General features: G+C 38.3%; 2 protein-coding genes and 1 long non-coding RNA gene across 4 annotated transcripts in view; 1 reads left to right on the top strand and 2 right to left on the bottom strand.

The window, feature by feature from the left end:
• Positions 1 to 825: 825 nt before the first annotated feature.
• rnd2 (Rho family GTPase 2) lies at positions 826 to 25,632 on the top strand. 2 transcript variants are annotated; one of them, XM_026916053.3, is made up of 5 exons: positions 833 to 1,272; positions 3,947 to 4,034; positions 17,676 to 17,785; positions 20,230 to 20,364; positions 25,133 to 25,632. In XM_026916053.3, the coding sequence occupies exons 1-5, from the start codon at positions 1,141 to 1,143 to the stop codon at positions 25,397 to 25,399; spliced, it is 732 nt and encodes a 243-aa protein (XP_026771854.1). In that variant the 5' UTR covers positions 833 to 1,140; the 3' UTR covers positions 25,400 to 25,632. The 2 variants fall into 2 exon arrangements, with proteins under 2 accessions (XP_053095389.1, XP_026771854.1); XM_053239414.1 differs by lacking the exon at positions 20,230 to 20,364 and having other exon boundaries at positions 826 to 1,272.
• Positions 12,983 to 35,709, bottom strand: LOC117599010 (uncharacterized). Its single transcript, XR_004579452.2, has 3 exons — positions 35,548 to 35,709; positions 14,144 to 14,330; positions 12,983 to 13,537 (listed from the first exon to the last, which is right to left on the bottom strand). It is a non-coding gene; the product is annotated as an uncharacterized LOC117599010 (long non-coding RNA).
• A 5,717-nt stretch (positions 35,710 to 41,426) lies between these two features.
• mrc2 (mannose receptor, C type 2) overlaps positions 41,427 to 61,367 on the bottom strand; it is a 44,044-nt gene continuing 24,103 nt past the window's right edge. Inside the window, exons 9-29 of the mRNA XM_034309970.2 lie at positions 58,575 to 58,679; positions 57,072 to 57,187; positions 56,148 to 56,296; positions 54,767 to 54,981; positions 54,459 to 54,601; positions 54,235 to 54,322; positions 53,912 to 54,041; positions 53,792 to 53,824; positions 52,870 to 53,033; positions 52,521 to 52,689; positions 52,211 to 52,353; positions 51,534 to 51,648; positions 50,863 to 51,023; positions 50,197 to 50,305; positions 49,787 to 50,025; positions 49,501 to 49,666; positions 48,830 to 48,979; positions 47,454 to 47,573; positions 47,062 to 47,241; positions 45,499 to 45,522; positions 41,427 to 45,347 (exon numbers count right to left, since the gene is read on the bottom strand). Coding sequence (XP_034165861.2) covers positions 45,127 to 45,347; positions 45,499 to 45,522; positions 47,062 to 47,241; positions 47,454 to 47,573; positions 48,830 to 48,979; positions 49,501 to 49,666; positions 49,787 to 50,025; positions 50,197 to 50,305; positions 50,863 to 51,023; positions 51,534 to 51,648; positions 52,211 to 52,353; positions 52,521 to 52,689; positions 52,870 to 53,033; positions 53,792 to 53,824; positions 53,912 to 54,041; positions 54,235 to 54,322; positions 54,459 to 54,601; positions 54,767 to 54,981; positions 56,148 to 56,296; positions 57,072 to 57,187; positions 58,575 to 58,679 — 2,940 coding nt within the window. The 3' untranslated portion in view covers positions 41,427 to 45,126. The remainder of the gene's footprint in view (positions 45,348 to 45,498; positions 45,523 to 47,061; positions 47,242 to 47,453; positions 47,574 to 48,829; positions 48,980 to 49,500; positions 49,667 to 49,786; positions 50,026 to 50,196; positions 50,306 to 50,862; positions 51,024 to 51,533; positions 51,649 to 52,210; positions 52,354 to 52,520; positions 52,690 to 52,869; positions 53,034 to 53,791; positions 53,825 to 53,911; positions 54,042 to 54,234; positions 54,323 to 54,458; positions 54,602 to 54,766; positions 54,982 to 56,147; positions 56,297 to 57,071; positions 57,188 to 58,574; positions 58,680 to 61,367) is intronic.

The raw sequence follows: 61,367 nt of genomic DNA, 5'->3' as shown, positions 1-61,367 counted from the left end.
TTCAGTCTCTTCAGTTTTCAGTCAGATAAGTCAGTAAGTGAGGAATTGTATTCCACCATGTGTCACCAATGAGCTTGCGTTCTTTGTATTGTCTGCTTGGTTTTCTTTTGTCACATATGAACAACCACTGTTATTGTCCTTCTGAAGAGTGTTGTAGTGGACGAACCCTGAGGAACCAGAGGATCCTTGTCTAAGCTGGACATGAGAAAGGCCTGAAAATCTTGACAATCAGGGTGGAAGGGATGGTCATAGATACTTCTAGAAACTTGTTCAGGGAAAAACTAGAACAATCTCTTGCATTGATTCACACGCCAGGAAGTCTGTCCCATACTCTGTCCAACTTAATTTGGTTCAGTATCTGGGCTGGGCTGATAAGGGTGAGGCCTCCGTGTTTAAAGCCACTCCTAAATAGCTTTTTCTTTTGAATCACCCATTGTTTGCTTACAATAACAAACCACTGCTTTTGTATGAATTAGATCGAGTGGTATCAAATCAAAGGAATTTGCATCATAATAATATGCTGTTCCTGCAAGGTTATTTAACCATGTCTGATTGTAGGGTTGAGAACGGCCATACTACTATAACATGACTACACAATTTAGGCAATTTATATAGGCCTACAGATCCACATAACCTCTTATGTCTGTTAAAAAAAAAAAAAAAAAAAAAAAAAAAAAAAAAAAAGGCATTTAATGTATAACAACCTGTATAAACTGCACCCTTTAGGACACGCCCACCCCGAAATCGCGCAAATGTTATGAATGAGAACAAAGCGAGGCACGCCCTGGAATCTGATTGGATGCCGGAGATTCGGAAGGCGTGGTTATGCAGAGCAGGTGACAGGCGTGAGCCACGCGCTCGGCTGAATGCTGAAGAGGTTACAGGGAGCGTGGCGTCACTGTGGGAACCGAGAGGCTACTGATCTACTGTCAGAGGAGCTTTAAGGAGCCGTAGTTCTGTCTCTCTCCGTCTCTCAGAAGGCACGGATCTCTTCCGAGCTCTCCAAGCGGACCCTGTGTACTTTTTTTTGCCCTGGATTTGCTCGCACCGCCGCGCAGTCTGGCCGTCAGCAGCGCATGGTGTTCGGTACTGCGGCTGTGCGCGCGCGGCTCTGACGGGGACGCTCTCACCGGTGCGCTGATGGAGGGACAGGGTCAGGGACAGGGACAGGGACAGGGACAGATCAGTCGCTGTAAGATCGTGGTGGTCGGGGACACTCAGTGCGGCAAAACGGCACTGCTGCACGTGTTCGCCAAAGACAGCTATCCTGAGGTAAGGAACCAGGGTCCTCTTTAAGATCAAACTGACCAGAGCAGATCAAGTTCTATTAGCCAAACACACACTGACACATCCACACACACACACACACACACACACACACACACACAAGGATGAGGCTTGTGGTTAAGGTGTTAAATGGCTCCCAGCCTATTGGGGTAACCAAAGTTTCTCAGGTTAGTCATGTCATGTCAAGTGCACGTCATTATGGGTCACCAGGTTCAAGATTTCTAGGTAGAGATTAATTATATTTGACTAAAATGATTTTTTTGTTGATATTTGCAGTGTTGTGTAGTTTCACTACTGGTATAATCTGGCCATTAAAACTGGTCCTGGTCATTTTGTTTTAATAATAATATGCACTAATTAGACCTACTGTATTGTATATATTTAATTATTATTGTATAAGTTTAGTAAATCTGCTTTTTGTTTAAAAAAAAAAAATTCAAATGGACTGATGGGAGACTTATCAACTGTCCCCCATCTCATCTTTTTAAATACAGAGTCTTTTGTAATTCAGAAGTATCACAATGTCAAATTAAGACAAAGTATCTGACTACAATAAGACAATAAAAGTGACATATATACAAATTAATAAACCAAAATTGATTAAAAAGCATTATAAATCTGATTTTTTAAAAATCAAGGAAGGATTGAAATATAATTCTGTGCGTTCACATGGTTAATCCTGTGACTAATAAATGAAGCACATTATGGAATGTCACTAAACCACATATTGCTGTCTCTGTTACATAAATACATAAGCTCAAAGTTATTTGAAAATTCATGTGTGTGATACTCATACAGTGAGTCAAGGGTTTGGATTGTAAAATGGCTCCCAGGGCTTAAGGTAACCAATGTATCTCAGCTAATTAACACTGTGTCAAGTGCACATCATTATGGGTTATCAGAGTCAAGATTTTTAAGAGAATAAATATCTCCGACTAAAATTACTTAGTAAACGTTAGTAGTGTCATTTTCGGTGGTGTTGTAATGTCTGTTGAAACTGGCCGCTTTTACTGCAGTCCTGTGTAACGATAGCACACTGTACTTAGAGAAATTACAAACAGATAAATTGTATTGTAGGCCTATAATTTTCATCCAAACTGCATTCTTCTCCTGTCTCAGTTTATTTACCTGTATAATGTCTTTTGTTTTAATGTATCACAAGGCAGCTTTACATAATAAAAAACAAATCATAATAAAGTTATAATAAAAACAGTATATCATTACACAAGAGAATATGAGCACAATAAAAGGGAGTATAAAATATTTAAAAATGAATAAAAATGTTATAAAACAGATACAGTAAATGAAATAAATGAGGAATAAAACACAGTGGGGTGGTGTGATAACAGCCTGAAGTATTTTATTCCTCTAATACCACAACAGTTTTCCGATGCTTACCATTTTTAATTTATTAATGAAAGGCACATTGCACTTTTAACAGTTTATAGTTACATTTAGTGTTGTGGAATATCTGTGAGACAAGTTAGTTCCAGTTATCCCTTATGTTATAACAGCTATAAGTAGTTGCTCCCTCACTAGCCTCTCTATTTTCCCCCTCTTTTAAAGTTAATAAGACAAAACAACAACAATAAAACAAGCTTGCTATGTTACCAGGAAACTGAAACTCCTCTGTCTTGTCTCTTCATTGGCAGAAAACTTACTGACTGCTACAACCCACTGACACTGGAGACTCCTTCTTTAAACGTTAAATAAATGTCTCCTTACAGAATCCTTAACCATGTCAACAATGTTGTCAAATAAAAATGTTATTTATTAGCCTTCGATTATGTTGAGTTGTTTGGGTTGATCAACTGGACAAAAAATATATACCTAGATTTGAAAATCAACATTTTAATTTCAAGTTTAAAGTGTAGATTTCTAGCCAGTGTTGTTCCTGCTGTAGATTTTTTTTTACTCTTGGTATCACTAACAGTCCTGCATCCTGTGACCTTAATAAACAGGAAGAATTTTGCAAGGTCACTTGTTCACTTAAACAGTAGGGTGCTAAACCACATGTTGCTGTCTGTTATGTAATGAATACATAACCACAAAGATATTACTGAAGTGTGTAAAATGTTTAAGAATATCTGTTGTTACTCAAGTGAAGTACATGTCATTTTTGGTTAGACAGATTTTCTGGAACAGAAATAAAAACCCATCTTTGTAATAACATTTCAGTTCATTTTGGCCAATAGTTTAATTTAGCTTCAGGCCTACTATTAGTATAAGCTGTGTTCATTAAACTAGCCAGAAAGTAATATTTTAATGACAAAAAACTGATTTAAAATTGTCCGAAACCCAAAATGTTCTGCTTTTTATCATCTGCCAAGGGCCTGGAGAGGGCATTTAATTACGGGACAGTTGCTGTCTGTTCACTGTCCCTGCCAAGTAAACAAAATAAATAAATAAATAAAATAATTTGAACATTTGCTTCAGGGTTTGTGGGTCAGTTTGAAGTTATGATGATTCTTCATCCTTCCAGGGTTACACGGCCACACACACACACACACACACACGCACACACGCACACACTATTCACTTTATTATGGATGAACGATTTTTCATAACAATGATTACACAAAACCTGTGAATAGAAAGTACTTTGGTTTGAGTAAGAAAGTACTCTGGCTGAGATTGTGCTGCTCATTTGTCTTTGCAGAGCTATGTACCCACAGTGTTTGAAAACTACACAGCGAGCTTTGAGATCGACAAACACCGGATTGAGCTGAACATGTGGGACACGTCAGGTGAGTGCAGTCTCTCTGACAGTTGATGAGCTCTAAAGCAAAGCTCCAAGCCATCAAAAAAGAGCAGTTTGAGCAGGTTTGAAGCTGTAAAGTCCAAAATCTGTCTGTGTGTGAGTGTGTTCTGGCTCTGTGGATGGATGGATGGATGGATGGATTAATGACATGCTAGAGATGACATGCTAGCGACGACAGGTTCTTGGTTGAGATAAAAAGCTTGTAAGAGAACAGTTTGTGTAATTAGTGTAATAAATCTACACCCATAGCCTGTGATACTCCATCAGTGTGTGAGTGTGTATATGTGTGTGTGACTAAACTGGCACTGGCAGTGAGCACAGGTTCAGTGACCTTTAACCATACACTAGTGATGACTGGGTCAAAAGTATATGAGCAAAATGAAACACTTGGTCCAAACTACTAAGAAATTGGAATCCAAGAAAAAAAAGTATGACAGCTTGGTTAACAGTGGAATGATTTACATTTGACTTTTGATTATTACATACATTTTCTGACCATAGGTTAGATGTGTATTGATTTATAATGGTGTAAAAAATACTTAATTATTATTAAGCCTCGCATCTTTGCTTCATCCTAAAACAAACTGACACCTCAGGAATCATGATATAATGATTGTACTCTACTCATTAAGACTATTTTTTTTACTAAAAGATTTCAGATTTAAAAGAATTTACTAGAAACTGAATCCAACCCTAGGGAAAACATGCAGAGAATGCACGCCTTGAATGTTTCAAGACCTCTGCTTTGAATACAAGGATTCAAATAGAGTTAAAACATTCAAGACCATCTTTTTTTCTACTAACAACTTCTGCTGTTAATGCAGAAAGTATGAATTGGTGAGGCACTGATAAACAAAGCTCTCATGTCCACTCTTAAAGCAGACCTGCCACGTAGACAGATTGGCTTGTGAGCAGTTGTGCGGTCCATTAATCGCATGCTCCGCTTCTAACATTTATATTGTTTAATAATTACTTGAACATGTTTCCTCTTCCACCTCTAACAGTGTGGAAAATGTGGACATGTTGTTGGACTCAAGCATTTATAGTGTGCTCCCAAGATATCTGGCTAGTTTTGTAACACATTTCTGTTTCCTGCAAGTTAAAAGGGCGTTGGCTAGTTAATAGACCATGTATTGTCATGCCACCTGTTGATTCCTTGACTTAGTAACTCAGATGGATTCAGTCAGAATGATTCATTGTCATTGGTCGAGTTTTTCCTGTTTTTTTAATACTTCAAAATGGTATTGACAGTAAAAAAAAAAAAAAAACATTTATTTTTCAAGATTCTGGCATGACAGAGCACTGAAAAAAAAAGATGTGACTTTTGTATTTTTGTGTATACATGAACCGATTGCGAATTCCACCCACCAACCAGTTTTCCCCATCATACGACAGCTACCAACCGGGGAGGCTAAAGGCTAACACATGCTTCCTGAGCCACAGGCCAGCATAACACACATGGAGGAAAGCGCTATCTACCCTCTTCCACATACATGAGCTCACAGATGCCCATGATTGGCTAGTGTCACTGTGATTGACAGGGGAGAGAGAGTATGTCATCCCTCCCACCCAGATAACGTGGCCAATTTTGCCAACTTCAGCGATCTATCACTGAAAGGACAAAGGCTTTTCTGTTGTGCCACTCCGAAGTTGTTTACCCACTTTCTAATAATGAATAGTTAACTTCTCAGTGGAAAGAAACCTTTCATCTAAATGTGAGAGTGTGAGAACCTGAGACTGAACACTAGGTAGAGTATATGAGCTGAACAGGTTAAGCGTGATCTTCCATACAGCACCTGTCTGGTTCTGAGACTTAAATGTTAATTAAATGTTAATTAAATGTTTCTTCCTGCAGTTGAGTCTAATTAATTGCAGAGAGCTTTTTGAACATATTTTTTGAAAAGAAGTGTCGTGGAAGCAGTTTTTCATCCCTTTATGCTTGGAAAGTGGTTAACTCTACCAAGAGCAGTAAACAGCTATAATGAGCTGGGTTGTCTTTTATTATTGCTCTTAAATAGACTTTTTCATTATGAAATGTGGCTTTATGAATTCATTCAGGTCCCCAAAACCTGTAATTGCCAACATGGTGGTGTGTTAACGAGAACCACAGGAGAGTCTGTAAGGTGCACACTGTGAACACTTTACAATAGCTCTCTATGTGGAGTGTGTGTGTTTGTGTGGGTGTGTGTGGATGGGTTTGTCAGAAGCGATCTTGGCACGCAGGTTGTTAAATTGGAAGGCTGCTCACACACTTGTCCTGACATTTAGAAGTTTCTCAGTGACTGTGACATATAAAACTCTCATTTAAGGCCAGTGGGGTATTTCCTCACCCTGTAATAATGTTGTTCTGATTTTTCCCCCTTATGTTCTCTTTTTTTTTGCCATGGGAAAACTGGGCTGTGGTTGTCTCCAGGGAGCAGTCTGTTAGAGGATAAATCTTTCTGCTTTAGGCCTTGGGAACGAGCTTGGTAGTTTTCAAAACAAGTAGGTAGGCTTGGGTAGTGCCCAAGTTTTGCTTAGTCTAAAACAAATAGACTGTGTGACAGTGTGAGGTAACTGGCTCTGAATTCTGTGCTCACCATGTGAGTCCTCCTCAACACTGTCAGATTAAAGGTGGGGTCCCATAAGCCAGTGTTAGTAGCTGTAGAAATATAAAATACTAAAAAAAAGCTTAAAAGAGCTGTGATATTAGTAAAGACCTACTGAAATATTTGGGCCAAATTAGTTTGCCAAATATACTACAAACAGCCACGGCACAGTATAAATTCACATTCTGACAAACAGAAGGTTAAGAGTAAATTTGTGTGTTAATAAGAATTAGAAAACCCAAATTATCTGATTTGGATGATTATAGTATATTTGAGTCACATACAAGGACAAGTACACAAAGGTGAAGTTAAAGGGCTTTTGTTTGTGCTTACCATATATGCACTATTTAGTATTTGGAGAGAGAGAGGGAGAGTGTGAGTGTGTGTGTGTGTGTGTGTGTGTGTCGGTCTGACTGTGCTGACCATCTGGAGAATCAGGCCAACAATTAACAAGCGATTATGTCGCATGCTAATGAGGTCCCCGTGTGTCAGGTTTTAAGTTGCACGTCATAACTATTTGAGAGCAAATGTTTTCCTGTTAAAGCAGCTGAGTAATAAAGCCAGTCTGTCTCACTTCCTGTCTTCCATTCTCTCTCACTGGAGTTTGTTTTTGTGTTCCAGATTACTTCTCTGCTTCATTGGGCAGAACGTCTGGTTTCCCAAGCACTATCTGACCTTTTATTTTGAGGTCCTGCTCCCTCCCCACTTCCTCATGTCCTTGCTTTTCATACTTAGATATTTATTTTTCTATGACTATCCGGCATTGTCCTAAAAGTAATACAAAAAAAGTATTTTTTTTAAAATCTCTATTTACTGTATCTGTAGTGAATGTTTGATTGCCGCAGACATTGCCATTCCCTGTGTTAGGAAAAGAATGAAATACACATTCATTTAAAATTCACTTATAATGGAGGTCTAAGGGCAGTTATTGAATTCCACTTGGTTTTATAAAATACTTTCATGGATTTGTCAGTCTGCTAAGCTCTATTTCTGTGAAATGCATCTTTTCAGAGATGGGACTACATTCTGGAGCATGGTATGCATGCTAGTTAATAACTTGTGTTGGTCTTTTGGTGCATGGATACCACAAAACCTTTGGCAAAGTGTAAGGAACTGGAATTACTTTTTACTGCATTGCACCAGTGCTGGAAAGTTGCATAAAACAGCTTTAGTAAGACTTTCTGTCAGGTCGGTCTTAAGATCTTTATTGTTGGAATACAAAGGTTGGGGTTTTGTCCTCATTATATAGTCTATCAACAAAAATCAAGTGTCAACTGCAACACAAAACTGTAGCTACTATAATAACATGATATCAGCAGACAATGCATGATAATCTACTACTCAGCTACTCTCATGCATTACTTCTATCTGATTACCATTTTATTTTCTATTTCCCTGTCAATATCAATTATTAATAATTTAAATGATCTAAGAATCCATGACATGTTCAATACAAATATGAGGTTAAATATATATATGCCCAACTAGTGGGTGTTATAAGCTGTTATACAACTAGTTACTGTTCTAGTGATATGTTTTAATTCTTTCCAACTGAAAAGTTCATCCGATCAGTTTGTTTGTGTGTGCAGTAGTTGGTTGGAGTGGCTTGAATTTCATAATCAGGCGGTTCATAATGTGGAAGTGTTTACACCTTTCCTTTTTGCCTCACTATAGCAATAGTCCTTAATGTTTAAAAGTCACAGATACTCAGAGTAAATTCTTAGAAGATGTTCTAACATCACATTTATCAGTTAATTCTCCTTTTTGATATCACATTAAAAACACGCAGTCTTAGTTCGGTGTGCCGTTCGGGCACTATCGACCTGAAATTCCCAAATGTCTAAATAGGTATAGAAACTAAAATTACTGCAGTAAAAGACACACAATGCAGCCAGCCTATTCAAATCAATCCTCTTTCTGTTATCAGGCAGCACTGTGTCCTGCTGAACAAAAGCCATGAAAAAGGTAGTCCAAACGAAAGCACTAAAATATAGTACAAATGTAGGTTCTTAGCTTTTTTAAAAGGTGGTGTCATCAGGATATATTTATAGCAAAGTCTTGAAAAATCTACCTCAGTAAAATCCAGTTAAATCTTGCACTCCACTGTCATATTTTCTGCTATCTGAAATGATGACAAGCAGCTAGTTAATATAAAAGCACACATGACTGCACCCGTGTTCTGTCCAACTATCAGAGCTTAAACCAATACACACAAGCCAAATACACTGCAAAAATGACATCATAGCAAGTGAAAATATCTTATAGTCAAATGTTTTTAGTATTTCTTATTATAAAATTACAATAAAACAAATATAAGGTTATTAAACCTATTTCTAGTTATGTTTACTAATTTCAAGATTTACATTTTCTTATTTTATTGGCAGATAATTTTGCTTCTTTTTTTTTTTTTTTTTTGGAAAAAAATGCATAAAATTATCAAAATTATCAGCCAGTAGAACAAGACTATTTCAAACTTGAAATACATAAAATGATTTTGGTTTATTGTAATCTTTATTGTTTATTGTAGATTTTGATTAATTTTCAGAAAATCTGAACGAAGGAATAAAACAATCACAACAGAAAATCTGAACAGAAAATCTCTCAGAACTAACATTATATATATATATATATATATATATATATATATATATATATATATATATATATATATATATATATATAAAATGTTAGTTCTGAGAGATTTTCTGTTCAGATTTTCTGTTGTGATTGTTTTATTTCTTCGTTCAGAGAATCTATATTGTTAATGGTAACTGCATAATTACAGATGCACTGGATGAATAGGTTGAGTAAGTTGAAAATGAAAATGAAAAAAAGAAAATGAATGGCTTAATCATTTAATATGACTGGCTGTTTAAAAACAGGATGTACCAGGAGCTTGTTCTGATTTTGTATCACGAGTGCACTCACACCTCATGTTAGACGTGCTGTATCTGTGATAATGATGAAGTGTGCATATGCGGGGTATGCGTGTGTGTGTGTGTGTGTGTGTGTGTATTTATGGTTTGGCTAACCAAACTGGCATTTTCATGCTTAAAGCTGAACCTACGACAATTAGTAATGACACCTCATAAGACTCACAAACATGTACAAATACGCGTGCGCACACACACACACACACACCACACACACTTTACCCATTTTTTGTGTGTCTATGTACTGATGAGATGTGAAGGCGTACTCATTGCAGCTAAGCTAATCAGAGTGACACATTCATGCTTATATTTGAGTCTGTAATGGCATCTTGTAGACACACATACATACACACACACACACACACGCACGCACACAGAAGAATAACAATTCATTAGCAGGACTGAAGCGTAGGCACTGAAAGTACAGTATTCACCAGAACTGATTTAAGCCAACAACACAACTTTACAGTGTACTTGCATATTACCAGAGGTGGGTAGCAACATGCTACATTTTCTCGTTGACATTTACTTAATTAACCTTTTCTTTAAATTAGTGAATTGTTCTTGGACGAGTAGGTTTCATGGGGTTACTTTACATTCTTCCTTGAGACTTTCACTTCACTACATTTAGCCGTGTTCCTCCCTCTACAGTTTCTTCTTCTATTTGCTTTGATAGATGTTTTTCCACTGAAGATCCTTTAATTATTTAGTTCTCAATTGCCTGTCATATCTTCACATCTCAGTTTATTCAGGACAAGGTCGTGTCTTAGTCTACCAGTCAAACATTGCCAATCAGTTGCATTGAGGTTGACAGCTGCTGAAATGGAGGAATTTATGGAGGAATTCAGTGACTCAATGGAGATGAACTGTCCCTGACTGTATTTTCCCCTCTAGACTGGGCAAAATAATATCTATATTATGTGCTACTTGGTTTGAGCGCTGAAAAAACATTTATTCTTTCAATAACATGTCAAACTTGAGAAAATATTTATGTGTGTGTGATAATGCTAAGCGCTAACATTAACCAGGCAAGAAACTTAACCTAAATGTAAATGTTGTCAGCTTTGGATATAGATTTAGTCTTAGTCCATATTTTAGTCATCTGATTGTTAGTTTTTGCCCAGGTTTATTATTATTTTTTTAAAATAGCTTTCAGGTGTTCTAATTCTAGCTATCTAGCATTATAGTTGTTTACACAGACGCTTCAAAATGTGTGAGGCATTTCTGGAGGGATGACACTTTTTTAAATCAGAAAAATAGCACTATATTTAAGAAAATTTGCAAATAATACCAACAATGGGCCTCATTTATCAAGCTGGATATGAATGGATTTATATGTAAATCCTTAGAAAAAGTGTTTACACAAGAAATTCATGAAAGTCCTGCAAATTCTGAAAAACGTTCGTATCCTACTCATGCTCCTGAGTGTGTGGAAAAAAAAAAAACGCATAAGGAGACTAATTAATGTAAACCTCAACTTCATCAACTATAAATCATATAATTTGCATGGATTACTGCACTTATGGAATATACTGTTGAGTTTAAATGTACTAAGTAAGGTGTGTTTACAGCATTTAGCAGACGACCATGTTCACAGTGACTTATAGAAGTGCTTTATAATCTCTATCAAAAACACATCCTCATGCTAGTTCACTAAGTCAGGGACTAAGAATATTCGAGAAATGTTTGTGAAAACCAGTCATTTTATATTATTGGCTTTAATTAAAAAAATATGTAAAATAAAGAAAGCGCTCTAACACAAACTTATAAATTAAGACAAATAAAACTAATCATTCAATTATAACAAAAGAAATGCTGCTATATAAACGGAGGACGGGTCAGTCTGTCTGCACATAGCTATAAGCCGTAAACAAATGCCTCAGCTGATAGAAGATTTAGCATGCACTTCCTATTATTATTATTATTATTATTATTATTGTTAGTAGTAGTAGTAGTATATTTTTATTGGTGTAGAAGTGAGTCAAAATAACTTCTATTTCTGCCTTTTACCCTCATTGTTCATTTTTTTGCTCTCAGATGTTTGTGACCTTGAGCGTTTATGGAGATTTGTGAGTGTCACTATTTGCAAATGAGCTGTCAGGAATGCACTTTGCACTTTATGGGTGATCAACATATGCATGCAAGTATGAAGAAAATCAGCATTTCTGAAACTTTTGTAAATCCGACAGAAAATTTTAGTTTGGTTTTGCTTTAAAAGGAAACCTAAATGTTAGCATGACTATATGGATCAGAGGGGACACGTATAAAGTCTAACTAGCAGGGTGTGCATGGCCATAACAGCAGCACGTATATTTCTATAAAATTTTTAATGTGGAAAAAATTTGTCACTTTGATCTTAGCTTTCATCAGAAAAATAAGTGTGTTTTCCTGCTGTTTTATGCTGTATGTATATTAATACATGAGTTTAAATGATAATTGTTCAGTAAAGCAAATCTGATATCTTGAGCAGATACTAGATCAGATTTACTTCTGCTTGATTTATTGGTTTATTGTCTTTTGTACAGGAGTATGCAAGTGAAATTTCTGGCCACTCTTGCATTCTATCACATTCAGGCGCTGACGCACAAGTTTGGCTGTGTGCATGACAACAAACTCCCTGGGCATTTATAAAAACAGAGATAGAGAATATGAAACAGAATGAGTCACACAAACACAAACATGTAGACTGGGAAAAGGAGCAGCTGGGGTCGTCCATGGATATCGTGTATGCACTGTGGGGGGGTGGAGGGGTTGTTGGAGTTGTCGCCGAGAGAACACAAAGATGTACAGTACATCTGTGTACCCTTTTAACACACAAGCACATAGCATGGACAGTTTTGGGTCTCACAGCTGGGTAAGTGAGCCATCAAACTGATATTAAACATACGTAAGAGGTTGTCGCTTTCCTCCCTGACTATCTTCTTCTCTTCCTCCTCTAATAATCTCATTGAGTCACTCTGCCACCCTCAAGACCTTTTCCACAGAGGCTTACTCAACGTGGACGTGCCAGTGCACTTAAGACACATATACACTCTCTCTCTCTCTCTCTCCTCACTGAAGAACAGACAGAATCCTCAAGATGTCTAGTTTTTTCACTTTATTTCTGAGCCTTCATGGTTCATGGTGATCAGCGTAAACCCTGTACCCCACCACTTCATTTCTCTAAAAAAGCACATCACATTCATAACTGAGCTGTCACAGTGTAGAGTTACAATTTTTAACCAAAACAGTGATCCCAGCGCTTTCAGCTGAATCAGTGATCTTTACCCCGACCGCAGGTGAATTGCAGTTGTAATGAAAATATTCACAATCCTTCTCATTGATTTTAAATGTTCCACAGTGCAATGATTGATTGTTTTCAACATGATTGCTTCATTATGTATAACAAATAAGAGAAATCATGTGAAACATAGTATTTTACAGATGTTAAGTTTATTATTACTTGGGTGTAATGAAGACAATTAAACGTGTTAAGAATGGCTGGTACTTGAAGATCTGAAACAAAAGGTGATTTTATTTCCTTTCACATTCCTCCATTTCTTGTTTAACTTAATACCACACCTTCACACACACCTAGACTTATTTTATTTGCATTAACTTGTATAATACTGTACTGTTGATCATGGCAAGGTTGTTGGTGCCAGACATGCTGGTTTGAGTATCTCAGAAAGTGATCTAGGATTTTCATACACAACCGTCTATAGTGCTTACACAGAGTGGTGCGAAAAACAAAACACATCCACTGAGTGGCAGTTTTGCAAGAAGAAACACCTTTTTGATGAAAGAGGTCAGAGTAGAATGACCAGAGTGGTTTGAGCTGACAGGAAGTCGACAGTAACTCGAATAACCACTCTTTACATCTGTGGTGAGTAGAAAAGTATCTCAGAAGACACAACACCTTGATGTGGATGGGCTACAACAGCAGAAGACCAAACTAGGTTCCACTCCTGTCAGCCAAGAACAGGACCCTGCACAGATTGGAAAAAGATCAATGTTTTTCCAATCTTCAATTGTCCAGCTTCAGTGAGTCTGTGACCACTATAGCCTCAGATTCTTGTTCAGTTAATGTTCTCTTGAACATTAACTGTATCTGCATGATTTTATGTATTGTGCAGATTGGTGTTCCTAATAAAGTGGCCAGTGAATGTATTTTATAAATCTGGGTCACTGGGACATTCATTGTTAAGTATGGTTCTGGAAGCAATGATGTAAAATGATATGCTCTGGGAAAAAAAGACTTCTTTAAATGCATGTAGAATCTCAAGAATTTGAGTGTCATCATAGCCGCAGGATAAATCTAATTACAGCTTGGTGTAACACCTTGGTGTAGGTGAGACAGGGGCGATAGGAGATCACGAGTCATCGATGAAGGGTTTTTGTGTGTGTGTGTGTGTGCGTGTGCTATATTGTTAATTGTGATTGATACAGATGTAAAAACAAACATGCTTAATTAAGTTAGCTGTAGTGTGTATATGCTCATACTACTACAGTTTGTGGAAAAAACTGGAAAACCACAAGTGTTTTGGAGGGAAAAAGCAAAAATTAAATCATTTCATTAAAATGCCACTTCTCACCTCTTTCTTCCCACCTCTTGTCCTGCTGCTGCAGTGCTAATCACCATTGTCACCTTCTCTCCTTTACTTTATCCCTCGCTCAATCCATCGTCATCCGTCTGTCTCGAGGTGGAATTAAAATGACCCCTCACTCAGGGCACTTACTGCAGAGCCACCATCCTGTATTTCATCCGCCTTGCTCTAATGGCTGCACCACACACACACACACACACACACGCACACACACAATGCCTTTTTACATGTGTATATCTGTGAACTGTGTATATCTGTGATACTTGTTTGCGAATCTGAACCTTGTTCTCATGTTTAGCACACAGACACGTGTTAACAGCAGGTGGTGTCTGTTTACATGCAGCGGGCACTTGTGTTGCAGCACCTGTTTCCCTCTTACTCTCCAGACTGACTTTTGATGATCTTGGTCCTGATTTGGACCTTTTTACCTTTGCACTTGGACTTTTCACAATCTTACAGTCTCGTCTTTTTCTTGCCAAAAGGAGCTGGTGCTAATTTTGACCCGGTTCTTGGACAGCAACATTAGATCAGATCTGGCATCAACATATAATTGTTGGTGTGGAATCAAGAACCAGTGACCTGCCATGACAAAAACAAACTATTCACATGACTGCCATTAAAATAAGATATGAAAATTAATATTCAAATTCATACCACGGCTCTGTTGAATTGTCAAATCTGATTGGTTAGAAGGTGCTGATTAATATTCTGTAGCGGCAGCTTCGACAATAATGTCAGGTGTAATTTAAATCGCAATTGTATATTAATTGTTGTTCTTTCGGCTGCTCCTGTTAGGGGTCGCCACAGCAGATCATTGGTCCGCATATTTGATTTGGCACAGTTTTTACGCTGGATACCCTTTCTGACGCAGCCCTCTCCAATTTTATCCAGGCTTGGGACTGGCACTGGAAGCGCACTGTCTTCCCTGGCCGTGGGAATATAAACCAGTAGGGCCCCTAGTCCTCCAGGGACCCTACTGTTTTATATTAATTAATTCATATTAATTTGCTGGGATATAAGAGGAAAAACACTTTGAGATGTGCGCTCACTCACTTTCAGTAACCACTTTATCCTGGTCAGGGTAACGGTGGATCCAGAACATATCCCAGGAACACTGGGCGTGAGGTGGGAATACACCTTAGCTGGGGCATGGAAACACATCATACCACCTCAGTGTTCCTTATTTTCCTATAACAGCACGAAGTGTTTTATTAAAAATATTGGTCCCTAAAGAAACAGTACTGTGTATTCACATTACAACAATGAATCAGTAGTCTGAACAATTGATAATTATTTTATTGGCAATTTCAACAAACTGAATGTGACCTAATTCTCACCGAGGTACACTTGAGCAACTCCACACTCAGAATGCTGCATTTGACTAAAGCTCGTAACTCGAGCAAGAAAAGAAAACACAGCCTCAACTTGGAATTCCTATTTGTAAACTTTGGTCTCCTCAACCTCAAATTCACTAAACTACATGACATCAAAAGTACATGGCCACTCACAGCAGCTACAGTAAAGAAAGTAGCATTTCTTGCCTTTAAAGGAGTTATGCGGTATATAGAGGGGCATAGTGGCTTAGTGTTAGCACTGCTGCCTCGCACTACCAGGGTTGGGGGTTAAAATCCCGCCTTGGCCTGTTCTCCCTGTGCTTCGGGGGTCTCCTTCCCCAGTCCAAAGGCACTGTAGGCTAATTGGCAATTCAAAATTGTCCGTAGTGTGTCTGCGCGATTGTGCCCTCTGATAGGTTGGCACTCCGTCCAGGGTGTCCCCCACCTTGTGCCCCAAGTCCCCTGGGATAGGCTCCAGGCTACCCCATGACCCTGTGTAGGATAGGTGGTACATAAGATGGATGCCATATATACAAGTATTAGCTTTAGATCAATCAACATATAGCCATATTAGCTTGTTAACTCTATAACACTGATTATACAGTTTGCTGTTTTGAAGAGGTAAATATACATCACTTGTAACAGTAAGCTGGCTAGCCAGTCTTACAAAAGATGGACATGGAGGCATCCTCGTTTTTTCCGACTGTGTAGTTCAGATGCACAGAGATCAAAAATGATGTAACTCAGAGGTAAGTCAAATGCAGCAATAAAACACTTATGAAGGACATATATCTCTCTTCTTGCATTTAATTGTTATTTCTAATGATATCCCTGTGACGGGGATAGGCATTAAAGGATTTGACTTTGGATGATGAAATTTGTTTTGCAAGTTTTCGTTTCAAAATAGTATCTCCCACATCTCATTGCATAATAGTTTGGCTCTCAAACTAGCGGAAACATGGGCCACTTGTTAAAATGGTCTGCTGGTTTCCTGAGCCAGCCGGTCTGGGTCACTGTCTCGTCTTGGGCTCCTCCACCCAACCTCGTTCTGTTCTCAGACTGGATTTGGACTTGACCATTTTTGGCCAGGATCCTGACCCAGACGCTAAGCCTCCAATTTGGATCAGATGCTGTAAACTACTTGTGGTTATGGATCCAGTAAAATCATAGCCACACTGTTGATAATTCCATCACACTTGTAAGGTGTTATAATCATCCTCATTCATCTCACTACTACACTTAAATCTTACTGTTCAGTTCATTCTGACATGAGGGAGCCTACACAAGGCAATTTTAAATGAAAGCACACACAGCAGGCATTTGTAGGATTATTCAAAAACTCTCAAGCCTTTACCTCAAAGGGCCCTTCTAAACTCATTTATGAAGCGAACAACTGGTGATATTCTTTATGCTGTTGTTGAAATGGCCACAGCAGCTGGCGAGTTCACCTATAAATATGGATGAAGTTCAGGTACAAAACATGCATTATATATTATACAGTACATTGCATCAACAACTTTTAGTTTTCCTTTTTATTAGTATTATTGTGCCTTATAAACCCCTGGGAGGTGTTTTGTGTTTTTATCAGTATCTTGGGTAAGATATAGCTTGTGCCCTTGTTTTTGCTTGCATGTGTAAATGAAACTAGTAATGCCATGGGGAAGAGTTTGCTGTATAATCCATCTGTTCATTGCTTAAATATTTTTTTGTTGTTGCTTTTGCCTTATGTTTTGAATTGCTTGTTGCAGGCTACATTTACATTTTATTTTTTTTATTCATTTTGCAGTTGTATTAATTATATTTTGTGGGTAAATTGTAAAACAAAAGAGCATTTCTTTTGACTTTGCTGAATGGTCCATTTGTTTACGGCTTTAAAATGAAAGATACTTTGACCCCGTACAGAAAGGAACCATTCAGCTTTTCTCCCATGTCTCTTTGTTTATTCTTATGCATAGGGAATTACAAAGGAATAAAGTGTCTGCTTCATTACTGTCAGAATGTAAGAGTTTCAGCATCTTCTACTTTACCCAAATGACCATTTCTGGCAGCGTTAAGAGAAACTTTCTCTTGTAGTAAACTGCACTTCCTCAATATTGAGATGCAGACAGAATCATAAAACCTGTATAACCTCCAGATGTTTACTTGTATTATTATTTAAGAATATTTCTGTTTGTGTGTGTCAACAGGCTCTTCATACTATGATAATGTGCGGCCGCTGGCGTACCCAGACTCAGATGCGGTGCTCATTTGTTTCGACATCAGCAGGCCTGAGACTCTGGACAGCGTTCCAAAGAAGGTCTGAAACTTCTCCAGGCCTCCTATTTTTTTCTCTCTCTCTCTCTCTCTACTGTCCTTTCCTTAAACATAATACTAATACAGGAGCATAAAGAAATCGCACATGTACACACATTAACTAACATTTCCTGCATTACTGAACATTAACAAATGTTAAACTTGGTATTTGTTAAAGTGTGAATAATTTTGCAAAGTAACAAAATTAACACGTATCAACTGACATTTGTTTAAATGTTAGTTACAGACACCAGCACTCAATCCATGACTAAAAATAAGTCCACATAAACAAGCACAAATTAAATTACAGCACATTCCTTAACTCCAGTCTTCATGCCTAAATGTTGGAATGTGTTTCAGCCTCAGTTCTGAATTTTGCCAATTAACAACCAAAAACATGTTTTTTGGCCATTGTCAGCTTATTGACTATTTGGGCTATTTGGCATATTATTTGTTTAAAAAAAAAGTACTAGTTATTTTGTTAAGGTTACTTATGGTGTAATAATGCTGCATTTTATGGCTTGTTCATGTTAATATGTAACATGTAAGTGATGTCTTTTAAGGAAGTTAATGTAAAGCGTACCATAATGTAACGCACCTTTATGTAAGGCGTACCATTATTTTAATGCTACATTCATAAACTCGATATTATCCTGCATTACTGTATCAATATTACCCTGTCAACTAAACATCTGAATAAATAGGAGTTAAAAATTATCTGGTTTCACTATGATTAAAATTTTGCTGCAAGTTCAAAAGGCTATTAAAATGAACTCGGCATGAAAAGACAAATGCTCTTCTCTCACCCTTCATGAACAATATTTCCGGATAAAATTTATTTCACACATTCCAGCACTTAATCTTCCACTGCTGAAAACCATAAAAAGTCTTTGGTTTGTGTGTGTCTCTCTATTTGTATAAAGGATTAACTGAAATTGCTATTTTCTTTTCAAAAGGTCAACAATTATGTGGTGTGCACAGGGTGTGAGAATGGCCCTGCAGGGTTTAAGATCGTGAGGAGTTTAAGCTGTGTGGTCTGCCGTATTCATGGTTTAAAAGCAGCCGTGTAAGGGACATTCCCACGCTTTGGTAGCCTAATCATTGTTTTGGCATGCCTGGCACTTAAGGCCGTTTCTATTGTGCAATCTAAGTGGAGCTTCGCCCTGTTTTGTGCCTCAGCCCACATGTGTTTACATCAGAGACGTGAGAGAGACGGAACATTCCTGTCTCTGAGCTCAGTCTCAAAGTCAGACTAGTGCGATGATCAGAAAATAGTTTAGAGCGTTTGCGATGATCCCAAACACCCATTTGGTTTTTTTGAGGTGCCAGTCCGAGAACTCCAGCCTGTCACCTCTGACCCCTCCCCATGTGGGCGGGGCTGAAAGGCGTGAAATGTGGAGCGATGCTGTATTCTGACTGCACAGTGAGTGATGGTGCCGAGGGCTAAAAGATCACTGAGATGAGTTGATGGATGGCTGAACACATTGAGCCAGAGGGGAACAGTGGCATAACTGGCATAGCTGAGCTGGCTGGCTATAGAGCCGAGGACAGCGGCGTTGTTTAGATGTCTGGAGGAAACAACAAACTGGATGAAAAGCTACTAAAATTAGCGGACAACAGGACACTGAACATAGAGTTTAGATGACTTTGTCTCTTTATAGGAGGGTAGATTTCACTGAGTCCTTGCACCTACTGAATATATAACATAATAGAACAAAATATAGAACAGCGTGCAAAAGTTTGTATACCCCTAGGCTAGAATGAATCAAAGAATGTTATCTTTAGTAACTTGACATTTTGTAGTAATAGTAGTATAGGTTTATTAATAATAGTTTTCTTTGTTTTTTGTGGTTATTTATATAATAATAATAATAATAATAATAATAATAATAATAATAATGTTTGGTTTTTTTATATCTGTATAACTTATTTATGTATTTATAAATTTATTGCATTAATTTATTCATATTTGAAGACAAAACAATTGCAGGTATATATGCAATTACCTTGAAGAATAACTTTACAAAACACATTTTCCTATACTGTTACTTAATGATCACTTATAATGGAAAGTTTCAGTGTGGTTATAAATAATAAATGTCTTAGGATGAAAGACGCATAAGAGAAAGTATCATCAAAGCTGTTATTATGGAGTTTTATCCAACTCTACAGTAAAATTATGTAATCACACATGCTACAGACAGAAATGAATTACAGATTAGACTGAAAAACACTGGAGTATTTGTTTAATATGTTGCTCCAACTTCAGTTCAGTATTTGTGTTAAACCCATCACAGTTTATATATTAATAAACTTGTATACATATTACATCACATTACGTATTAAGCATATGCAGTATATTACTTATTAATAATAAAATTCATGCATATTAATTGTATATTATTGGAATGTAGATGTGTAACTGCTCTTTTCCTCTGTGTGTCTCAGTGGCAGGCTGAGGCTCAGGAGTACTGTCCCAATGCTAAGCTAGTGCTAGTGGGCTGTAAGCTCGACATGAGGACGGACGTCAGCACCTTGCGAGAACTGTCCAAACAGCGCCTCATACCCGTCACACACGAGCAGGTGAGAAGGCACATGTACTTGAGGGAAATGAGGAGAAAGCAAAGTGGAGGCTGTGCAGTGAGAATGAAGAAGAAGAACTATCGCTTTTAATATTACTGTTTACACAGATACTGTAGTGGGTCTCACCAGAGAGATGGCTCAATCTCTCTCGCTCACTCTCACACACACACACGCACACACGACTAAATGAGACAGTCTGAGAGGAGCTGACAGACGGTAGTGTTAGATTCGATTTGGATGAGTCTATCCAGGCTGTTTAATATTCATGCCTGGGATTTAGCAAATTGAAGAAGTAAAGCTACAGCAGACTTTGATGAAAAAGTGCAGCCTGGTATCACAGGCTTTGGTCTCGTGTGTGTGTGTGTGTGTGTGTGTGTGTGTGTGTGTGTGTAGAAGTGAGAGATAGAAAGAAGGTTAAACCTGTTGGTTATTCCCTATACTTCCAGCAGCAAATCCTTGACATGTGAAGCAACTCACATTGACAGGTGTACATAACCCTTCCAAATGTTCACTATAGTTTACTGTGCTACTATTGACAGTGGTTTTGCCTCTAGAAGTAATAAGACAAAAAAAAATGCAGCTTCGTAGTGAGAAACTTAAATTTACATCTTTACCACTGACTGTTACAAAGCGCTGACACTGGAGACTCCTTCCAATGTTAAATAAACATCTTCCTACCGAAAACTTCACCATATCTACAGTTACACACTTAAAAAATATGTAGAGAGTCTGCCATACAAGTCCCTGTGTAAACTGTTACTATAGAGACAATAATACATTAAATTGAGTGCATAAATAATAAACGTGTGGTTTGCCTTGCAGCTGGAATCACTGTCAGAGCTGCTGTTATAGAATATTAATCAACACATTCTGACCAATCAGATTAGAGAATTCATCAGTAGGGAATAAAACAAATCTATGCCAGGGGAGTGTGATGTGGACCAACAGAAAGTGGATTATTTTCCTACAACAGCATGTCGAAAAGTGTTTTATTCCTCTTATACCACAGCGATTTGCCAACAGTTACAATTTTTAATTTATTAATTAATGATACATAATGCTTTTTAAATGTTTATTAACTTAATTGCATTTAACAGTATGGAAGATCCATGAGACAAGCTAGTTCTTGTTATGCTTTATGTTATAGCAGCTATAAACAGTCGCTCCCTCACCAGACTCTTTTTCCTATCTCTGTTGAAGTTAATAAGACAAAGAAATACAGCCTGTCATACCAGAAAGCACAAACTCCGAAAACTTACTGACCTTTACAAAGACCTGACACTCAAAACTTCTTCCATAAAGCAAAAATAAACATCTCCTAAAAGAAAACTTAACCATATTAACAATGATACATTTGCCTTTGTTAAATAACATGCTTTCTTAATTATCTATTATTAGGCAAAGATTACGTGGAGTATCTGCCATACAAGTCACCGTGAATGAGCTGTTGCTATAGAAACAATAATTTATTAAAATGAGCATATTAATATAAATTTATCACTTAAATTACAGCTGGAGAAAATGTCAGAGCTACCATAAAAATTAATCCACAGAATTGAGAAATCAACATTCTTGTTGTATAACTCTGATTATTAAACATTTAACCTTAACAGTCCAGTGGTTTTATACTGGCCAAAAGTATGTGGACGCCTGACCATCACATCCATATATGGCCCTTCTCCAAACTGTTGCCACAAATTTCTAGGCACACGATTGTGTAGAATGTCTTTGTATGTTGTAGCATTATGATTTCTCTTCACTGGAATTAAGGGACCCAAACTTGTTCCAGTATGACAACGCCCCTGTGCACAAAGTGAGATCCATGAAGACATGGTTTGCCAAGGTTGGAGTGGAACTCAAGTTGCCTGCAAAAAAAACCTGACCTCAGTCCCACTAAACACCTTTGGGATGAACTGGAACACTGACTGCATCAAAGGCCGCCTCGCCTGATATCAGTGCCTGACCTCACTAATGCTCTTGTGGCTGAATGACCACAAATCCCCAAGCAACATCCCAAAATCGGAAAGCCTTCCCAGAGGAGTGGAGGCTGTCATAGCAGCAAAAGGGGGAACCAGCTCCATTTAATCCCATGCATTTGGAACAGGATGTTCAACAAGCACATATGAGTGTCATGGTCAGATGTCCACATACTTTTGGCCATACTGTATACAGTTTATTGTGGTAGTATAATGTCTCATAGTAGCACTAATTCTTATACTCTTGACCATGGCATTACCATTTTTACTGTGCTACTTACTGTTAATAGTTATGTTACTCTGCCGTAGGTTTTATATGATGAAAAGACACTGGTCAGTTTTCTGTAGAGCTGTATACAATAGATCACTTGTATCACTTGTCTATTTTGACCTTTACAATACTGATATTGCAGAATATGAACAACATGCAAATGAGCGCTTTAACAAACCATAAATATTTCAATTATTTGTGTAAGTTTTGTCAGTTCCAGTAGTGTTTCTTGAGGCACAACATAGTGCGCATAGTAGTATAACTATAACGGACACATCATAGTAAATGCTGCACCAACAAAACATGGTTAAATTTTCATTAGGAAAACTGTCAACTCTGTATCTACATCAGAGATTGGAATTCGTTTTCTCATGCACCCATCCATGCATATAAGAGGTGACAGTACACGTACTTGCTCTGACAACTACATTCAGATGCATGCTCACACACTCACCCACTCTCGCACACAGTTTCAAAAAGCTATAGCAGGATTGTGTTTCAGTCATGTGTGAGCTTCCTGTAATAATAAGGCTAATAAATGTGACTGATGGGAAATATGCAGAGGGGCAAACAGAGCAAGAAAGGCTGATGGAGAAATAGACCAAATAGATTCAGTATTATCTTTAATTCCTAAATACACCCTGGTATGCAATCAGCATTTACAGTGTCTTGAAATTAATTCCATTGTGTTGGCATTAATTAAAAGTAACATGGCATAGACTGCAGAAGCATATGATTTATTAAGTCGAGTATACACTTCCTTGGCCAAACTTTCAGTTCACTGCTCCAGACTATGTAATCAGTATTATCTGTAAGCCACTCTAATTAGGTTATATCATCCGAAATTGCCCCACAGACACAGCTGATCCAGTATACTGTATATGTTCATTACTGTATGGTCCGTGCTATAGCCACACCACACAAATGACACAAAATACCAGTTATGCATTAGCTGTCATATCCAGTTTGATCTACAAAATAGAGTAATTAACCATAACATATGTTATCAATTTTCTATTTCTATGATTTTTTTGCATCCCTAAGGAATAAGAAATCAGAGAGCTAAGCTCATAATTACAGGACAGGAGCGTGATTAAGGGAGGGAGGGAGGTACAGCAGTAGGTAGCTGGTGGGAAATGAAAGAGGAAAAAAAAAGCCAGGCAGCGTTTATTTTTATCTAGGCAGCATTTTTGTTATAACTGTCATTCATACTAGGAACTTGAGAGTGCAGTTCACAGATCGCTCCCACTTAAATGTAGACAGTAGCAGAGAGGACGAGGGAGAGAGGGAGAAGTGGAAAAAGGTTCCTGGGGAGAAGATAGGAATTATATGTTGTATAAATTATATCCTGATCAGGGTTGTGGTGGGTTCAAAGCGGAGGAATGGAAGCCAAGACATGTTTGGTCTTTCATTGGTGCTACAAGAGTAATGTAGTTAACAAGTCTGTCACTCCAAATCTTTTCTGTAAATAGTGGCTAATATCTGCGTCAAACCTCATCTCATTCTTTAGTAATGTCACATTAAACACAATATTACTGTAATCTATAAATATGGACAACTTCACCATGTAGCAGAATTCTCTGCTACATGGTGAAGTTGCTCTGTTTTTAGACAACCAGAATCACCTTTTTTCACTTGCTATCTTTCTGCCCCATCTCCCAGTGTGTTCAGGTCACGCCAGAATTATGGTAATTACAAGGAATGAAGGCTTGGAGATTCTACTCTGAGTAGTTCATATCCTTGGACTTGGAAATTAGTCGTTTCTATGGCAACATCTACAGTTGCTAAACTACACCACACTATTTATTATCTAATCAGTGATGGATAATTATGGGGAATGTTTCATAGGCACATATACAGTTAAATCCTGACAATTCACTCCTAACTGCATATAAATGTTGAAGCTCCTGCCATGTTTTTAATTTTTGTTGCTGCTTGTTTATAACTTTGCATCACACAGTTAAGTTTCCAAGTAAGTTTCAGAACATTTCCAACCAGTAAATATGAGTTCAGTAAAGACTTGAATGCATTTTACAAGCATTAAACTATTGCTTTAATTCTGTCAGGAAAGCCGGTTATGCGGATGATGATTATATAGCACTTTGGCATAATATTGTAAATTTATAAATATAGACATCTGCAAAATGATTTATCTGAAGGTGTATCTTAATGTAATTTAAAACAGGTATATTTGGATTTGGTTTGGTCATGGAAATCTTTTATGGAAAATATTTTAGGTGACATAGACCATTACTTCTTAGCTACATTATTCTTGGAGCTCTATTGGAAAGGCAAAGAAGCTTTCCAGAACATTGGACAATGGACTACGTTTATGTGAAAAATTCTGTACATTTAATTTTTTGTTCTCGTGGTGCCTTTCCAAAGCATATAGAGATTTCACACAGTTCTCAAAACAAAATGCAATGTAAGAAACCCAACACAAATGTAATATGGGATACAGATGGACACAAAAATGAAGCATCATTAATCACATCTCTCTCTCTCTCTCTCTCTTTTTCAGGGCAGTCTGCGGGCACGGGAGCTCGGCGCAGTGGCGTACGTCGAGTGTTCCTCACGTATGTGCGTAAACAGCGTGCGAGACGTCTTTCACGTCACCACTCTTGCCTCCGTCAGACGCCCCGTCCCCGGCCTCAAGCGAAGCTCCTCTCGCCGCACCCTCAAGCGCATATCCCATCAGCCCCTGCTGCCAATCAACTCCCGCACCACACCCCTCGAACCCTCCCCTACGCTCAGGAAGGACAGAGCCAAAAGCTGCAACATCATGTAGAAAAAAACGCAGCAAACACAGAAACAAATAAACACAGCTGTGTCCTGAGCTCATCCTTCTAAACTGGATTTCTCACAGCTGTGATCTGTTGTGAAATTACAATTCTATGCTTCTACGCTGTACAAATGTGCTAATGAGTGCCACAGAGGACTATTTATTGACCATGAAGTTGTTGTTGTTTATTATTTTGTCACTGAAAGTAAGCAAGAATACAGAGATTTTATGGGATTATATGTGTGAGCAGGTTTTTATTTCCATCCTTGATTTAAACTACTTGTATTTTATTTCAGTAGCACCCCTTTCAGATTTCACAATGTCATAAGCAGAGTTAATTCACGCAGGATTGAATCACTACAGTCCTCAGTAACTCTGTTATTCACCTCAGTAACTCTAATGGGAATTGGCTGTCACACGTGATAGCGCTTCACTCGTGCAGAATTATGCACTCCAGAAAACGACACTGGGTCAGAATGCCAAAAAGGTCATTTTATTTCTGCACTTGAAGCCACATGATGATGGACTTGAGGAGAACTGGCTGACAGAGTGAGATAGACGTGTAATCACAGAACTACTGATGCCTGGAGCAGCCCTGGAGCCTAATCATGCCATGAGATTAACTCACTGACTCGTTTGAGACTCTAAAATGGACAATGCAGGTGAAAGCTTTCAAGTTATAAGGCCACACAAGCGTTACAAGTGACATAGCCACCATGACTTTCTATTCATCCTGTCCTAAACCTCTCCATGTTTTTGCTTAAGGCATGTCAGAGCTCACACTAGTTGCATATTCCTGTCCATAATAAACTCTCGAGGGAGAGAAAAAGTCAAGAGAAAGTGATGCAGTTTCATTCTGTGCTCATGTACACGAATCACAAAGGCTGGTTATCGTCAACCGGGCAGCTGTTTCCACAGTAACTGCCTCCCGCCTGCGTTGTGATGTCACAGCGGAACTGAGCTGTTGCCGTGGTTTCCGGCTCCTCCACACAACATCTTGTTTAAGCTAATGAACAGCAATGCAGTAATGCGCACACACACGGTTCACTGCAGGTCAAAAGTATGACCGTTAACAGCGCTTTGCAATTATTTTACGCTTAACTCGTTGAGCCCTACGTTAAACCCTTGCAGAGTACATCATCACAAAATCAACAAGACCAAACACCTCCTGTCGGACAAAGGCCACACTGATTCACCCTCAGCAGAGCTCAGAAAATACACCTACTCTACTTTTTCACAATTCAGAACAGGATGCTCTGATTGGCTGCAGTCATCACTCTATACATCACAGATAAATGATGGAGGATGAAAAGTGATCTATGTGTGTAGCAGCTGGGAGAATGTTTCATATGCTCAAGTTGACTTTCTGTACACTGCAAAAATGACAGCTAGTGAAAATATCTTAAATATAGTCAAATTTATCTGATATTTCCTATTATAAGATTACAATAACATAAATATAACGATATTAAACCTATATCTAGTCATTTCTACTCATTTCCAGCTTTACTTTTTCTCATTCTATTGGCAGATAAGTTTTCTTCTTTTTAGAAATAAATGCTTAAAATGAACAAAATTATCTGCCAATAGAACAAGAAAGAAAAAAATTCTAGAAACAGGTTTAATAATCTTCTATTATATTTGGTTTATTGTAGTCTTATAATAGAAAATACAAGATCATTCTGACTACATTTAAGACATTTTCACTTGCTGTCATTTTTAGCAGTGTACTATATGTAATCTGAAATAAGCTTCTCTTGTGCATGTATCTCAATTAGAATTAAATTACATCTTGAGATAGCCTAGTTACTCCCAAAAGAGAAAAGGGAAAATTTCATTTAATGATTGCGTTCCCATTCCACTGAAAGACGCACCACTTACTTCTCCATTTATAACCAAAACTTTTTATAGAAAGACTTTACTGCCAATGGGAAATGAGTTACGACTTTGATTATCAGCATCATCCACATCAGTCTCTATCTCATCACCCGAGGTAAAAGTCACTCGCCACATTTAAACACAAGCATCATCGTCATCTCTTCACTCTCTGATCTCTGTTCACACTAGCCTTGGAAGGGAAATAATATCTGATTAGGTCTATTGTTTTTAATGCCTTTTTATTAAGGTATTTAAACATTTGAAAGTTTTGTCTGCTGTTTTGACAATGTGAAGATGCAAGTGTGCAGTGTTTGACAGCTGGTGATTGCTGATGGGTTAGGTTAGGTGTTTACATTTTAAAGCCATGTTCAGCATCAAGTGCTAAGTTCATGGCAAGGTTATAAATAATAAATGAATAAAAGTGTATAAATGAATATATGGGTATATATACGTAAGAACAGGCACACAAAAATAAACAGGCAAACAAATAACACAATTGAATAGAAGATATTTTAAAAAGTAAAACAATTTCAAAGTGTAAAATAGTTCACACTGAGCAACGTAACCATTTATATGGATCGTTTCAAATTAAATTTAATTAATTTTAATTTGAAAATTCTAAAATTCTTTCTGGAGTTACGTTGCCAAAAATCTCCTTAAAAGACCTTACTGAGTAATATCTTTGTGAGATGACATTAAAAGCAGAAAAGTTTACTAAAATGTGATTTGGGGTCAGAGGAGTTCTACATGACTGACACGATGGTGCCTCTTCACCCGTTAATAAAAAAATATGGGTTAGTCTCGAGTGACCTATGTGACATCTTGTGTACACAGTCTGATCCCAGCAAGTTTTAAAGAAAGGAGTCAATCTTCTGCCAATAACAGGACTGATTTCATGCAGTTTTTTATCCTCATTTTCATCCCATTTCACTTGCCACTTTCTTACAGTTTAGGAGTTCAAGATTGGTCTGAGGTCTGATGGTGGGATAGGGCACTCACTGATTCTCATTCCAAGAGCCTTTTTAGCAGCCGTGTCTGCCTGCTTATTGCCAGAGAGCCCACAATGGCCCAGTACCCAGCAAAAAACTGGGTAGTAGTTGTTCCGTTTCTGTAAAAGGTACACTTTGGATGAGATGCAGACTGGTGATTGCTGATTACCAACTAAATTGATTCCGCTTATGTTCATTTCCCGGCATGTAGCTTTCCAAAAAGTTGATCAAAGCATGACACTGATTGTGTGAGACTGCAACAATGACATTTACAGAGTCTTATAAGTTAAGATTTTCACACAGGATTGTGGTATGACATATCGTGAGCATCATTAATATATTTTTGCTTTGTCACTATGTACTAAGTCACATAAAGGTGATGATGATGTGTCAGCTTTCCAAGTGAGGTTAGTTGGATCTTCCTGTTTAGAACTCGCACACAAACACATGCAAATTCATTGTAATGTAGAAGCAGAGTAAATGTGTTAAAGATTTAATGAAGTTAAGAGTGTTTGAAATGTCACGTGAGTAACATCACTGCTGAAACCTTAAAATATGCTATGTTAAGGCAAGACACTACAGATATTCCTACAAATATTGTGTGTATAGGAACCTTTTCCTAAAAAATTTGCATTTGGATTTATCTAATTCAATCTGTATAAATCTGCATATTTTATAAAACCAAAAATGTAGCATTTGGATGATGTTAGAACTAAAATGTTTATTTCGCTGTGAATGCACCCTTCAGGGAAAGACGTTTACAGAGCAGTTTGTTGGAATTATTATTCATTATCATTTAATGAAGAAAAAACATGCACTGTCATAAAAAGAATTATGTCATATATAATAAATAATCTATCATAAATCCAACAATTATCAGCATTGTGAGGAATTCGTTTGTAGCAAGTTTGTAAATAGGGATAAGAATATACATGGAAAAATTTAGCAATGCTTAAACATTTTGAAATTTTACAGCCTTCTCCAAAGTTGCTTTCAAACTTTTAAATAATGTGGTGGTCATGAGTGGACAGTGAAATAAACATATTACTGCTGAGTTTTGACATTTTGTTACTGCAGTTTACGTGCAGACATATTAAAGATGCAATTTATCAAAAAATTTGAAAAACGACTGACGTGACCACAATCAATCTTCCTATACTGTCTTGCCATAAAGCTAAAAGAGAGCAAAAGCAAATGCAGAATGATTTAGTAGTTGCATTCCATGCAGCAGACATTTTGTCTTAATAAACACATTACCGTCCGTTATCTCTTGAAAAATTGTTACTGCACATGTGGCATGTGGTTTTGTGAAGGCAGGGGGTAGATGAGGTTGGCAGCATCAGCCATCAACCAACAGAGCATCACAGCTCACACTGAGAGTAAGAGGATTACTCTGTGTGTATGTGTGTGTCTCCATCCTGTGCCCTAAGCATACACATGAACACACACACACACACACACCTTATACCTCTTTTTTGGCTGCCAGTTAAACTCAAGGAGCCCATAAACCACACACTGATAAAGCAACATCCGCTCACACACAAACACACACACACACACACACACACCTTCCTCACCCACCTACCTGGAAAGAGTGTGTGACTTGTCTGGCACACACTTTTCACCTGCAGACAGATCACTGAACATACACTGATAAAAACAAAAACGTCACTCCTTTCACTTCCATCCAAATGTAAATGATGTGGATCCATTTACCACAAAAACCATGGCCACTATTTTATGTCACTGATTTTGTGCTTCTTGTCGTCTGTATGCAGTACACACCCAATGAGTGTTCATCTGTGGCAACATCAGTGACACTTGGGTCAAGTGCAAAGCTGACCTTCACTCTGGGTTCAGAATTAGAGTTGAGAAGGACTATTTGTGCTTCATAATTTATCGTTTAAAGTGTTTGTTTTTAGAACAAGCACATCAGTGGAGAAGTGCATGTTCTCCGGGTTTAAATCTCTCGTGTGTGCACTGGCTTTCTCGTTCACGGAAAATTAGAAATTGGTGTTGCCAAGGAAACTTTCAAGCGGTAGGTGAGTGCCTGTGTGTGTGTGTGTGTGTGTGTGTGTGTGTGTGCCCTGAAGCCGCAGAGTTCAGAAAAATGAGAGTGACTGAAAGCGATCAAGATCTTTCCTGACTCTATTTACATAAGCTGCTTTTTCACCATAATCAGGATAAGCTGAAACATTGCATATGTAAGTGGGAAAAGTGTTTTCCGCTAAATATGTTCCTCCCCACCTCATCACACTGAGAGATTACACACAAACAAGGTTATACACAGATCAGTATCATTTTTCACACAGTACTCTCTCTCAGACAGCAGCAGTAACCGAATGCTGCTCATTTTGTCTGGCGCCTGGGAGAAAGGTCACTAGGAGGTCAGCATACTCGGCAAGCTTTTATAGTAAAGCAGATGTGGGGAAAAAACTTTGCTTTATTGTAAGCTGTATTTCCACTCACTCTTTATTTCATTTTATTTTACTTTTTATGTCCAGAGTTATGCTTGCATTAATATTATAGAAATATTATAATAATTGATGCCCATTTGAATGGGAACTAGATAATGAACACATAACTTAGCTTATGTTGATTCTCTCCAGGATAACAAAAACCTGTGCATAAATTAACATTATTTAAAGTTTCGCAATACTAAATGTGGATAATTGTGAGATCATCAATGAATAGAGGTGTTGGTTACTGTGTTAACATTACATACACTGTATTATGTTAACCAATTATGTAAATTATGTTAGCTCTTAGCTATCAGATAATTAAGGTTAAATGTAGTTTAGACATGAAGGGGTGGTTAATGCAATGACCCACATGTAAACAGCCAATTATATGGTTTTTCACATATAATGCCATGTCAATTTTGGCCCAACTGGTCCATGTCTGAGATACAGTTTCATCAAGGTGGAGTTTAGTTGTATACTATGAGCCATTACTTAATGTTAATGGGTCATTACTGATTTGATATCATGCCTAATGGAACCATAAACAAATACTCCAGCATAGGACTGTAGTCAAGACTGCTATCAAATCCAAGACAAGATCATACAAGCCCAGGACTAACCAAGATCAACTCAAGACCAAGGTCAAGGTCAAGGTCAAGTCAAGCACAAGTCCAAATGAAAGCAAGACTGAAAACATCCAATCCTTTTCGAGGCCAAGCCTTTACTATAACTTGTTGGCTTTATTTATGTATTGCGCTAATGATTATGCTATGTTTTCTAGAAGAAGGAATTACTTTTTGTCAAACTTTGTGCGTGCAGAAAGCAATGACAACACAAACATCATTTTTACAAACTCTCAAAACAAAGACTAATGCCCAAAAGAATTCCAAGTGTAAATGCCAAGACAATACAAGTCAATACAGAAAATGTCTCGATACCGGATTCAGGTCCTAAAGCCCTACTCCAGCGATTCTGCAAGCTGTATTCTAACTATTGCATCTGTAGCATATGTGTGATTTCACATCTACAGTAATTTGACAAGCGCCCAATAAGTTCAGCATGTTTCCTATTTATTGCAGTATAAGAGTGAGACAGTAATGGGGGAAATTGTGAAAATGCAGTTATAATAGAGGTCTAAGGCAGGTGTTGAACTCCCTCAATAAACTGAGAGCTTGGAATTACACGTTTCTATCAGACTCAATCTGACTAAGTTAATGTTATAATTTTTTATTATTTTCATGCCACTCTAAGAAGTTTTACACCAAAATAATTTGGTTTACTTACACTTTCCTGAAGATTTTGTTTTCCATGCATCATTAGAAGGAAACTGAGGCACATCTGTTTACATGTCTATGTCTGCAATGCATAATCACAAATTCTACCCTCTGAAAGGTTGAATTACACAGAGTTAGTGCTTACAACTTCATTAACTGAACAATATATCAAAGCATTTTATGAAATTCAGTGTTTTTCTGAGGTGTTTACTGATGGAATTCAACAACTGCCCGTAGACATCCATTATAAGTGACTTTTGATGAAAAAAGGTTTGAATTCTTTTCTCAGTAAAGTGAAACATGTCAAAATTGTTTTTTCATGAAAATCGCACATAGACTCCAGAGGCAGTATAGGTAGAAAAACAGCAGGGTATAGCTTTCAGGCATATGAACTGTGACTGCAGTGACTTCAATGAAAAAAAAAAAAAAAAGAAAAACGTGTGCTTGCCGTTTCTGAGTCTCATCTCAGAACAGAGCATGTTTAGCATCTGTAGTTAACAAGTGTAGCACTCACACTCCAGCTAGTGTTGAAAGCAATCATCAGTTCATTTTCAGACTGCAGCGTGATAAGAGGCAGCACTGTGAAGCACAGTAGCATCTGTTACTAAGGCTGACACATAAAACACACATACGCAAATGTTTGGCTGCTGTACATAAGAGTATAAGACCAGGTGCTGTGTGAGCGGGTGTCTGGCAGAACATCCCGCTCCTTGTCCCTGTCCGTCACAGCTCATAGCCAATCAGCTGTCATGTGCCTGATGATTGACACAGCAGGAGTGCAGACACTGTCACAGATCAGCCAAGAACCTGCTGCTTTACAATATGGCTTTCTGCCCTTTGAAAACAAACAGAAATGCTCAGTCACAATATAGAACCACATATCTTGATTTCCTTATTAATTTCTTTGTCGGTGAATGTAGGCAAACTCACTTTCTCTCTCTCTCTCTCACAGCTGCCAGTCAGTCAGCAAATCTCAGAAGGCAACAAAGCACCAGGGAAATCAGTCAAAATTCACACCTATATTAAACACACATGCTGTCTCTTGCACAAGTGCACACAGACGGTAGTGTTGGCTCTAAATTCCCAGAGACGAGATGAGACAGATACACTAATGTCTATTGTACAGTATGCATCTGGTCTGGATTTCAGAATGGCAACTGCAACATTGCTTCGGTGGACAGCAGCTGTTCAAACATACATCCACACACACACACACACACACACACACACACACACACACACACACACACAAAATCAGAGTGCTGTATCTCCTCAAATGTCCCTAACTGATCTCCTGATATGATGCATTAACATTAAATAATTAACATATTAAAATATGAAAGATGGCAAAACACACACAGTCTTTAGCAGTTCAGTGTTTGTGGTGTTAGATTTTGGTTTTATCCCAGTGTTGCAGGACGTTTAATAGCCAGGATGTGAAAAGTGTAACCTCACAGTTGTTGATTGCTACAATTCACCCTTCTGGCTTAGGCTTTTCTTCACCATCTGAAACAAGTCAACATCTAACATTGAATCTCCCAGCCTGTCTTCTTCACACCAAAAAGCTTTGTTCTGTACCCAATATAACCTCTTGCCACCTGACCAATCAAGCAGAAACAGAGCAGAAGTTAGCTGAACACTCTGTTGTCTGTCTGTCTCCTGTTCTTGGCTGACAGCTGTGGAACCTGATGTAGATTTCTGCTGTTGTAGCTGTTGTAGCCTGCTGTTGTATCTGCTTCAAGATTGGATGTGTTTTGCATTTTAAGATGCTTTTCTGCTCACCACGTTTGCAAAGAGTGGTTGTTTGAGTTACTCTAGCCTTCCTGTCAGCTCAAACCAGTCTGGCTAATCCTTTGACCTCTCTCATCATCAAGGTGTTTCTGTCAACAGAACTGATGCTTACTAGGTGTTTTTTTTCCTTCTCACTATTCTGTGCAAACTCTAGAGAACATTGTGCATGGAACTCCCAGGAAATTAACAGTTTCTGAAATATTCAAACCAGCACGTCTGGCCCCAAAAACCATGCCAAAGTCATAGTCACTTAGATTCATACATTTTTTCCCCATTCTGAAGTTTGACGTGAACACTAATTGAAGCTCTTGATGCCACAAGATTGGCTGATTGGATAGAGTTAATCAATATGCGAACCAGAAAAATTAAGGCACAAGATAATGCTGTTGCAAGTGTGTCAGATATATACTTGATATTTCCATTACTGTTAGCACAGGAATGACCTCACAAAGTACAGTGTGATTATAAAAAGTTGTCAGTTTGAATAAACACATCAGTAGGTGAGGTTAGACAGTTGCTGTACTGTTGCTATGTCCAAACACATCAGATTTCATTTCCCTGAATGAGTTCTATAAAATTCTAATTCTCTTATAGAATTAACCTTGATATTTTAGTGGAAATAACCAACAGGAGCACAAACCAGCAACAAAAGCCAATTATGTATTCTGGTGTCATAATTCCTTGTCTATATAATCACATAAATTGGGCAAGGTTGTTATTTAATTGCCTTTGTTAGGCTTTCCATATATTCTGTTTATTGTATGATGTTTAGTGCATAATAATGTGTTTGATTAAGGGGCCATAATTAGGTCATTTGTTCTTATTTGTAAAACACCAAATAATCAGTTGTATTTTGTGCTTTTCTGAATATACAAAGTCACAAAGCAGCTTTACAGAAATCTGAATGTAGATTTATATTTAGATCCTTAATGAGCAAGAGTGTCAAGGAAAAACTCCCTAAAACAACATGAGGAAGATTCCTTGGAGGAAGCAGACTCAAAAGGGAACCCATCCTCTGTTGGATGACACCAGATAGTGGGATTCTAAATCATTACTTTGTGTACCCACAAACGAACACTATAAATTCAAACAGTACTACGTATGTTGAAAGGATTTTCAGTGTGAGCATCACAGTCTCTATGATTACAGAAGCAGTTGAAGTGAGATCCACTGAAGAAAGGTTGAGCATAAATCTTTAGGGTATCTTTGTGGGATCCACAGCAGCAGAGAGTGAGTCACAAGGTGTAAGAAATGGGACTGGACTTTTAAGACTTCATTCTGTGGAGCGGCACAATTGGTTACAAGGGCTTCTTGATTGGCAATAATGCAAATGCAATTTTGGACTAAAGAAGGTTTAAAAATACCACTGCAATTTCAAATCTCAACTCCTGCTGCATCAAAGTCAATGCAGGCATGTTAATGTTCTGACCACAAAAATAGCAACTGGATGAAAGAGGGGGAAAATTGGCTTGTGCCCATTCAAATTTGCAATATTTTGGTGTTATTCTGTGTAACACAGCTAATGTCCAATGCTTGTGACATGGACCAACATTCACAGACACTCACTTTAAAGCACCTTTGGGTTCATGTTGGGAGACATCCACATTGTGCACTCCATAAGACATAAACATGGATAGTTTTAATTGTCTCGTGTTGTGCAGGGTGGCCAAATGGATATATAGATAAGTTTAAGGTTCATTTCCATGTCTAACCTATGTATTTTTCTTTTAAAATAATCTTATATTTGTGTATTCACTGACCTGGATTATCCATGGCAGGAGCATGGGCAGGGGCTGTGGTGAGTCAAAGGACCTGAGCACTGGTGGCTCATGGGATATGTAGTCTCCAGTTCAAGACTGTATATTGTATTATTTAATAATTATTCCCTTCTTGGTCATCAAGGTTGAGTTATATACCTTAATGCTGTTCTTTCATTATTGTCATCTTCAAACTATCACTTGCTTCTTAGCAAAGGACTTGCTTCTTGACATGCTACCTTTGTAGGACAAGATGCAATGTTATGGGATTAGAAATTTTGGTATGCTCTCCGATACTCTGCCTCATACACACAGAGCTAATCAGCTTTTTTTCCTAAAGAGCAAACATTGTTACAGCTCCTAATTCTGTCTTCCACAACAAAATAATCCCTTTTACATCATGTCCTTCACTGCGGTCCTCATGTCCGCTCTCTCTCTCTCTCTCTGTCTATCTCTCTCTCTCTGTAAAACACTTAGTGAGAGGTGGCTGCCTGGTCAGGCAATTTATGACAACAATGGAGCATCTATCATCACATGCAAGCTCACACTTGCAGCAAGATGGCTTTATACACGGCTGAAGTATCACTCAATTCTATCTGAGTCAATTCCCACTCTTGCATTTTCAGTCTCTCTTTCCCTCACAGTTGCGTCTCTCTATGATTATTGTGATCAAAAAATTGACTGTCTTCTCCCTTCTCTCATAAACAGCAGAGCTGAAATGGAATTAGTGACAGACAGCAAGATTACTTCCTTAAAGGAATACTCCAGTGTTTTTCAACCACATCTCAATCTTCTGCATCTATAGCATATGTATGTTAACCACAGACAATTTTTTTCCCTGTACTAAGAAAAGAACTGAAGCCCATTTACTTGAAACTAACTTATAATGCAGTACAAATGGCAGTTGTTGAGATTTGACAGGAAATGTTAGTAATTTATTTTGTATTTTTTGTATGCTTTGTAACCAAGCTCTAACTGTTTATAATTCATCCTTTCAGAGACGGAACTACTAGAAATTTTTCATTTTGCTAGCAACATAGCTCAAAAGAAACACAGAAGTGCCTCAGTTTCTGCCTGATGGTGTATGGATACCACAAAACCTTTCGGAAAGGGTAAGTAACTTTGTAGGCTGATAGGCATCTCTAAATTGTCCATTGTGTGTGAATGGATGTGTGAGTGTGTGTGATTGTGCCCTGCAGTGGGTTGGCACCCCGTCCAGGGTGTCCCACGCCTTGTGCCCTGGGATAGGCTCCAGGCTCCCCCACAACCCTGTGTAGGGTAAGCAGTACAGAAAATGGATGGATGGATTTCTCTCTTCCTGAATGTAGCTGTACTATCTATTTGTCTATCTACAACAAGGGGGGACAAATCATACATTTATTAGTTAGTCCACTGGGCAAGTAAAAGCTCCAGTGTACTGCACAGCCTCATGCTTTAGTTGCCCGGAAACCTGATTGAATAGGCTAAAAAGTGGTAGCTAATGTAATAATTTATGGCAAGCTAGCTAGCTAGTTAAGTGCATTATACCAGACAAAGGGAAAAAAAGAGTACATGATCATGTAGCACATTGTTTCTGGCCTCATGACATTTCATCTACATGATATGGTGTTCTCACCTCACATCACAATATTATTAGAGTCCGGCTAATATGTAGGTGACTGCATATTTTGATAACATTTAACATTGTTCATTTGGCTGATGCTCTTCTCCAAAGCAGTTTACAATTGAGAAAGGAAACAAATGAGCAGTCAAGGGTTAAGTGTCTTGCTCAATGACCCAACAGTGGCATCTTGGGTTTGAACTCATGACCTTCTGAAGCAAATTATGTTTAAATGTAGCTTATATTTGAACCCATCTTATGTTGAGGCTTTTCACATAATGAGTTCTCCACATTGGTTTGCTGTTCACAGTGGCTACGTTTAAATGCACATCAAATTCTGTTTAAGGTCTATATTCGGGTTGCAGCCATATTCCGAACGCAATGTTTATATGCGTACAGGCATAGGAATATTCCTGTATACATGGTTGTTGTATACGTGGTTGCCTGAGTTGCCATTCCTAAATAGCTAGCCTACAGCTAAGCATCTGTTAGCACCCACAATTCCTTGCAGACTGAGCATGCGCATATATCTCCTTTCAGTGGATTTTCTGAATAAGGTGTTTACATGCAACAAATTTCCATTTAAAACAGGCATATTCCAGGGGTGGGAATCGGAATTTGGGGAATCAGAATTTTGTCTTAATCTGAATCAGGTAATCGGATTGCGGCGTTTACACACATGACTCAGTACTAATTAGAATATTGCCAAATTCCAATTAATATTGATGTGCATTGTAACAGCAGTAAGCTATAACGAAGTAACTAGAAATTGAAAAACTGGTTCAAGTAACAATGTGATATTTGGTCCAATCATAGACAGGGGAGGTCTCAGAACATCCTGTGTTTATGAGTTCTGTTTATGAGACAAATCAAAACCATATCATATTTTTTGCTTCAAGTAAAAAGTATTTTTTGTTTTAAGTATATAGTGTTGCAGGACCTTCAATCTCATTCTAAGACCTTTATTCTTAGTTTGCATTTTATAGTCGCATACTTTAGACATTTGTTTAACAGAATTCCACAGCTGCCCTTAGATTGCCAGTGTAAGTAAGTCTTGAGTTAATAGGTTTTCCATTATTTTATGATTACAGGCAAACATGTCCTGTCTGTGGTAATCACACAAGTGATGAATAGAGATCAGATTAAGAAACGCTGGAGTATTCCTTTAAGACACTTGTCTGCTCTTTTACTCTGTGTGCGTGTCTGTCTTTTTAATTAGGCTGTTAATGAAGCTCCTGGAACACAGTCAGCAGCCACTCAACCCTGCAATACACACACTCACACACATAACGCCTGCAGAGTGCCACTATAAAACAAACATGATCTAGTCTAATCTCACTGCTGTGTATTCACAGGATCCATACAAAACCTGTCATCAAATGTCTACACATTCACAGATTATCAAGAAGCTCTCCCTGTCTCTGTTCATTTCTCTTTCTGTCTGAAGTCAGATAGGGCTAACATGGCAATTTGGAACAAACATACCCGCAAAGCACACGGCTGGCTGCAGATGCAAGAGAACACAGTGAAAGCTACAGCAGTACACTGCTGAAACAAGCACTTCTGTTTGATTTGCTTTGAGATTAGGGAATAGCGTGACACACAAATAAACACAAACACCCCACTTTATGGTAACACTCTGCAGTGAGGAATCGTTGCGTGGCGAGGACACTATCTAGTTTGCCACACGCACATTAGAAATCCATTTTATGGATTTGGCATAATGCTGCAGCCATTATGTCAAGCACTGGAATTTAAGTTCAAACCCTAGTCCATTACAATGCAATGTGTAAGTAACAATAAGGGCAGTTAACTTGGTAAGTATATTCTGCCCCCTTGTGGTGAATATCAGTCAGTGCCTCAGAGGTGCATTCATCAATTTCCTCATTTCCTCACAACTTTAATCAGTGTCTGTAGTATGTTGCATCTATGTCTTAACCAATTTTCTATTTGTTTTAGTAACTTTGGCCAGACATCTTACTTAAAGTCAGAATACTTCCTGTAATATTTGGTGATGTTTCTCCTCAAACAAACATGACCAGGAGACATCTCATCTTCCCTTTCAATCATGTAGCTTGTCAGTTTAGACAGCTTTCAGTCCTACACTAACATAGGCAGCTCTCATGCAGGCAGGAGTGGGTCTTTTTACTCTAATGCATGCGGGAGTGAGTGTTTTTACTCTCATGCATGCTGGAGTGGGTGTTTTTTTCTCTCCCATGCATACAGGAGTGGGTGTTTTTACTCTCATGCATGCTGGAGTGGGTGTTTTTACTCTCATGCATGCTGGAGTGGGTGTTTTTTTTTCTCCCATGCATACGGGAGTGGGTGTTTTTACTCTCATTCATGCTGGAGTGGGTGTTTTTACTCTCATTCATGCTGGGACTGGGTTTTTTTATTCTCATGCAGGTGGGACTGGGTGTTTTTACTCTCATGCATGCTGGAGTGGGGGTTTTTACTCTCATGCAGGTGGCAGTTCTGCATGCACCTCTATTTTAAATAAAGGTGGTTTATGATGACACAAACTAAGGCAGTAAATGTTCATCATTTCTTCTATGATGACAATGAAACAATAACTAAATGATAATGCACCATTCTACTCGAAATCTAGTCAGGTCAGATCAAGTAGATCTTTACTGACTTGACTAGATTTGAAGGACAATGGGGCATTATTATTTAATTATCATTTAATTTGAATTTAGGGCAAAATGTAATGATATTTTCCACAATGAATAAAAGCAAGACGAAAATGTTCACTCCCCAGTGAAGAAGGGAAACTCAAAAAGAATATATTGGGGAAAATTAAGTAAAAATGACAAATATTTTTAGTTTTCATTGACTAAGATTGCTGTGGTTATTTGTCAGCTAAATCTAGACTAAAACTAACAATGACCGAATAACTAAAATATGATTCAAACTATTATGTTTTCATCAAAAGACCAAATTCAAATGACCTAAATTCAAAATTAACCTTTGTTTTAAAACAGCTAGCTTCTGCTAATTTTACCAAGATCACTGGCTGTAGCTTTGAAAGGGGCTTTCAATCCTACAATTTGCCTAATAGTGGTATATAATGTAATATAGTGCTAATTTGAAAACAAACAAAAAAATGTGTATCAATGTTTCTGAAGGCTTTCAGTCATCCAGGTCATGCTGAACGGCTCATAATACAACATACAGTGGGGTCAAAAGTCTGAAACCAATAAAGAAAATGCCTCTATTGTGGAAGCTTTACAAATCTCATACAAAATGTTTAATTACAAATGACATTAACAGCAATAACTTGAGTGAAAAGTAAAATTCTTATAGAATATTTACACGAATTTGAAAATTTCTTTGTATTTCATATGTCTCCATTTTGCACTCCAGTATGGCATGGACTCCACAAGTTTGTGTAAAACCTGACAATACGTTAGATCAAAACCATGGGAGTGTCGTCTGAACACATACTTCAGTGGAAGGGATCAATCTCAGGGAATATCTGGCCTTTTGTACAAAGGAGGTACAAATGTCACAAATTTGCTTAAATTTAAACAGTGACCAAAACCTCTCGCAGAACCTTGAATATTTAAGATTTTGAACATTTCTATTTCTTTGTTTTAATTATTTCTTTAAAACTTTAGATTTCTTTCCAGTTATAAATGAAAAAAAGCATAATTTCAGTGTGGTCTCTGACTTTTGGACCATGCTGTTTATCTAAGTAAACACTTATTATAATCTTATCCATGAGCCTTTAAACCTGTGACATCATGAGGATGGCATGATGTTGGAGTCTGGAGGCGAGGATTACTGCTGAGGTAAACACGTTCGGCTTCTGGTGGCCAGTGATAAGTGGTGGCGCAGAGAAGGGACACTCTTTTAAGCCAATATAGTTCACAATTTTTTACTTAAAGGGCCACTGATTTGCAAAGGGACTGAAAGAAGCCATCTATGTGAAATTCAGACTGCCATCTCTGAACAGATGAGCGATATCTGCACCATCACATATCACCTACTTCCCCTGTTGTCACAGGGGTGAGTCACGCACAGTGTGCCCGTGAAAGTCTGGTCAAATGTCATTCTTTAAAATAAGTTTCTTTTTTCGGTACATGACAGACAGTAATGTTGTTTCATAGCATGAGTCACAAAGATCACGGCTTTTTGATACTGAGAAGGCTCCTATGATCTCACTAGATAGGCTTTCAAATTTAAAAGTAAAACTAGTGACTTGACATGACTAGCTGTACACCCCAGAGCAAGAATGTCAGCACAACTGATCACAGGAACATCAATCTGTAGACTGCCACATAGCCAACATATACTTTATTCATTTCATATGAAACAAACAAAAAATGATTCAAAACAAGTAGACAACAGGTGCATATTGGAAAATCAGAAAACTGTTCTGACAAACAATCAAGTCAATTCAGCTACTCCTTCTGACAAAAAGAAAGAAAGAAAAAAACCCAACATTTTGATTTCCTCAAATCAAACCCAACACTAGTGAGCCACTGAAGTCAGCTATTGGTTCATCCAAATGCAGAATCACATTAAACTAAAGTCATTTTTTAGCCTCTACTGCAAGGTCATAACAGTATATGACAGGGTCAGTAACTGTGTCACAACCTCAGCTATTCTGTGGTCATGTACAATGCCATTTTGTCACTTGTTTCATGCGTGACATTACAGACAGTGAGTGCACATATGGTTATGAGCCATCAGTATCGCTATGTGCTTATTTGTGTCACATTTTTTTTACTTGCTTAATTTCCATTACTACCAACTAACTGTGGTCAATCTGATTAAAGCAAATGGATCACAACAGGGCCAGCCAAATCCCAAGTGAACTAAGTGGCTGTTATGGGCCCCACAGCCAGCAGGGGGCCTCATCACAGGCTGGGAAAAATAAGCTACTAACAACAGGATGTTAATACAATTATGTAAAAAATGTTGACAAGTAAGGAACAAAACACGATGGCGTGATGTGGATTGATGCGAAAGGGGATTATTTTCTTATAATATCATGTGTTTCATTCCTCTTATACCACAACAATTTGCAATGAATGTAATTTTTATTTATGAATTTATTAATGAATGTTGTGTTGTTCTTTTTAACTGTATACATTTAAATTTAATGTATTTGAACATCCCAAGGACGTTATTTCCTGCTAACACTTACATTATAGCAGCTTTAAAGAGCTGTTCCCTCGCCAGCCTCTATTCTTCTCTTCCTTGAAGACAAAAAATGTTGTGTTGCTTGTTGTGTTACTGAGAAACCAGAAAGTGCAAACTCTTCTGTACTGAAGACTTTCCCATGGTGGAAAACTTACTGACTGTTACAAATCCCTGACACTTTCATTAATGTTCAATAAATGTCTTTATCCATTTATTATTAGCCTCAGATTATCGTAGTTGTCTGCCTTACAAGTGGCAGAAAAACAACAGAAACTGTTGTTTTTATGTTATATAACAACAGCTTTTTTATAATCTATTATAATCTATGTATTAGCCTTAGATTAAGTGGAGCATTGACCACACAAGTACCTGTGAATAAGATGTTAGCAACCTTTTTAAGCTAGCTATAAAAGACTAGCAATGGTGGTTAGCTAGCCAGCTCATGTCCATGTGGAAAAACAAAAAATGATGTCCTTGAATTAAGCCAAATTCAGTAAAAGAAATAAAATATCAACCAGAAGCATGTTTTCTTGCCATACTGAATTTCTAGGCCTTATGAGTTTGTTTGCTAATATTAGCCACAGAAATTTGTGTTTTAATGTTCTAGATTTTACTATTTTGGTACTACAAAATCAGACATGCTTTAGCTGATCTTGGTATAGTGAATTGTTTCAAATAAGCGTTAAACAAGACACTGCCATCTTGCTGCTGCCATCGTCTTCTCTGACTATTCATGTGTGTTCTATAGTTAAATTGCTGGGAGAAAAAAATCAACTGTCTCAGACAGTGGTGGCTGAAAATTTGAATAAAACAAATTATAAAACTATATAAATGATGTACTTTTTTAGCAACTTGATTTTTACTAGTTTTGCAAATAAAATATCATGTCCATATCCGATCACATAGCCTATGTTCCCTGGTCAAAAGTGGAGAAAATGTATGCATGAGTGTTCTGGAAAGGATTATTGCAAAATGCTGAAACATTTTATGGAATGGGAGGCTATAAAAAAAAACCAGAGCGCACTGAGACTCGCCTACGTGGCAGTTGCTCTGCTGAGGAAATGGCCTTTTATCAAATTCTGAAAGTGTAGTATGACTCAGGATGACTGCATCATGACCAAACCTCCAACAGTGAACAATACCACGGCAGGAGCTGTACATTTTCTTTATCTTTATGCACAATACTGGCCACTTATTGTGGATGCATACATAGCATATCCATTGCGATGAAATGCTCATAAAAGATCTATTTCTGTGAAACCACAGACTTCACTTACTGTAATGACACACACTGTCCACTTGAGGCACTGCAGAGACTTTTCAGCTTGAAATTGCACATATCTTCTGAGTCCTGTTCACCTAAAGGCTCTTTTGCCCCTTCGTTCCCTTCAGGACAACTCCCTCTGTCTTTCTGTCTATTTCACTGTCTCGCTCTCTCCTTCGCTGTCTCTCTATCTTTCTCCTTCACTGTCTCTCTGTGTCTTTTTCTCTCTCTCTCTCATTCCTCAGAAGCTGAAATTGGTTCCAGACCTGATCCACTTGCTGACTCGACATTCCACAGTTGGCCGCAGCACCTTTTCAACCCCATGTCTTTGCCAAAAGGAGAGAGAGAAAAAAAATAAAGGAAAAAATGCAACCCCACAGAATCTGAAACCCTTTAAGAATGTTAGGGAGACAAAAAAGAAACAGAAATGGCCTTAAAGATAAAGAATTGCTTGAATCTATGAATTTATGAATCAATATTTCATGACTAAAAAAGATTTAAAAAAAAAAAAAGTCAGCAAGCTTGTCGCTGTAGTTGGTGCCACATTCCTCGGATCATTTTTGTAAACTTTCAAAAGCCCTCATTTACTAAACAGCACTCAAAAAAAAAAAGAAGAAAAGATACCAAATTGAGCCGAGCACCAGCTAATCTCAGCAGCGCAGTTGAGCTTTAACTAGCACCAGCCATGCTGAAAAGACCTTTAAATTACTCTCATTCTTTAAGCCACACAGCTCATTTCTACCCCCAGCGTTCTCTCCATGTCTCTGTCTCGCCTCTGCATTGTCAAACGCTCCACATGCTATCAATTCCTTTCATCTCTAATCACTATGATTATCACATCCAGACAGCACCCAACATTCAGCTGGAGAGAGAAAGAGAAACAGAGAAAGCAAAGAGGTGAGAGAAAAGCGATATGCAAGGGGGAAAAGGGGGGAAAAATCCATAGGCAGATGATTTGTGAACTCAAAAATGAATTCTCCTTTTAGCTGGAGCTAATGAAAAAGACGAATAAAGTAAAAATTGAACCACATCACAGTCTGCAAAAATACTGCTATGGTATAACACTTTTGTACAGATTGTGCGGTTGTGTGTGCATGTGTGTGTGTATGTGTGTGTGTGTGTGTGTGTGTGTGTGTGTGTGTATGCATTTGTATCTTGAAATCTGAACTAGTGTGTTCTTTTTTGGGTAGACTTTTTTGTAATGCTAAAAATATGATGAACCAGATGGTAACTACGGAACATATACACGGTTATAAACTGAATTTCCAAAAAGAGTTAATGTGAAGAATAAAAAGAACACTATGTGCATATCAGCCACTTCGAGCCGATTTTTAAAACTGGTGGATTCTGATTGGTTGGTGTACAGGTATGACGCAACAGTCCAAATAGGGGTGGAGTTCCACCTTCATGTTTGATTGACATCTGCTGCGCTCCACACAGCTTTCTAAATGTCACCACATTAAAAACCCTCAAAACAAAACAAAACAAAACATGAAGTCAGTTCAGTTTAGTCCTCGTGTGTGCAGGCCAGTTTTCTGAGTCATTCATAATGATCTATCATCCTTCATTATTCCCCTTGCTCGTTTAGCTCCATGTCCGACACCAGGATGTTTTTCTCTGCCTCTTCAGATGGGGAGAGGTTAGTGCGACTGTAACGAGCGCCTTCATAGGATCCGGCAGAGCCAGAGCTCCTCCTGCGATACAGATAAACTCCGCCCACAATGAGGGCAATCAGGACCAGGACAGCCAGCAGAATAAGAACGAGAGCAGGAAGGTGATCTACACCAGCTACAGAAAAAGAGAGACAGAGAGAGATATGTCCTAATTATTATTATTATTATCATTATTAAGCATGATCCTAATTTGAATAAGATTGTCTTAATTTAGTGCAGGATTGTAAGACACAACACAACGTAGCTGAGTAAACATAGCACTTTACCTGCTACAGCAGAAGCCTCCAGTCCTATGAGAACAAAAGGAAAAGAAAATCAAAATCAAAATATGCTCAAAAAGCAGCCTTGTTCTATCTGAATTTGTTTTACCTGAGCAGGTGCTATAATTGAAGTGACAAGATTTCATCTGGTCTGCTTTCTGTGCCCCCCTCTAACCTTGGCAGCTTTGGTGATTGAGCCTTCTCTGGAACTCTCTCGCTCTCTCACACAATCCCACTCACTCTCCATATTTTAATCCTGTCTCAAAACCCAAGCATTCAATATTTCTGCAACTTAGCTCACTCTGGTTGTATGTTTATCGTTTTATTCTCCCATTTTTTACATTTTCTTTATTTTCCATCCATCCTCTGTACTGCTTATCCTACACAGGGTTGCGGAGGAGCCTGGAGCCTATCCCAGGGAACTTGGGGCACAAGGCGGGGGACAACCTGGATGAGGTCCCATCCCATCGCAGAGCACAATCACATACACTACAGACAATTTGGAAATGCCAATCAGCCTACAGCGCATGTCTTTGGACTGGGGGAGGAAACCAGAGTACCCGGAGGAAACCCCCAAAGAGTTCCCCACCCCCAACCCTGGAAAACATGGAAAATCCGTGCACACAGGAGGCAGGATTCAAACCCCCAGCCCTGGAGGTGTGAGGCAAATGCTAACCACTAAGCCTCCGTGCCCCCATTTTCTTTATTTTATTTTATTTTTTAACATTATTTTTAGCATTGTGGAGTGTGTTATAAAATTATTATTATTATTATTATTATTATTATTATTATTATTATTATTCATGATTTCAATATGTTACAAATCAGTACTGTTTTTTTTTAATTCTGAAAATGACCTTCACAAAATGGAGCTCCTCCTGTTCAACTCGACTTCACACAAACGTAATAACTAAACTTTACGTGCCATATTATTATTGTTTATACCACAGCACTGCTGAATTCTTGAATCTGATTGGTCAGAGCAGCTAGGCTCTATAGAGGCCGTAATTCAAATCACAGGTTTATATTTTAAGGCGCTCGTTCTAATACCTTATCATTTCGGTAGCTAATAATAATAAGGTAAAACCGTTGCTAAAAGTTTTAACATAAGTTCCACCACATTAAATGTAACCCTAAACAGATCAAATGTATGACATTCTTTAACAAATAATTTTTATTCTTTAATAAATAAAAAAAAATTAATAGTTGTCGAATTGCTGTGGTATAAGAGGAATTAAAACGCTTCTGGATATGTTGTTATTGGAAAAGAATCAACTTTGGAGTGGTAACTATAACTCCACTTCATGTCTCGCCACATCACGCCACTCTGTCTTTGATTATTTTCCTATAACTGCAAACCCTGTTGTGTTTTATTCCATACTTACTGAAATTATATTTCTGAACTTTGACTAGTAAAAAGACGTCAGCTCAAATAGTGGCTATAACACATAACATAAACAGATCGTCTGTGTGTGAGATCCTATACCTCTCTCATTTGTATATATGGCCACAGACTACTTAATCATTTGAGGATTTGTGTTGAGGATTTGTGTGGAGGTATTTCCCTACCTCGTGGCCGTTTACAGATGACTCCATGTGTGCGGTTCTTGCAGGATCCAGGTTTCCAGAGCCCAGTGTTACTCTGTACCCAGAAGCAGCTGTTAGCAGACAGCATGCTCAGATTACCATCCTGCTGCTCCCAGTTAGTGTAGTCCACCACCGAACTGTCTGGCCACTGCAGGCTGCCTCCTGCTTACACAACAAGAGGAAGACAGGTAGAGTTATAAACATACAGTATGAAAAAAATCACTGAATGACTGATTGGCTATTAATTTATTCCAAATGTAACCCAAGTACAATTTTGTCTGAACCAATATTCTTGGTTACTCTCAGGTAATGGTTCAGGTTAGTGCAGGTGGAATATATCACTTCTGATGGATGGATGGATGGATGGAGATTACCTTTGGGATTGAAGCTCATGCCGAGCCAGGCGCCATAAGCCTGCTCCTGGTAGCTCTGAATGTGCTCCCATACAAAACCATTCTCAATCTCATCCAGCACTGACAGTAGCTCCGCTCCCACTGAGAGAAAGACACAGATGGAAGGAGAAAGACAAAAAGATGAAACAGCTTTACTGCTGACTATTAAAAAGTACTGACACTAGAGACTCCTTCCAGAAATGTTAAACAAATTCTCCATACTTAAAGCTTCAAATATATCAATAATTATATGTTTTCCTTTGTTAAAGAACCGTTCATTGGTTTAACTGTTAACTCTATTGCTAGGTTACAATATATTCAAAATTCTGCTGCTAGACTTCTTACACATACAGAGCGCTCAGCTCACATTACTCCAATTCTCTTAGAACTTACTGGCTACTTGTTACGTTTCGCATTTAATTTATAAAATAATCCTGCTTACGTTTAAATCACTTCATGGTTTGGCACCTCGCTATCTTAGTGAATTGCTTTTCCCCTACAACCCGATCTGCTCGCTCAGGTCTTCTGGGTCCGGACCCCTCTCTATTCCTAGATCTCGCCTTGCTACTATGGGTGGCAGGTCATTCAGCGTAGTAGCACATAGTAGATCTGGAATTCACTCCCTCTGACTCTTCGCAGCATCACTTCTATCTCTGAGTTTAAATCTCAACTTCAAACTTATTTGTTTTCTCAGTGTTATTTGTCTTAATGTGTTGCTATGTATTTGCTCTCAATGACTGTACTATCTGAACTGTGTTTTTCATTTTTGTGTGCTTGTCCTTGATTGTTCATTGTTTATGTATTGTTGTATCTCTAATGTAAAGCATCCTTGAGCTCTGGCAAGGCGCTATATAAATTAAACATATTATTATGATTTTTTTTTCTAGTTTACTCTTAGACTTAGATTACATGGAGCATCCACCAAACAAGTCACATGATTTAGCAGTTACTATAGAAATGATAACATACTAGAACAAATGCATGAATATAATCCTGTTATTTATCTTGCAGCCACACAATTCTCATATAGTACTGTTGCTATAGAAAATTAATCAACACCTTCTGACCAGTCAGATTTGAGAATTCAAGAGCACTATGGTAAAAGTGTTAAATAAGTGTTCCATCAAAGAGGCAGATCTCTGTATTTGACTTATTATCTAACTATAAATTAGGATCTCTTTACTAATGGTACTGTAGGTGTATTTGGAAAGTAAATTTGTTAATCCTATAGATTAAGACTCAGATCACATCATATGTCACATCTCATATCAATTGTAAGAGAATTATGTTGTGTGCTACTAGAAACTAATTAGGGTGTTTAAAAGTGGTTGTTATGTGTGTACATGTGCGTGCATTACCCTTCTTGCAAGTGTGCTCGGCCTCGTGCTGTAGCCGCAGCTGGTTCAGATTAAATGCATAACAGTAGTTTCTGAATGGAACCCAGGACCAGTCTCCGATTGTCTGAAGGCAGTGACCCGGAAGCACCCACCTGTGAGCTACTGCTCGCTCTGATAGAGAACGAGGTGTCGCAAAATAACAGATCACACTTTCAGTGTTCTTAGTTCTAGCTTTATGAGGTCTAATTTTAAAGTATGATCATGTCATTTCAGAGTTACAATAATTACAAAGTGATGGTTCAGAGCTGGTCGTCTCCTCTGACGAAATTAGTTGTTTCTATAGACATGCATATAATGCTTTAATGTCCTTTAGATAGAAACTGTACTATACTATTTATTATATGTTCAGTGATAAACGATGATGGAGAATGTTCTCCTGACATAATATTCCTAATTACAGTAACTTGGAAGCTGCTGCTGTTGTTTAGTCTTATAGTGTGATGTCATTAAGTCTTTAACTAGTAATTACGAGTTTGATGAAGATGTGAATGCTTTTTATATAATGCTTATTTTTTATAAGCCAGGATCTTGTAATTACCATCATTCTGACATGACATGAACGCACTATTACATTATTATCAATATACTGTATATTTGCAATTTAAAAACCACAACACACACACACATCATACCTGTATTCATTTCACAGATGGTTGCATCCAATTTGGCATTACAGGATGACATAGTCCATTGGCCATTGGTGGTCATGTGACCACACCCAGCCATCAGATTGGGTTCTCCATCACGCCAGTTGCTGAAAGTAACTTCCTCCTCTCCTAGCCATCTGTATCCACGGCCCTAGAGACACAAAGTGTCATTTGCACATTTGGTTTGACATTTAAACATGTAGCATGGCATTTGCAAACCAAAGAGCACACACACATGCACACACACACACACAAACACACACACACTCACCCCGTCACTGTGTAGTGCGATCCAGGCAGGCTTGCGGAGAGCATTGAGTAGGAGTGTGAGGTACGCTTGCTGCTGTGGGTCTCGTACCGAGGCCAGACTGCCATTAACAGACTCACACACATGCAGAGCCCCCTCCCAGTCTAGCCGCGCCTGTAACAAACGGTACTGTTTGCCCTTAAACTCCAGCTGCCCCTCAGCAACAGGGGGAAGAGGGTCCACACCAGGGGGAATAGCAGGGTCTGACACAAAACACATGAACACACGCATTCTTTACATATTGAAGCCCTCAACATATGTAGCCCATTTATCATGATTATTGAAACAACACAACCACAGGATTTCATACCCTACATCTAATGAAAAAAACCACATGAACACATACAATCGGTACTTAGATATGTAAGAGTTACCTTTGTTTTTCATGCAGATGTAGCCATGTTTCTCTGACTCACATCCTCGAGATGCCCACATTCCCGTGGTTCTGTGAGGACTAACGTGTAGTAGTACCACACAATTAGTCTAGTAAAACACACACATGAAAACAGATGGAGTTATCAAAAGAGAAAAATAGTAAGTATTTCATGTGTTGAAATAAGGAAAATTGGCCATATATAATAAAAAATAAAGGAATAAAAAATAATCAGGAAACTACAAATGACAAAAGGGTAGATAGCAGTTTGGACTGTACATTCAAAAATAAGAACTGGTTGAAACAGGAAGCAACAGAACTTGGGGTTTCATTTTCCAGCAACGGTTACAGTGACAAAAGTCACAAGTTCAGCACAGAAGTGTTTGGCTTGACAAGACAAGGCAAAAATAATTAATTACATAATTAGAACCCTTAATAGCTGATGAAAGTGATAAAGAGGAAATCACAAGATTTCACAAGATCTCTGTCAACACACTAGGATGTTGTGTGACGCAGTAACCAACCACTAATATACCGTGTTGCTCATCTGACCCCAAGTTCTGTTAGTTCTTGATCAAATACTAAAACCATACATTGTGGCATTGTTATTTCACAGATTTTAGTTTATAGGTACTATGTGCATGAGATTATACATTTTTTTTCATACCGGATTTTTGTTTTGTCCACTGTTGCTCACTGGCTCCCCAGGGCCCCAGTTTGTATAGCTAAGTAAACCAGGCTCTGCCCACTTAAAGTGTCCCTGAGAATCTGAGGTAAGCCCCAACCACAGGTGAAAACTCGAGTTGGGCAACAGAGTCACCAGGAATGCTACAGAACAGAGGAAGATCTTAATGTCACATAGATCGCTAGCAGTAAAATAATCTTCGTTACAGAAAGATCTGTTTTGGGGAATCCACAAGGGTATATTCTTAGTAACATCTGGATTCCTTCAAAACCATGCTCATTAAAAAGAAGGCAACATGAGCCTTCCAGAAATATAAGAAAACTCTACATCTTAAGCATGCTTTGGACCACAAGAGGAAAGCCAAACATCTGACGTCTTAACACACATAAGAGTGTGATTTTGCATGTAGCACTCCTAATATTACACTGACATGATGAGGTATTGGATATAGAGCAGTGCTACAGTCAGCACCAACAGGTTGAACATGGTGTGATTGTGTTTTAAAATAATCTGAATGCTTCATCAACTATATATATATATATATATATATATATATATATATATATATATATATATATATATATATACACTTTGCTTGACAGTTGTAATTTCATATAGAATAGATTTGTGTGTGTATGTGTGTGTGTTGGTACCTTGCTCAATGTGAGTGGGCACTGTGGCCAGGGTTGCCCCTTGAGTTTGGCACATCATGCGGGCAGCAGACCATGTGACACGCCTCGCCTCCTCTTTCCCATACACCTTATAACACTATCAGAAATACATGGAGTCAACTTACTTACAGTATATATTTTCAGGTTCTACAATTTTTCACCCAATTTTGTCATCTGCCAATTCCCTTTTTTCCCCCCATTCTCTCCTCCTACTGTACAATAGCTACCAGTCTGGGAAGGTGAAGACTAACCATGCTTTCTCCAAGACAGACATGATGCCAGCCATTACACTTTTTTGGACTGCTGCTAAGGCATTTGTAGCTGAACACACTTGGAGGGGAGCACTAACTTCCCTATTGTTTACATGAACAGACAGACACCTGTGATTGGTTACCCTTCCCCTAAATGACTAAGGTAAAGGGAAGCAAGCCATCACTCTCACAGACAGCAAAGCCAAATGAGCTCTCCTGACCTCCTCGTTATTGTTTGGCTGAGTCAAGATTTGAACTTGTGATCGGCATTTGTTTTCAATGAATCCCTACCAAGGATGGTATTCCATTGCAATATAATCATAATAAGAGGTAAATTTGGTTTAAAGATACTAATAATGCTTGATGCACACATAAGGAGTGAAGTATAGTGTATTTATTTTGTTTTACCTTGTGCAGGAATGGACTCCAGCCATCAGGACAGCCTGCTGGGATGAGTGGAGGAGCCGGAGTGGGAGGAGGTGTGCCTGTGACATTTACTCTCTTACACACATAGGGCATATCTAAGTGACACTTTTTATCTGCCCATTCCCCTGAGAGAGACAAAGAGAAAGAGAGAGAGAATGAAAGAGAGAGACAGGGAGTAAGCTTTAACCATCATATACAGTATGTGGAAAAAAGACAGACTGAGAAAGACGGAGAAAAGAATTTTTAGAGAGAGAGGGAAAGAAAGAGGGAAAGAGCATGTGCATTGTCGAACCTTTGGACGCAGATATGTGGACACACTTGCGGTCTCTAGTGAGGGGACGAGGTTGGCCAACACCCCAGGACACATAGTTGAGCACAGAGTGATCAGACCACCGGAATCGTCCATCGTTCTCAAACGTGTGTAGTCCAATCCACCAGAGATCACTCTCAATCCTCGACATCTGGTGGAAGACAAGGATAGACATAAACACATGCAGAAACAGAAAGTTACACAGAGAAAGGATACTGATGAAATTTTTCTGTTAACTCTAGGCTATACATAAGCTCATTTAAAATGTTTGTGTATTATAAGATGTTTACACCTGTGAATATACCTTCATGACTGTGGAATGTGTGTGTACCTTGCGCAGAGTGCTTGCTAGGAACTGTTTTTCACTGGCAGAATGTATGGAGGCGAGAGAGGCACCAAACCAGGAACAGATCCTCTGTGCCTGGCTCCACGTGGAGCGATGCTCAAACAGCTTATACTGAGCTTCCTGGAAATCAACCCAGTCCAGACCAGAGTCTACACATGGGCATGCGCAAACACGCACACATATTTCACACATTTTCCATTTCTGATTATTTCGCTTGATTTTCAGTAAAATGCAGTCACTACCATATCCTTATTCATAATGAGCTTGTGAAGAGTTTCCCTGTAATGCTCTCATACACACACACACACACGAGGCGTAGTCACTATATCTGTCAGTCCCAGTGAAGGAGGTGTGGCCTTTGTACCTGTCAATCCCAGTGAAAGAGGTGTGGCTTCTGTTCCTCTCACTTACAGTGAAAGGGGTGTGGCTTCTGTTCCTGTCCCTTACAGTGAAGGAGGTGTGGACTTTGTACCTGTCAGTCCCAGTGAAGGTGGTGTGTCCACTGTACGTGTCAGTCCCAGTGAAGAAGACATGGCCTCTCTACCTGTCAGTCAAAATGAAGAAGGTGTGGTCTCTGTATCTGCTGGTTCATCTGAGGGAGGTGTGTCCACTGTACCTGTCAGTCCCAGTGAAGAAGACATGGCCACTATACCTGTCAGTCCAAGTGAAGCAGGTGTGGCCTCTCTACCTTTGTCCCAATGAAGGGGTGTGTGAAGCATGGTCTTTGACTCCTCAAAACACTATCACACATAAACCTGAACTATTTGCATAGTAACTTATTCTATTCTATTCAATATTATAACACAAAATGTGTACTGTAAGGAGAAATACACATCTATAATCTATAATATAAAACACACATGCACACAAGCATACAGAAACATACACAAAGTGAATAATTACAGACCTTCAGTTGGCTCAGGCTCTACCTCAGCTTTCCCTGAATCAAAGAAAACATACATTTAGACACATTTAGAGAGTGTGTGTATGTGAAAGAGAGAGAGAGAGTGATTAATAAAAACAGTACCTTTTGGTATTTTGCAGATCCAGTCTAGTTCAGAATTACAGTCAGCCTTTACCCAGTTCATATCTGCCACATTAGCTGCTCCACACAGTGCCGAGCTATACGGACCCCTACCGAAGTTCTGATACAACACCTGATGGACACATATGATAAAGAAAAAAGATGGATAGATATTTTTACTAATCCTAATACAAGGATTAGTGTTTGTGTTTGGGTATTACTTATGTGAATACTTATATAATGCTTAAATGATATGTGGGTGATATACTGTGATGCATTGTAATATAAATGACAAAAAGAACTGGAGAGATATGTGTCCCACTTACAGCTGATCCATCACTCCATGTCCAGCTGTCACTGATTCGGCGTGATATACCAATCCAGATCCAGTGTTGCTCATGATCCTCCTCCTCTCTGTGCACACAACCAAGCACTGACATAATTCACACTCGCACTGTGACAACTGTGATCAGTTGACAAATTTGTACCAGTGTCTCATTTATACTAGCGTACAATCCAGCATTAGACACACATGTGAACAAATACTCACCCGAAGGTCTCGTGGAGGACCTGAAACACAAAGCTCTCCTCATCTGGGCTGCTAAAGCTGACTAGCTCAGCGCCGTGCTTCCGACAAAACATATGAGCCTGGATCCATGTGAGCTTCTTCTCTAGGTCACCAGCATGAAAGATCTGTACGGGTCAGCAGTGAGAATACACACACACAAACACACACACACATACACACACACATCAAGTTCAAGTGAGAAACCTACAAAACCTACAAATGCTGTTAATATATATATATGTATATACACACATACATACATACACACACATCTACAAACCCACACCCACCTTGTAGCATTGATGCAAAGTGCTGGAGCTCTTCCACTCAGGAGGGCAGGACCCTGTGAGAGGGGGTGTGGGCTGGGGTTTAGGGGGGATTGGGTAAAATGATCCCTTGTCCTGTCTGCAGATGTACTTGGAGCGTGCGCTCGCACAATCCTTCACCTCCCACAGGCCTGTAGCATGCCCCGTTGCCATGGTTACACATCCGCCTTTAAAAGGAGCTAAAGGGGTGAAAAAAAAAATACAAGGACCATGAGAGAGATGGAAGAGTCATTAGTATATGTAACAAGTCCATGACAACCTGTCCTGATATGTCTGGTAAGAGAAAAATCCCAGTCATCATCCATTCCAGTATTTGAGTCAACAAGGGCATATTAAAGGAATACACCAGTGTTTTTCAACCGTTATCTCTGTCATGATCTTCTGCATCACGGGTGCGCTATTATGCTCAAAAATTTTGACACATTATGGTGTATGGAGAAAAGATTGGAAAACCTATTTACTAAAAATTCACTTATACCAGGAATCTAAGGGCAGATGTCGAACTAAATTTTTAAACGTTTTAATGATTTATTCATATATAATTGTAAATTCTGTATAATTCCTCCCTGCAAGGCTAGGACTTTTTTGAGGGAAGAGTTTGTCTCTATGCACAATGAGTAAACACGGAAGTGCCTCAGTTTCCACCAACATAACCGGGATTTTCTTTTTTTTTTCTGTATTGTTGCTCCAGTGTCGGAAAGTTGGATAAAACTAGACATGAACAGCTTTATTAGGAATTTTTCTCATGCCAATATTATTTTAAGACTTTTATACATGAGTGTAGTGATTGTAGTTTTGAAATTTGTGTTATATTACATTATCTATTTACAGAATTTAACAACTGCCTTTAGACTTCCATTATATATGAGTTTCAAGTAAACAAGTTGTCTTCTCTTTTCTTAGTACAGGGAAACATGATGAAATTCATATCAGTGATAATCAAACATTAGCTACAGATGCAATATACTGTATATATAAATTAGGTTGATATATGCTAAAGTATTCCTTTAAATAAGTGATTGAAATAGTGTGAGTACTCAAGAATGCAAATATTCACATGGGAGTTCAATGCCGGAACATAAAAATAATTAATAAATAAGCGTAATAAACACCACAAGCCAATCTAAATATCATATAACTAACTGGTAAGTCTGGCCAAATTGGCCTGTCATTTTGTGAAGCATGAAAAGAGACAGTGCCAGTGTGACTCATTTTACTGGACAGAAATGGATCTGTGATGGTTGGACATGCAAAATGGTGTGGAAATGGAAAAGTTCTGTCTCCATGAGTGTGTCTGCTTCCTGTCTGTGTGTGTGTGTGTGTTTGTGTGTGTGTGTGTGTATACCTGGCTGGTCTCTGTTCCAGTTGGTGTAGGTCAGTTGCTCTCCAGTGAGCCAGTGGAAAGGGCCAGTGCTGTTCTCATTATGCAGCCCAAGCCAGAAATGATCATCTGAACGGCCAAACACCAAGCTGTTCACAAACGCCTGCTCGAACCTACAGTTGAACATACACATATTATTTACTGATCTCTCTATACTCTCAGTACACCAAATGGTGAGTCACTGTAGACTAGGGATATAACCCTAAATGGATACTAAAACAGATATGAATATGAGGATCATTATTTCTTTTTTGAAAGTTTTCCCGAAAGTTTCACATGGCATCTGGTTGAGATTAAAGGTCTGTATCAGGACTGGGATCTTGTGGTATGCATGTGAGAAGAAGGCTTTTACTTTCATGCAGGTGTAAGAAAGTGGATATGATATATATAAAAATATGTGAAAGGTATAAGATATGAAGCTTGAACAAAGAAAAACCATGTTCATTAATATGTATTTACAGCCTTCGTTCATTTATCCTCAGTAAGTCCCTTTTTTATATTTTGGGAAACAAAACCAACTAAATTCATTAGAAAATAATAACTGCATGAGTGGGATTAAAAAAACTATTTTAGTTCAGACCAATTATGAACTCGGGTGATGTAGCTGAGGTTGAGGAACCGTCAGAGCCAGAATTCACACACCATACTGACAGTTCAGACATTTCCACCTCTGTTTTTATTTTTCTAAAGTTTTCCAGAGTGTCTGGGGGCATAGTGATAGGCGTCATTAAAAAAACACTCCTGGTTTAGACCACGTTCACTTTCGGGTTAAATCTGAATACAGATATAGGTACAGATACAGATAATGAAATTGCATTACACCCATAGTGTGTACTCATTGCTTAGTTTATTTTGTTTAAGAAGCCATTGTTCATGGTTGAACTTTACCTGTTGTTGATGATGGCTAATGTGGCATTGTAGCTAGCACACACTCTTCTAGCACTGTTGAAAGTTACAGACTCCTCTCCAACCCAGAAACAGGCAGGACTGTGCCATTTCCATCCCTGTAGAAAAGATAAAAAAAGGGATGCAGGGTTGGGAATAGAGAGACAGGAGGTTTAAAAAAGACAAATACCTCCAGCTGCTCGCCATGGACAGGATGTGTATAGATACCCCTGAATAACTTCTAATGCAGATGATCTCGTAGTGTATGATTTCAAAACTAATTCAGATAGGTAGGAACAACACAAAATTGGTATACTCTACACACAACTAACACCAGTTTTGAACTTGAGTCACATATTTGATGCCTTTGACTTTAACACCCTTGACTTGGACTTGTGACTTATGACTCAACTGCCCCCACTCGGGAATTGTGGGGGTGGGGGGGTGGTAGGTGGTAAAGTTTGTAATGTTGCAGTGTCTTGCCAGTTTTTTCTTGGATTTGGCCAAACGTACATAATATCTCATGTCATGTGTAGTTGCATTACATTTTTAATTATGTGTTTTATGTCTAATGTAATGTAAATTTATGTCTATGTCTGTCTTAGTTATCTACTTATTTCCATGAATTGGAAAGACAATAAACAAGTTTTTATTATTTATGTATATAACATACTATAGTTACATTTCAAATGTTGAAATGGCATTAAATTTAGTAAGGTATGATCCATGGCTGGGAGTCATAACACATAACACACTGTTTCATCATGCTTGCAGATCAAACTGAATCATATGGTGGCCCAGAATTAGCCTCTGACCTTTGAACTACTGACAGGAGTTCTTTTCTTTGCAGTGTCAACAGGAAGGAATGAGGATAAAGACACACTCATACAAATGCCTAATAAAATTAAAGCATTAAACTACTTTATGAGATAGGAGTTTTCGACATGACAATATTTAAATGAAGTACAGACAGAAGGGTGAGAGTAGACGGAATGGAAGAAGAAAGGATATGAGAGAGAATTGTGAGAGAGGAATGAGGTCAGAGAAAGAAATAGGTTTAGCAGATGTATGAGAATACTTCCAGCTTTGTGTGTGTGTGTGTCACCAATGCATGTGGTTGTGGGTTAGGAGGCTGGATGCAGTGTGTGTGTGTGTGTGTGTGTGTGTGTGTAGTTTGTTTGACCTCCTCACCAATGCATGTAGCTGTGGGATAGGAGGCTGGATGCAGAGTGTGTGTGTGTGTGTGTGTGTGTGTCTGACTACAATATTTACAATATGTCTTTGGCACATTTGTGCTGACTGACTACATCTGGAGTTTCAGCAGTATGACGCAGCAGAAGCTCTGAAAAGATCCTTTATTTCAGCAAAAGAGAGTGAGTGAGTGAGTGAGTGAGAGAGAGAGAGAGAGAGAGAGAGAGGGAAGCTACACTAATAGAGCCACAGTAAGAAAAGAACAAAAAATGGAGTGATAAAGTGTCTGATGAAAGATAAAAAACTGCATGGTACCCGTCTGCACCCGTGGTCTTGGATCGGTCCATTTGTCTTCTGAGCTGCTTTTTTACAGATGGAGGGTAAAGAGGAATTGCAGGGGCTATCATTCCAGCGGCCTTCCTACACACACACATACAGACACAAAATAAAGGAGTTACACAGAGCAGTTACAAGTTAAAACCTCTGTCAGCGGTTTATGTCACATTTTTGCACAGTTTACAGTAAACACCTCTATGCCACGTAGCATTACCAAACATCACCAAACACGCCTGTAGAGTTCTAACTGCACTTCAAAACCCTTACTACAGTTTATATAATATACCGTTTCATCATGGTTTGGGCTGAACTAAGAAATCTGGTGCCCCAGAAGTAGCCTTTGACCTTTGAACTACTGACTAATTGCCTCTAAAAGAGTCATCTGTTGTGCAATTTGTCCATCACACTAATGCAACCAGCTGCCTTCAATGTGCACTCACAGCCACTGATGCTCTACTCAGGAGCCTAAAAAACAAGAACTTAAAGGAAATACTTCAATATATTTCAACCTAATCTCTATCTAAAGCATCTGTAGTATACGCTCACTGAGCACTTTATTAGGAACACCTGTACACTTACTCATGCATGCAATTATCTAATCAGCCAATCTTGTGGCAGCGGTGCACTGCATAAAATCATGCAGATACGGGCTAGCAGCTTTGAGTAATGTTCACATCAACCATCAAAAAGGGGAAAAATGTGATCTCAGTGATTCTGAAAATGGCATGATTGTTGGTGCCAGATTGGCTCGTTTGAGTATTTCTATAACTGCTGATCTCCTGGGATTTTCACACACTACCGTCTCTAGAGTTTACTCAGAATGGTGCAATAAAGAAAAAACATCCAGGGAGCAGCAGTTCTGCGTACAGAAACACCTTGTTGATGACAGAGCTCAACAGAGAATGGCCAGACCGGTTTGAGCTGACAGAAAGGCTACAGTAAAGCATCAAGGCGGATGGGCTACAACAGCAAAAGACCATGTCGGTTCCACTTCTGTCAGCCAAGAACATAAGTTCATGAACATGCCAATAAGTTCAGTGTTCTTCACTGGCTCAAGGTTCAGTGTTCCCAGTCACTGGATCTGAATCCAATAAAACTCCTTTGGGATGTTGTAGAACGGGAGATTGGCAGCATGAAAGAGCACCTGAACATCTTCAGGAACTACATGATGCAATCATGTCAACGTGGACTAGAATCTCAAAGGAATGTTTCCAACATATTGTGGAATCCAGGCCATAAAGAATTGAGGCTGTTTTGAGAGCAAAGGGAGGCCCTACCCAGTATTAGTATAGTCTTCCTGATAAAGTGTTTGGTGAGTATATGTGTGAGCAGCACAGCAGTGATGAAATTAAAATGAAAGTCACTAATATTAAATATTGCAAATGATGTATAATAGACGTAAGCATAATATAATAGGAAACTTGTTAAATCTGTCCAAAAAATTTTGTTAAACGTATTTCTGTAGGTTCTGTGAATTCATCAGTGAAAGGGTTTTGTAAGAGAAAGATCCGACTTTTTTCAGAAGATAAAATATGTGGTTATTTTCAGCCAGCATTGATCAAACACGGGAGAACAAATAATTCAAAGGATTTTACATCATCATGTGTTAGACTGACAAAATAAAACTCCTTACGAGCAGCTTTGGTAAGATCATTTGTCTCTAAGACCTTTCTTGCTTGAATGTAACAGTTTTAGCATATTGTATTTGCACATTTTTCAGTCAATACTTATTGACTGATTTTAAAATCTGGCCACAGACTTCCATTATGAGTGAGTTTCAGGTCAATGGTTTTCTGTTCTTTTCTCAATACAGGAAAACTCTTCAAAATTCCTGCTTGGTAATTGCCTTTGCACTACAATTGCAGTAAATAGAGATCAGGTTGAAAAACACTTATATACCTTCAGGACACACTTCTTCAGACAAGGTGGTAGTCTCATACATATTTTGCATTAACTTCCTTCAGCACTTTTCTCTTAATCCTAAGTGGTCTATTTTTTGTAAAGCTTTATTATGCCATAGCAAGATGCTCATTTATCAGGTGATCTGTTCATTTTTCACACAGATGAAGTCTACTGATAATAAGCAACAGCTTCTAGAAATATTATGTTTATCTGGGCACCTTCAAGCTTTTGGTTGCAAAAGGTACTAGCACTTAAATTATGAAATGTTCCATTTTCAGGTTCAATATAATTTCTTGGACTTTCTTGATGGTGTTCCAGGTATTGCAAAACAACAATATTGAGAATCAGAGAGTTTTAAAAAAATACCTTTTCCTTTTTATTGCTTATGGATTGGAGCAATAATGGTTGGGCCATATCGTTTACTAAGTGCTGACTTAAAAGTTGGCTATATATTGATTCGGCCCTGAGTAGACGTTGTAATTCATGCTGGAGGAAGTCAGGCCACAACAAAGAAGTAAGCTTTCTATACACCACTAACACATAATAGACGGTTTCATCAGGTTTGTTGGTCAGATTGAGAGATTTGGTGTCTCAATGGTGTCCCATGGTGTCCCTTTTAATCCTTTGAACTACTGACAGGAAGTCCTGGGATGTGGTTTTTGGTTAAAAGCTGATCATGCAAACAGCAGAGTAACAGCAGTTCTCATTCTCTGTTACCTTATTATTTACCTGCAGCTGATTATTTACCCTTTGCAAAGTAAATAAAGTACAGTAAATATTTCAATACTCCAAAATGTTATGTTTTATGTGATTTAGTCTGTTACATAGTAATATGTACATATTATTGGCCATAAAGGAAAAAGGACTGAC

The sequence above is a fragment of the Pangasianodon hypophthalmus genome, chromosome 13 (assembly GCF_027358585.1).
Source record: "Pangasianodon hypophthalmus isolate fPanHyp1 chromosome 13, fPanHyp1.pri, whole genome shotgun sequence".
Taxonomy (NCBI): domain Eukaryota; kingdom Metazoa; phylum Chordata; class Actinopteri; order Siluriformes; family Pangasiidae; genus Pangasianodon; species Pangasianodon hypophthalmus.
This window is presented reverse-complemented; position numbering and strand designations above follow the sequence as displayed.

Coding starts and splice junctions, on each gene's coding strand:
- rnd2 (XM_026916053.3), top strand. CDS start 1,141: ATGGAGGGACAGGGTCAGGGACAGGGACAGGGACAGGGACAGATCAGT. Junction 1,273..3,946: donor CCAAAGACAGCTATCCTGAG/GTAAGGAACCAG, acceptor TTGTCTTTGCAG/AGCTATGTACCCACAGTGTT. Junction 4,035..17,675: donor GAACATGTGGGACACGTCAG/GTGAGTGCAGTC, acceptor GTGTGTCAACAG/GCTCTTCATACTATGATAAT.